Source organism: Pongo pygmaeus, chromosome 1 (genome assembly GCF_028885625.2).
Source record: "Pongo pygmaeus isolate AG05252 chromosome 1, NHGRI_mPonPyg2-v2.0_pri, whole genome shotgun sequence".
NCBI classification, from domain to species: Eukaryota; Metazoa; Chordata; class Mammalia; order Primates; family Hominidae; genus Pongo; species Pongo pygmaeus.
Genome location: NC_072373.2, coordinates 220,177,025 through 220,242,319, shown reverse-complemented (window position 1 = coordinate 220,242,319; position 65,295 = coordinate 220,177,025). Strand labels below are relative to the sequence as shown.

Genomic DNA, 65,295 nt, shown 5'->3' with positions numbered 1-65,295 from the left:
CTTCCCTCTTAGATGCAAGGCTTCTGATTCTGATGGAAGATATTTGGCTTCTTCAAAGAGTGTGGGCACACTAAGCATGTCACTGGCTTCTCCCAATTCCTGAATAAGGGACACTTACCAGGCAAGTGCCAGGGACCCCCACATCCTCAGGCCCAGCAGCTCTCTCCTGCCCTGGGAGAATTTAATCTGAAGCAGTTCCAAGCAACTAAACAAAAGGTTGGCTCCTCCCCTTCCCCTCCAGTGCAGGTCTCAGGGGTCACTCAGGTGCCAGAAAACACAGGTGTGTGTCAACACTCTCAGCTCCTCCCCATCCCTCTGCATGGGTGAGATGAATTGCTTCAGCCGTGGGAGCTCAAAATAAGATTGCGGATCAGAAGGCTGAAGATGAATTGATCCACTGAGGCTGGAGAGCAGAACCTCATTCTCCACTCCCGGGAGAAGCCTGTCTCTACGCCCAAGGAAGGAAAGAAGCTGAGAAACTGAGCTTCACTGGAAGAACAGTCACGCTGTCTTGACGGGGCTTCCCAGAACCCTGCTCCAGGCCCCTCCTGGCAGAGTTCAAAAGGAGCTGAGGGGCCAGGCATGGTGGCTCATGCCTGTAACCCCAACACTTTGGGAGGCAGAGATGGGCAGATCGATTGAGGTCAGGAGTTCAAAACAAGTCAGGGGATCATGGCAAGACCCTGTCTCTACAAAAAATTTAAAAACTAGCTGGGCATGGTGGCACACACCTGTGGTCCTAGCTACTCAGGAGGCTGAGGTAAGAGGATTGCTTGAGCCCAGGAGGTTGAGGCTACAGTGAGCCCTGATTGTGCTACTGTACTCCAGCCTGGGCAACAGAACAAGACCCTGTCTCAAAAAAAAAAAAAAAAAAAAAAAGGGCCGGGCACTGTAGCTTATGCCCATAATCCCAGTGATTTGGGAGGCCGAGGCAGGCTGATCACCTGATGTCAGGGCTTCGAGACCAGCCTGGCCAACATGGTGAAACCTCATCTCTACTAAAAATACAAAACTAGCCAGGTGTGGGGGTGCACACCTGTAATCCCAGCTACTTGGGAAGTTAAGGCAGGAGAATTGCTTGAACCTGGGAGGTGGAAGTTGCAGTGAGCCGAGATCGTACCATTGTACTGCAGCCTGGGTGACAAGAGCAAAAGTCCATCTAAAAAAAAAAAAAAAGACCAGGCACAGTGACTCACGCGTGTAATCCCAGCACTTTGGGAGGCTGAGGTGGGTGGATCATCAGGTCAGGAGTTTGAGACCAGCCTGGCCAACATGGTGAAACCCTGTCTCTACCAAAAATACAAAAATTAGCCAGGCTTGGTGATGGGCGCCTGTAATCCCAGCTACTCTGGAGGCTGAGGCAGGAGAATCGCTTGAACCCGGAAGGCAGAGGTTGCAGAGAGCTGAGATCGTGCCATTGCACTCCAGCCTGGGCGATAGAATAAGACTCCGTCTCAAAAAAAAAAAAGGAAGAGGAGATTAGGGCACGGACACATATGGAGGAATGACCATATGAGGACACAGGGAGAAGATGGCCAACTGTGAGCCAGAGAGAGAGCTCCCTGCCTGCACCTTGATCTCAGACTCCTAGCCTCTAGAACTATGAAGAAATCAATTGGTGTGTAAGTCCCAAGTCTGTGGGACTCTGTCATGGCAGCCCTCGCAAACAAATACCCCTGCAAAATGAGGATTTAGGACTAGATGGTTCCTAATACCCTTTGCAAGTGAAAAAAAAAAAAAAAAAGTCTTGACTTTAACTATTCCATTTTATCTGTGTTTATCCCTTTCTGCCTCTGCCCCAAATACTTGCCGTTATTGAAAGTCAAGGAAGCCAGGCACAGTGGCTCACTCCAGCCTGGGCAACAGAGCAAGACTCTATCTCAGGAAGAGAGATAGAGAGGGAGAGAGAGAGAGAAAGAGAGAAAGAGAGCCTGTAATCCCAACACTTTGGGAGGCCGAGGCTGGTGGATCACCTGAGGTCAGGAGCTCAAGACCAGCCTGGCCAACATGGTGAAATCCCATCTCTACTAAAAATACAAAAATTAGCCGGGCATGATGGCACACGCCTGTAATCCCAGCTACTCAGGAGACTGAGGCAGGAGAATCGCTTGAACCCAGGAGGTGGAGATTGCAAGCGAGCCAAGATGGCGCCACTGCATTCTAGCCTGGGTGATAAGTGAAACTCCATCTCAAAAAAAAAAAAAAAAAAAAAAAAACAGAAACTAATTATCTCCCAGGTTTAGAGGCCAGAAGTCCAAAATCCAGGTGTCAGCAGGGCCATGATCTCTCTAAAGATCCCAGGGGAGGGTCGTTCCCTGCCTCTTCCTAGCTTCTAGTGGCTAGTGGCAGTCCTGGGTGTCCTGGGCTTGTAGCTGCATCACTCCCATCTCTGCCTCCATCACCAGCGTATGGTGTTCTTCCTGGGTGTCTCTGTCCACATTTTTATCTTTTTTTTTTTTTGAGAGAGAGAGTCTCACTCTGTCACCGGGCTGGAGTACAGGGGCACTAAGTGCTGGGATTACAGGCATGAGCCACCACGCCCGGCCCAAATTTTCCTCTTCTTATAAAGACTCTAATTACTGGATTAGGGGCCAGCCTAATCCAGTATGACCTCACCTAACTTGATTGCATCAGCAAAGACCCTATTTCTAAATAAGGTCACATTCCCACATATCCAGGATTTGGCTTTTTTTTTTTTTTTTTTTTCTTTGAGACAGGGTCCTACTCTGTCACCCAGGCATGACTGCAATGGTGCAATCACGGTTCACTGCAGCCTTGACCTCCTGGGTTCAAGCAATCCTCCTATTTCAGCCTCCCGAGTAACTGAGAATACAGGCACACACCACCATGCTTGGATGATTTTTAAATTTTTTCTGGAGACAAAAGAGACCAGAGGGAACAGCCATGGTGGCTCACGCCTGTAATCACAGCACATTGGGAGGCTGAGGTGGGCAGATCACTTGAGGTCAGGAGTTTGAGGCCAGCCTGGCCAACCTGGTGAAACCCCATCTCTACTAAAAATACAAAAATTAGCCAGGCATTGTGGCGCATATCACTCATTCTAGCTACTTGGGAGGTTGAGGCACGAGAATCACTTGAACCCAGGAGGCAGAGGTTGCAGTGAGCCGAGATCACACCACTGCACTCCAGCCTGGGTGACAGAGCAAGACCTTGTCTCAAAAAACAAACAAGAGAGAGAGACCAGAGGTCTCTGAGATGGGGTCTGTACAAAAGATACCACTACGTTGTCCAGGCTGGTCTCAAACTTCTAGGCTCAAGTGATTCTCCTCCCTCAGCCTTCCAAAGTGCTGAGATTACAGGTGTGAGCCACTGCACCCGGCCTGTTTCTCTTTTTCTTTTCGAGACGGAGTTTCACTCTGTCACCCAGGCTGGAGTGCAGTGGCACGATCTCCGCTCACTGCAACCTCCACCTCCCAGGTTCAAGCAATTATCTGCCTCATCCTCCCAAGTAGCTGGGATTACAGGCACCCGCCACCACGCCCAGCTAATTTTTTGTATTTTTAGTGGAGACGGGGTTTCACCATCTTGGCCAAGCTGATCTTAAACTCCTGACCTCGTGATCCACCCACCTCAGCCTCCTAAAGTGCTGGGATTACAAGCGTGAGCCACCACACCCAGCCCTGTTTCTCTTTCTAACTCATCTTTTTGTTGACCAACTTTTCCTTTAATCCCAAATTGCTCGGGATTTATCATGAGCCGCCTGAAAAGACATGGAGTTGGAAGTGGAGACCCAGTGTGGTGCATGGAAGCTGGTTGTCACCAGGGTCTGTTCACGCTCAGGTGAAAGGCCCTCATCACACCAAATAGAAGCAGGCAGGATCAGAACACACAGCTGGTGAAACCCTCACAGGCCCTGGAGGAGGTCCGGATGCCCTGGCCCACTTCATAAGGCCTCAAACAGGAACGCCAAAGCCAGGACAAACATCACTGGTACACAGCTCACTCAGAGAACCTGCAAGGACCACCCTGGAGCTGTTGTTTAAATCTCAAAAAGAGAAGAAGAAACAGGAATTGAAAAACGGGTTCTCTTTCCTATTCTGATACCCTAAACCCCATTCCTCCAACACACACACGCACACACCTATAAACATAGCCACAGACATCTCTATACACACACCCTGAAACCCACCTACACACACAACCCTATACAAAACTCTTAGCATATGCCCCACACACTCCTAGAAATGCACATACACACACACACACACACACACACACACACACACACACACATGCAGTAGGGGCTTCCGTCTTAGATATTTTTAGAGAAAGCAATTTCATTGGGGTCTTTCCAGTGGAGCTCAAATTTCATTTCTCCATTTGGGAAAATCACATTTTCAAAATAGCTTTTTTTTTTTTTTGAGACAGTCTCGCTCTGTCGCCCAGGCTGGAGTGCAGTGGCGCAATCTCGGCTCACTGCAATCTCTGCCTCCTGGGTTTAAGTGATTCTCCTGCCTCAGCCTCCCGAGTAGCTGGGACCACAGGCGCGCATCACCAAGCCTGGCTCATTTTTTTGTGTGTGTTTTTAGTAGAGTTGGTGTTTCACCATGTTAGCCAGGATGGTCTCGATCTCCTGACCTCGTGATCCGCCCGCCTCGGCCTCCCAAAGTGCTGGAATTACAGGCGTGAGCCACCGCGCCCGGTCAAGAATAGCTTTTATGCAATAGTTGGAAGCCGTGAGAATTGGCCAAGTCAGCCCCAGCACGGTTTTCCCCACGGTTTTCTTATTAACACCTTCCTTCTCTTGCAAATACCCACTGAGCTGGTTTTTCAAAAGCAGAAACCACTGACCCACTCACTGGTCTCCTTTGATACTTAGAGGTTAACGATTAATAAAAATATGCATATTGATTCCAACTGCCAAGCTTCCCAGGCCTTTTCAGTATGTCCATCTTGGTGAGATCGGGCACCATTACTTACCACTTTTATGAGGAGGAAACCAACATTTAACCAAACTATTACCAGGCTTGCTGAAGTTCCTTCTGATCAGTCAGTTACAAACACACAAAATAACGAGACACTTCGTTGCCTGAGAGGCAGAAGGTGAATGGGCAATGCAGCCTGATGGTGAAACACGGTCTTTTTTGCTCTATTAGAATCATGAGACCAGGCGCGGTGGCTCATACCTGTAATCCCAGCACTTTGGGAGGCCAAGGCAGGTGGATCGCCTGAGGTCGGGAGTTTGAGACCAGCCTGGCCAACATGGAGAAACCCCACCTCTACTAAAAACACAAAAATTAGCCAGACATGGTGGTGGGCGCCCTTTAATTCCAGCTATTTGGGAGGCTGAGGTGCAAGAATCACTTGAATCTGGGAGGCGGAGGTTGCATTGAGCCGAGATTGTGCCACTGCACTCCAGCCTGGGCGACAGAGCAAGAGACCCTGTCTAAAAAAAAAAAAAAGAAGAAAGAAGCAGCATGATTCAGGCCGGGCACGATGGCTCACACCTGTAATCCCAGCAGGATTTATTGAGCCTAGTAGTTCAAGAGCAGCCTGGGCAATAACGTGAGACCTCTGTCTACTAAAAAAAAAAAAAAAAAAAAAAAAAAACAAAAAACAAAAAAACTAACCAAGCATTGTAGTACTTGCCTACAGTCCCAGCTATTGGAGAGGCTGACGTGACTGAGGCAGGAAGATCACTTGATCCCAGGAGGTTGAGGCTGCAGCGAGCCATGATCATACCACTGCACTCCAGCCTGGGCAACAGAACAAGATCCTGTCTCAAAAAAACAATAAACAATAAATAAACGGGCAGGGTGGCTGTAGTCCCAGCTACTTTGGAAGCTGAGGCAGGAGGATCACTTGAGCCTGTGAGGTTAAGGCTACAGTGAGCCATGATCAAACTACTGCAATCCAGCCTGGGCAACAGAGTGAGACCCTGTCAAAAAAAAGAAAAGAGAGAAAGAGAGAAAGAGAGAGGGAGAGAGAGAGAAAAAGAGAGAGAGAAAAGGAAGGAAGGAATGAAGGAAGGAAGGAAGGTAGGAAGGAAGGAAAGAAGGAAGGAAGGAAGGAAGGAAGGAAAGAGAAAGATTTAATCCATTCTAGGAGGGAAGTTCCCCTCTCCTGGAATAGAATGCAAATCTTTGCCCATCCTTGCCCTGGAAGGAGAGGAGCCAGCTTCTCTGCTGCTAAGAACTGCCATTAATGGGCTGGCCTCCTCTGAGTCAGCAGGGTGCTGAGTGCCTGACTTGGGCATCTCATGCAGAAGTTCTTACCTGGGGTCCACCCTCAAAGATACATGCACAGAATTCATGGGGTGCTTGAACTTGGATGAGGCGGTGGAAATTAAATCTTTATTTTCAATAACTTCTACTTGAAATTTAACGTTTCCATTATGAACGTAGTCAACAAGCCATCACATTGTTATGATTTTATGACTCTGTCCCCAACAGAAATTCCAGATATTTTCCTATCACACGAGAATTGTTATAGAGATCTCGAGATATCTCCAGATATTTCTCTTACTTTTGAATTAAGGCACTGACCCAACCTGCTGCCATTTGATGTCAAAGAAAAAAGTGCTTACAGCCAGGCGTGGTGGCTCACACCTGTAATCCCAGCATTTTAGGAGGCCGAGGCGGGTGGATCACCTGAGGTCTGGAGTTCCAGACCAGCCTGGCCAACATGGTGAAACCCCATCTCTATTAAAAATACAAAAATTAGCCGGGCGTGGTAGCCCACGCCTGTAATCCCAGCTACTCGGGAGGCTGAGGCAGAAGAATCACTTGAACCCAGGAGGCGGATGTTGCAGTGAGCATTGTGAAGGGAATGAAGATACCTCACATCCCAAAACAGAAACCCAGGGGATGGACCAGTGTTTGCAGAGGAAGGTCCAGCCCTCTCTCTACTCCCATTCCTTGGGCAGCTCCCACCATGTCTGGGTCTTCCCTCTGCCTCTGTTGAAGCCCCTAATGTGGACCCCAGGGCAACTGTGAGACCCAAGGGGACCCCTGAACACTAGAGGGTGGCAGCAGGACTCCTTTGTGCCCCCCAACAATGTACGTGGGGCTGCAGATCTGGAACAGTGGGGAGCGTGCGCCCCAGTATGCACCCCCGCCTCCATGTGTGAACATGCAACTAGCTCACTCTCACCAGACAGCTGCAAGAGAGCAGGGATTCCTAAACCCTGGATGGAGTCAGAGTGACAGTCACATACTTCACTCCCGAGAGAAACTTCTGGGCCTCGTAATTGCTGTAGTCTAGCAAAATGTCCCCCTGTACTGAGATCACTCATAGGTCATGGGAGATCCTCTGGAAAACACGGAAGCTCTCTGACATCACCATGTAATGATTCTTTTTCTCTTTCTCATGAGTGCTGATGGGTAAATAATAGTAGCTAATATTGACTGAGAACTTTTGATGTGCCAAGCACATCAAAAAAAAAAAACTTATTTATGGCCGGGTGCAGTGGCTCACACCTGTAATCCTGGCATTTTGGGAGGCCAAGGTGGGTGGATCATCTGAGGTCAGGAGTTCGAGACCAGCCTGGCCAACATGGTGAAACCCCGTCTCTACTAAAAATCCAAAAAAAATTAGCCAGGCGTGGTGGCAGGTGCCTGTAGTCCCAGCTACTTGGGAGGCTGAGGCAGGAGAATCACTTGAACCCAGCAGGTGGAGGTTGCAGCAAGCCAAGATCATCCCACTGTATTCCAGCCTGGGCAACAAGAGTGAAACTCTGTCTCAAAAATAGATAAATAAATAAATAAAATTATTTATGTATTTTTATTATCTCTTTAATTTTTTATCAAAGGTCCCTGTATTAGTCCGCTTTCAGGCTGCTAATAAAGATATACCCAAGACCATGCAATTTACAAAAGAAAGAGGTTTAATGGACTTACAGTTCCACATGGCTGGGGAGGCCACACAATCACAGTGGAAGGTGAAAGGCACATCTCATATGGTGGCAGACAAGAGAAGAGAGCTTGTGCAGGGAAACTCCCCTTTTTAAACCATGAGATCTCATGAGACTTACTATCACTAGAAAAGCACGGGAAGACCTGCCCCCACGATTCAATTACCTCCCACCAGGTCCCTCCCACAACGGGAATTCAAGATGAGATTTGGGTGGGGACACAGCCAAACCGTATCAGTCCCTTACTGGTCCTACTTCCATGAGTGGCTGTGACCACGGGAAAAGGGAGAGGGACCAGCCGGCAAGGGGAGGGACCATCTCACAACATTCCATTCATACACAGACCAGTATCAAGTCACTATTGTGGTTAGGAGTTGGGAGCACAGGTAGTAGCGGTGTTGTTTAAAAAAAAATACAGCCCCCTCCCCCAAACTGGGGTCCCTGGGGACAATTTAGTCTGCTTCAACCCAAGAGGAAACAGATCAAAATCAGTTAGGGGCTGGATGCAGTGGCTCATTGGAAGGTTGGAGTGGGAGCACACTGGGAGGTTGAAGTGGGACGATCACTTCAGCCCAGGAGTTCAAGACCAGCCTGGGCAACAGAGAAAAACCCTGTCTCTACAAAAAGTATAAAAATTAGCCAGGTGTGGTGACACGCACCTGTAGTCTCAGCTACTTCAGAGGCAGAGGTGGGAAGATTGCTTGAGGCAGGGAGGTCAAGGCTGCAGTGAGCTGTGATTGCACCACTGGACTCCAGCCGGGGCAACAGAGTTAGACTCTGTCTCAAAATTAAAAAAAAAAAAAAAAAAAAAAAAGTGGTTTGGGAAGTCCAGAAACATCAGGAATGGAGGGAGGAAGAAAACCCAGGTGCTGGGAAGGCCCTGGGGTGGCAGGCTGTTTGGAAGAGATTGCCTTCCCCATGCTGGGATCCCCCCAGCACTTCAGGTTTGGCAGGAAGGGGGCAGCCTGCAACCCCCAAGGGCAGGTCTGGGGCTGCCAGATGTTCCAGGCATGGGGCTGGAGGGGACTCACAAAGGCGTGCCCTCCAGGGAGATGACAGCGCCACTCCCAGCTTCTCTGCCCGGGTGCCACGGTCCTTGACCTCTTGTAGCAGTTTGCTTGTTCATGCTTGATCCCTGTCAGCTTCTTTTTTTTTTTTTTTTTTGAGACAGAGTCTCATTCTGCTGCCCAGGCTGGAGTGCAGTGGTGTGATCTCTGCTCACTGCAACCTCTGCCTCCTGGGTTCAAGCGATTCTCCTGCCTCAGCCTCCCGAGTAGCTAGGATTACAGGCACGTGCCATCACACCCAGCTAGTTTTTGTATTTCTAGTAGAGATGGGGTTTCACCATGTTGGCCAGGCTGGTCTTGAACACCTGACCTCAAGTGATCCACCCGCCTTGGCCTCCCAAAGTGCTGGGATTACAGGCGTGAGCCACCAGGTCCGGCCCCTGTCAGCTTCTTGATGGCATCCTTAGAGCTGGTATAGATCATTTTGCCCTCAAGGGGTGCAGACTCAGGGGCCCAGAAGATAAATACCAGGTCCTCCTTGCTCTCCTCGGACCCATAGGTTGCGTCACCTCAGAGGACACAGCAGCAGTCTTTGTCTGGCAGCATCTTGGCAAAGGTGGTGTAGGGGTCGTCAACGGTCCAGCCCACGTCAACCACCAGGGTCTCCTCACCCTCCTCCAGGGTGGTGTTCTTCTCACCCTCACTCAGGCAGAAGAGCAGCACCATTTTCTCGCACTTCTTCACCTCCTCTGGCGTCGAAGATTTGCCCACTGTCATGTCAGTGAACACCCTGATGACACCACCAGAGATAGCCACACCAAAGGCCATGTTTTCAGAAACGAAATGGAGATAGCAGCCAGGTGCCGTGGCTCATGTCTGTAATCCCAGGTTTGGGAGGCCAAGGCAGGAGGATTGCTTGAGCCCAGAAGTTTGAGACCAGCCCAGGCAATATGGCAAGACCTGGTCTCTACAAAATATTTAAAAAAAAATTAGTCTGGCATGGTGGCATGTACCTGTAGGCCCAGCAACTTGGGAGGCTGAGAGGGGAGGATTGCTTGAGTCCAGGAGATCGAGGCTGCAATGAGCCATGTTCACACCACTGCACTCCAGTCTGAGCAACAGAGTGAGCCTGTGTCTCGAAAACGACAGCAAAGAAAGAAAGAAAGAGAAAGAAAGAAAGAGAAAGAAAGAAAGAAAAAGAAAGAAAGAGAGAGAGAGAAAGAAAAAGAAAGAAAGAAAGAAAGAAAGAAAGAAAGAAAGAAAGAAAGAAAGAAAGAAAGAAAGAAAGAAAGAAAGAAAGAAAGAAAGAAGGAAAGAAAAAGAAAAGAAAAGAAAAGCCGGGCATGATGGCTCATGCCTGTAATCCCAGCACTTTAAGGGAGGCAGAGGTGGGTGGATCACTTGAGGTCAGGAGTTTGAGACCAGCTTGGACAACATGGCAAAACCCCATCTCTACTAAAAATACACAAATTAGCCTGGTGTGGTGGAACGTGTTTGTAATCTCAGCTACTTAGGAGTCTGAGGCATAAGAATAAGTTGAACCTGGGAGGCTGAGGTTGCAGTGAGCCAAGATTGCACCACTGGACTCCAGCCTGCGCGACACAGTGAGACTTCGTGGGGAGGGGAGAGGAGGGGAAGGAAAAGAAAAGGAGATGGCAAGGAGAGCCAGAGAAAAGGAGAGCTGCTGTGGTTGCTGCCAGGGTCTGACCGAACCGAGCACTTTAATTGTCCCCATAATCCTATGATATGAGGTCCGTACTCTTACTACCCCCATTTTACAGAGGAGGAAATAGAGCCCTAGCGCTGTTAGTGATTTGGAAGAAGTCTCAAGTCTGGTGACTTGAACTTGGCCCCATGTGGTCTGGATGAGGCAAGTTACACCAAGACCTATGTGTCTCTTTTCTAGAACATATGCCTCAAGTTGCAGCAGAGGGAGGCATGTATGGAAATGTCTGCAAACTTCTTTGTTAAAATGTTTTTTCACTTTGTTTAGAAAACATACTAGTTTGATTTAAAGAAGCAAATCAACAGTTGAGAGCTCAGATTCCAGAAATATTCAAACTCGGGAGATATCGGAGAAATGCAAATGAAAATGACGTTATGAGAGAGCATTTTACACTCAGCAGAAAGGCAAAAATTAGGAAGGTGGGAATGGGACGGGTGGAGGATTGGCCAAGCTGTGCAGACAGGCAGGAGAGCAAGGAGCTAAGAGCCCAGGTGCCATAGCCAGTCTGGGGTGGAGCTAAAAGCCCATCCTGGCGCTTATGAGCTGGTTTCCTTACCTGAAAAATGGAGACAATGTTATAAAATTATTGTGAGGATTCAAACAACCGTTGACATCAAGTGCTGGGAATGGAGTCTATGCTGAATAAGGGATCTGAACCCAGCACCGGCCACTGTAAGTTCCCAGAGGGAAGGGACTTTTCTCGGCTCCTTTGCTGTATCCTCAGTGCCTAGAATAACTGATCACAGGGACAATCATCAGGGGAACCAGCAAGTAAACTATGGTAGAGTCATACTATACACTATCCCATACACTGCAGCAGTTAGAAGCAATCACCTGGTGCCAAGATTGGTGAACTTTTCCATTAAAAAATAGATAGCACTTTGAGAGGCCAAGGCAGGCAGATCACCTGAGGTCAGGAGTTTTAGACCAGCCTGGCCAACATGGTGAAACCCTGTCTCTACCAAAAATACAAAAATTAGGCCAGGCACAGTGGCTCACACCTGTAATCCTAGCAATTTGGGAGGCCGAGGTGGGTGCATCACCTGAGGTCAGGAGTTCGAGACCAGCCTGGCCAACAAGGTGAAACCTCGTCTCTACTAAAAAATACAAAAATTAGCTGGGCGTGGTGGCACACGCCTGTAATCCCAGCTACTCGGGAGGCTGAGGAAGGAGAATCACTTGAACCCAGGAGGTGGAGGTCACAGTGAGCTGAGATTGCGCCACTGCACTCCAGCCTGCACCACGGGAGTGAGACTCCATCTCAAAAGAAAAAAAAAATACAAAGATTAGCTGGGTGTTGTTGGGGGACGATTGTAGTCCCAACTACTCGGGAGGCTGAGGCATGAGAATTGCTTGAACCTGGGAGATGGAGGTTTCAGTGAGCTGAGATTGCGCCACTGCATTCCAGCCTGGGTGACAGAGCGAGCATCTGTTTCAAAAAAAAAAATAGGCCAGGTGTGGTGGCTCACGCCTGTAATCCCAGCACTTTGGGAGGCCAAGGCAAGTGGATCTCTTGAGCCCATGTGTTCCAGACCAGCCTGGGCAACAGGAAAACCTGTTGAAAACAGGAAGACCAGCCTGGGAAAACCCCGTCGCTACAAAAATTACAAAAATTAGCCAGGTATGGTGGTGTACACCTGTAGTTTCAGCTACCTGGGAGGCTGAAGTGGGAGGATAACCTGAGCCTGGAAAAGTCAAGGCTACAGTGAGCTGTGATCACACCACTGCACTCCAGCCTGGGTGACAGAGGGAGACCCTATCTCAGAAAAATAAATAAATAAAATAAAATTTTATTTTATTTTAATAAAATAAAAATTTGCTTTAAAAAAATAGTTATTTTATTTTTATTTATTTATTTTTTTGAGACGGAGTCTCACTCTGTCGCCAGGCTGGAGAGCAGGGCAACCTCCGACTCTCTGCAGCCTCCGACTCCCTGGTTCAAGCTATTCTCGTGCCTCAGCCTCCCAAGTAGCTGGGATTACAGGCACGCGCCACCACGCCCAGCTAATTTTTGTATTTTTAGTAGAGACGGGGTTTCACCATGTTGGCGAGGATGGTCTCAATCTACTGACCTCGTGATGCACCCGCCTTGGCCTCCTAAAGTGCTGGGATTACAGGCGTGAGCCACGGCGCCCTGCCAGATAGTAAATATTTTAGGCTTTGCAGACCACAAAGACACTGCTACAGCCTTAGATAATATGCAAATGAGTGGGTGGGGCTGTGTTCCAAAACCTTTATGGACATTGAAATGTGAACTCTCTGTCTTTTTCTTTTTTTTTTTTTTTTTTTTTGAAACAGACTCTACTCTGTTGCCCAGGCTGGAGTGCAGTGGTGCAATCTTGGCTCACTGCAACCTCCACCTCCTGGATTCAAGCGATTCTTGTATCTCAGCCTCCTGAGTAGCTGGGATTATAGGTGCACATCACCACGCCTGGCTAATTTTTGTATTTTTAATAGAGACGGGTTTCACCATGTTGGCCAAGCTGGTCTTGAATTCCTGGCTTCAAGTGATCCTACCACCTTGGCCTCCCAAAGTGCTGGGATTACAAGTGTGAGCCACCACGTCCAGCCTCCATGTCATTTTAATGTGTCACAAAATATGATTCTTCTTTTGATTTTTTACCCCAGTCATTCAAAAATTAGCTTGCTGACTGTACAGAAACTGCCATGCCCCAGATTTGGCCTATGGGCCATAGTTTGCTGAGTCCTATTCTAGGGCTACAACCCAGAGAAATTTTGTTTTTTTTTTTCTGAGACAGCGTCTTGCTCTGCCGCCCAGGCTGAAATACAGTGACACTGTCAGAGCTCACTGAAGCCTTTACTTTCTGGGCTTAAGTAATGCTCCTACCTCAGCCTCCAAGGTAGCTGGGACTACAGGCTCACAACACTACACCTGGCTAATTTTTGTTTTGTTTCTTTAAAACAGAGTCTTGCTCTGTCACGCAGGCTGGAGTGCAGTGGCACAATCTCAGCTCACTGCAACCTCCACCTCCCCAGTTCAAGAGATTCTCCTGCCTCAGCCTCCCAAATAGCTGGGATTACAGGTGTGTGCCACCATGCCCAGCTAATTTTTGTATTTTCAGTAGAGTTGGGGTTTCACCATGTTAGCCAGGCTGGTCTCGAACTCCTGGCCTCAAGTGATCCACCTGTCTCAGCCTCCCAAGGTGCTAGAATTATAGGCATGAGCCACCACGCCCGGCCAATTTTTGTGTTTTTAGTAGAGATTAGGTTTTGCTATGTTGCCCAGGCTGGCCTCCAGCTCCTGAGGTCAAGCAGTCGTCCCACCTTGGCCTCCCAAAGTGCTGGGATTACAAGTGTGAGCCACCATGCCTAGCCAACAAATTCTTTTTTTTTTTTTTTTTGAGTCGGAGTCTCGCTCTGTCAGGCGCCCACCACCATGCCTGGCTAATTTTTTGCATTTTTAGTAGAGACAGGGTTTCATCACCTTGGCCAGGCTGGTCTCGAACTCCTGACCTCAGGTGATCCGCCCTCCTCAGCCTCCCAGAGTGCTGGGATTACAGGGTTGAGCCACCATGCCCAGCCAACACATTCTTAAAATACAACAAGCAAAGCCAGTGATCTTGGGCAGAATGAGGGTTAGAGAGAGATAATCATGCATCCTTGCTTTCCAGGGACAGATAGTTGACCCTAAGTTGTCCCAGTAATTAATAGCCTCTCTGTCACTCTCAAAAATCCCAGATTGAATTTGCTCCCCAGCCCCAGTTAAACCATCATTCTATTTATATAAATTAAACACATACGTTCCCTAGAGTATCCCCAACCTCTAGAGCACTGGTCAGCAATTTTCTTTTTTCTGTAAAGGGCCAGACAGTCAGTATTTTCGGCTTTGTGCCATACAATCTCTGCTGTAACTACTCAAGTCTGCCAGTGTGGCGTCAAAGCAACCAGAGATGTACATAAAAAATGAGCGTGGGCCCGGTGCGGTGGCTCACGTCTGTAATCCTAGCACTTTGGGAGGCCAAGGCAGGTGGATCATCTGAGGTCAGGAGTTTGAGACAAGCCTGGCCAACATGGAGAAACCCCGTCCCTACTAAAAATACAAAAATTAGCCAGGCATGGTGGCGCACACCTGTAATCCCAGCTACTCAGGAGGCTGAGGAAGGAGAATCGCTTGAACCCAGCAGGCGGAGGTTGCAGTGAGCCGAGATCACACCACTGCACTCCAGCCTGGGCGACAGAGCGAGACTCCGTCTCAAAAAAACAAACAAACAAAAAAATGAGTGTGGCTGTGCACCAGTAGAACTTAGCCATGGATACTGACACTTGAATTTCATAAAATTGTCAGGTGTCACAAAACAGTATTCTTTTGATTTTTTTCAGCCATTTAAAGATGTAAAAACTGGCCGGGTGCATTGGCTCTCGCCTGTAATCCCAACACCTTGGAAGGCAGAGGCAGGCGGATCACTTGAGGTCAGGAGTTCGAGACCAGCCTGGCAAACGTGGTGAAACTCTGTCTCTACTAAAAATACAAAAAAAAAAATTAGCCGGGCGTGGTGGCAGGCACCTGTAGTCCCAGCTACTGGGGAGGCTGAGGCAGGAGAATCACTTGAACCCAGGAGGCGAAGGTTGCAGTAAGCTGAGATGGCACCATTGCACTCCAGCCTGGGCAACAGGGCGAGACTCCATCTCAAAAAAGAAATATATGTATATATATACATATATATAAACCATTTTTGGCTTGCAGGTTGTATAAAAGCTGGCAATGGGCTGTGGTTTGTTGCTCCCTGATCTAGGGTAACACCTGGCACCATGGTAGGTGCTGAATAAATGTCTGGTTATTGCTAAGTACATCCACAGAACAACTGTGCATGCTTTGTACAGACACATGCAGATTTAAAGACAGATGAACACCCTAGTGAGGGCCTAGGAGGGGGAGGGGAGAGGGACTAGGGGTTGGGAGTAACTGGAGAAAATAATTAAATAGGTCAGGCACAGTGGCACATGCCTAGAATCCCAGCACTTTGGGAGGCCAAGGCAGGAGGATCGCTTGAGCCCAGGAGTTAGAGACCAGCCTGGGCAACATGGTGAAACCCTGTCTCTACAAAAAATTCAAAAATTAGCCAGGCATGATGGTGCGTGCCTGCAATCCCAGCTACTTGGGAGGCTGAGGTGGGAGAATCACCTGAACCCAGGAGGTGGAGTTTGCAGTGAGCCGAGATGGCGCCACTGCACTCCAACTTGGGTGACAGAGAAACTCTGTCTCAAATACAAAAAGAAAATAATGAAATAAAATAAGCCAGGCTTTGCCCAGGCTGAGGAGGATGGTTGGCCATGAACTGAGGAGGGCAATAAACTCCACTCTGCTCCTAAGGCCCAAAAAGAAAAAGAAAGTGAGAGCTCCAGGGATAGAAAACCTAAATTTTAAATCCTTTTTTGGTTTTTTTTAAGGCAGGGTCTCAAACTGTCATCCAGGCTGGAGGTGGCACCATCATGGCTCACTGCAGGCTTGACCTCCTGGGCTCAAGCAAATCCTCCTGCTTCAGCTTCCTGAGTCGCTTGGATCACAGGCAGGTGCCACCACGCCCAGCTAATTTTTAAATTTTTTGTAGAGATGGAGGTCTTACTATGTTGCCCAGACTGGTCTAGAACTCCTGGGCTCAAGCGATCCTCCTGCCTTGGCCTCCCAAAGTACTGGTATTACAGGCGTGAGGCATCACACCCAGCCTAGATTTGAAATTTGGACACTGCTCTCACTATCTGGTGATCTTGGGAAAGTTGAACCTCTAGAAGGTTCTTTGTAAAATAGGACTAAATATGGTACCTACTTCATAGGCCTGTTAGGGATTAAAGGAATCTATACAGATAATGTGTTCAGAACAGTGTCTGGCATTTAGTAACTGGTGTTACAATGTTGTGGTTGTTTTCTATAAAGAACGGAGAGCAAATTGTCCCCCGGGTTCCAAATAAGGAGATTGATTAGAGGTGATTAGGAGCATGGGCTCTAGAACCAAGGACCTCAGCTTTGCCACAGACTGGCTATGTGACTCTGGCCAAGTTACTTGGCCTTTCTGTGCCTCAGTTTCCTCAGAGAAGGTCAATAGTAGTAGTACTTGGTAAATAGAGTTGAGGTAAGAATTAAATTTGCCAACTCTGAGCCTGGTATATAAATGCTCAAATAAATTATTATGTTATCACTTCGGTCGCACAGTTTCTGCCCAAGGGGAAATAATAAAAGGAGTAAAAACAACAATCTCCTGTGAAATATTCCAACAGGTCCAAGGAGTTGGGCTATGGATTTTGGACAAAGAGAAGAGAGCCTCTAATGTGAAAGGAAGACCCAAACGTGCCAGGCACGGTGGCTCACGCCTGTAATCTCAGCACTTTGGGAGGCCAAGGTGAGTGGATCACTTGAGGTTAGGAGTTCAAGACCAGCCTGGCCAACACGGTGAAACCCTGTCTCTACTAAAAAAATACAAAATTAGTCAGGTGTGGTGGTGCACGCCTGTAATCCCAGCTACTTGGGAGGCTGAGGCAGGAGAATCACTTGAACCCGGGAGGCAGAGGTTGCAGTGAGCCGAGATCACGCCACTGCACTCCAGCTTGGGCAACAGAGCAAGACTCTGTCCCCCCCAAGAAAAATTACAAACTAGCTGACAGATTTGACTATGAAGAAAACCTTATTCAAGACATTTACGCAGTTTTTGGAGGGCATAAAATGATTATTTAGATGTTCAAAGAGAACAAAGCAAATGAAAAAGCAAGGCAATTATTAACTCCAGGAAAAAGTAAAGTTGCACAAGAAAAGATAAAACTTGTCTCAGTCATGAACACAATTTATGTAGTCATAATAGTGAAAACATTGAATGTGTATTTAACCAAAAATGGTGATATTAGGTATTGGTATATTAAGAGGATGGAGGAAATCATAATGAAGTGTGAGCTAAAAACCCTCATTAGACATAATAGGAAATCAGTAGATACTTTCTAAATTGAATAAACCAAAATATTGCAGGATAAGGCCAGGCATGGTGGCTCATGCCTGTAACCCCAACACTTTGGGAGGCCAAGGTTGAGCCCAGGAGTTTGAGGCCAGCCTGAGAAACATGGCAAAACCCCATCTCTAGCAAAAATACAAAAATTAGCCAGGCATGGTAGCACATGTCTGTATTCCCAGCTACTGGGGAGGCTGAGGTGGGAGGATGGCTTGAGCCCAGAAGACAGAGGTTGCAGTGAGCTGAGATTGAGACACTGCACTCTAGCCTGGGTGACAGAGCAAGACCCTGTCTCAAAAAAAATTTTTTTAATTGCAGGATAGATTTATTATTTTAAAAGATGTAGGTATATCCATAAGAAACAACTAAAAGAATGGTTACTTCTGATAAGGGATAGGGAAGGGGCTGGGGAGAACAAGAGACTGCAGTTTTTTTGTTATTTGTGTTTTTGTATTAACTGGCTTTTTACAAAAATGGTTTTAAAAACCCAAGATCTAGAACAAATAAGGGAGGCATACCTTAATTTTGGCAGCTAAGATGCTTAAATTAAAAGGAAAGTAAGCTGGGCGCAGTGGTTCATGCCTGTAATCCCAGCACTTTGGGAGGCTGAGGAGGTCGGATCATGAGGTCAGGAGATCGAGACCATCCTGGCTAACACGGTGAAACCCCGTCTCTACTAAAAATACAAAAAAATTAGCCAGGCTTGGTGGTGGGCGCCTGTAGTCCCACCTACTCGGGAGGCTGAGGCAGGAGAATGTCGTGAACCCGGGAAGCGGAGCTTGCAGTGAACCGAGATTGCGCCACTGCACTCCAGCCTGGGCAACAGAGTGAGACTCCATCTCAAAAAAAAAAAAAAGTAAATCGTGATAAAATAAAAATATCTTACCTTAGCATTATATTAGTTTATATTAGTTTACCTTTCAAAAGTACTTGTGGGCTGGGTGCTGTGGCTCATGCTTATAATCCCAGCACTTTGGGAGGCTGAGGTGGGCAGATCGCTTGAGCTCATGAGTTTAGCACCAGGCTGGGAAACATGGTGAAACCCCATCTCTACTGAAAATACAAAAAAAAAAAAAGAGCTGGGTGTGGTGGTGTGCGCCTGTAGTTCCAGCTACTAGGGAGGCTGAAGTAAGAGGATGGCTTGAGTCCATGAGGCAGAGGTGATAGTGAGCCAAGACTGGGCCACTGCACTCCAGCCTGACCAATAGAGCCAGACCTTGTCTCAAAAAACAAACAAGGCCGGCGCAGTGGCTCATGCCTGTAATGCCAGCACTTTGGGAGGCTGAGGTGGGTGGATCACCTGAGGTCAGGAGTTCGAAACCAGCCTGACCAACATGATGAAACCCCGTCTCTACTAAAAATACAAAAATTAGCCGGGTGTGGTGGCACATGCCTATAATCCCAGCTAGTTGGGAAGCTGAGGCAGGATAATTGCTTGAACCTGGGAGGCCGAGGTTGCAGTGAGCTGAGATCACGCCATTGCACTCCAGCCTAGGCAACAAGAGCGAAACTCCGTCTCAAAAAAATAAACAAACAAACAAAAAAATGCTTCTGACAACAACATAATGCCCCGATTCTGATTTCTAAATCGTTTTTCCCACTATAAGAAACCAGAGATTGGCAGGGCGCAATGGCTCACACCTGTAATCCCAGCACTTTGGGAGGCTGAGGTGGGCAGATCATGAGATCAGGAATTCGAGACCAGCCTGGCCAACATGGTGAAACCCTGTCTCGACTAAAAATACAAAAATCAGCCAGGTATGGTGTCATGCGCCTGTAATCCCAGCTACTCAGGAGGCTGAGGCAGGAGAATCACTTGAACCTGGGAGGTGGAGGTTGCAGTGAGCTGAGATTGCACCATTGCACTCCAGCCTGGGTGACAGAGCGAGACTTCGTTTCAAAAAAAAACCATAGATCCTTTGAAGAATGGCTGATTCCAGGGATACAGCAGGAAAAATATAAGACAAGCCTGGTACATCTTGGTGGTCCAGAAGGCAAGAATGTGCTCAAAGGCTAATAAAGATACATCCAATGGATTTAGAGTCAGTTTAAAGGGTTTCCACAGAGCCTGCGTAAAATAATGTGATCATTAGAAACATTAATGACTATAACCTATTTTGAAACACTAAATAAATAAAAATGCAAGAGTTCATAGTGATTATTATTATTATTATTATTATTAGTTTTGAGACAGGGTCTCACTCTGTCTCCTAGGCTAGAGTGCAGTGGCATGATCTTGGCTCACTGCAACTTTCGCCTCCCGGATCAACTGATTCTCCCACCTCAGCCTCCCAAGTAGCTGGGACTACAGGTGTGCACCACCACATGTGGCTAATTTTTAAATTTTTTGTAGAGATGGGGTCTCCCTACGTTGTACAGGCTGGTCTTGAACTCCTGGGCTCTAGCAATCTACCTGCCTCAGCTTCCAAAGTGCTAGGATTATAGGCATAAGCCACTGCACCCAGCCATGACTATTTTTAAACAAGAAAATAATACAATTTATTTGTCACTATTGGAGGTGATTATTGTGTCAGTCTATCCTGAAAATTGATAAAGGATTAAGCAGTTAGGAGGAACTGTGGTTCATCTCCAGTTGATGAAGGAAAATTCTCTACAAAAGAATGTAGAAGTACCGGAGAAGAGTTGACTCATGCCAGTAATCCCAGCACACTGGGAGGCCAAAACAGGAGGATCGCTTAGGGCCAAGAACATGAGACTGGTCTGGGCAACGTAGGAAGACCCCGTCTCTACAAAAAATTTAAAAAATAAAAAAAATTAGCCAGACATGGTGGTGCACTTGTAGTCCCAGCTACTCTGGAGGATGAGGCAGGAGGATCACTTCAGCCCAGGAGGCCAAGGCTGTGGTAAGCCATGATCGCACCACTGCACTCCAGGGTGGGCGACAGAGTGAGACCCTACCCCTAAAAAATTAAAAATAAAAACAGACTGGGCGTGGTGGCTCATCCCTGTAATCCCAGCACTTTGAGAGGCCAAGGCAGGTAGATCACAAGGTCAGGAGTTTGAGACCAGCTTTGCCAAGATGGTGAAACCCCATCTCTACTAAAAATACAAAAATTAGCTGGGTGCAGTGGCAGGCGCCTGTAGTCCCAGCTACTTGGGAGGCTGAGGCAGGAGAATCGCTTGAACCCAGGAGGCGGAGGTTTCAGTGAGCCAAGATCATGCCACTGCACTCTAGCCTGGACAACAGAGCAAGACCCCATCTCAAAAATAAATAAGTAAATAAATAAAATAAAAAATAAAAGCAAATAAAACTTTCCATTTTGTAACCCCCAATAAAATAACAGAGTCAGGCAAGGATCATCAGTGGATGCTAAACCGTTAGGTGAAAGGTTGTAGGGAAATGGGATGTTTGCCCCGCGCCAATGTATCATCTAGAGATTACTGGAATTTTGCAAAGCGGGGAATACATCTTTTCCGTGGAGAGATCTAGTGGTCACAGTCTTTTTTTTTTTTTTTTTTTTTTTTGAGACAGAGTCTCGTTCTGTCGCCCAGGCTGGAGTGCAGTGGCGCGATCTCGGCTCACTGCAAGCTCCACCTCCCGGGTTCAAGCGATTCTCCTGCCTCAGCCTCCCGAGTAGCTGGGACTACAGGCGCCCACCACCATGCCCGGCTAATTTTTTGTATTTTTAGCACAGACGGGGTTTCACCGTGTTAACCAGAATGGTCTCGATCTCCTGACCTCATGATCCGACCTCCTCGGCCTCCCAAAGTGCTGGGATTACAGGTGTAAGCCACCGCACCCGGCCAGTGGTCACAGTCTTAATTGAGAGATCAAATTTAGCATTACTAAAAGTGAGACAGCCAGACATTATGTGGCTCTTGATAAGGAACATTGGGATATTCAAGGCTTTGCCCAAGAAGTGTTGTGGCCATTGTGTTTAACCTGGATGTGATCGTGTCTTTAGATCTAACTTCCAGTATTCAGGGAAAATAGGGAATAGAGGAGTGTGCTGAGTAATACCACGGGGAAGCAACCAGATGAATTCAGAAGATGCGACATTGTACAAACTACCTGACCAGAGCTCTTCCAAAAGTCAGTATCTTGTATGGGGAGATTATTCTAGATTTTAAAAAGATTAATGAGGCCTGGTGCGGTGGCTCATGCCTGTAATCTCAGCACTTTTGGAGGCCGAGGCGGGCAGATCACTTGACCCCAGGAGTTTGAGACCAGCCTGGGCAACATGGTGAAACCTCATCTCTACAAAAAATACAAAAAAATAGCCTGGTATGGTGGCGTGCACCTGTAGCCCCAGCCATCCGGGAGGCTGAGGTGGGAGGATCATCTGAGTCCGGGAGGTCGAGGCTGTAGTGAGCCAGGATTGTGTCACTGCACTCCAGCCTTGGTGACAGAGTGAGACCTGTTTCAAAAAAAAAAAAGAAAAAGAAAATAGCTATAAAAGACATTTGGGGGGAACAATTGTAGAAATTTGAATGTGGACTGGATATTAGATGATAGTAGGAAATAACTATTCATTTTCTCCTATGATTATCATTGTGGTTATGGAGGACAATATTCTTGTTCTTAGGAGAAGCAGGATGAAGAATTTGGGAATGAAATGTTGTGATGTCTGCAATTTATTTTTGGGGGGTAGTGGGGGGAGATGGGGTCTCACTCTTGCCCAGGCTGGAGTGCAATAGTGCAGTCTTGGCTCACTACAACCTCTACCTCTTGGTACCACAGCCTCCTGAGTAGCTGGAACTACAGGTGCATGCCACCACACACGGCTAATTTTTGTATTTTTTGTAGAGACAGGTCTCGTTATGTTGTCCAGGCTGGTCTCCAACTGCAATTCGCCCACCTCGGCCTCTCAAAGTGCTGGGATTACAGGCATGAGCCACAGCGCCCTGCAAGTGTACTTTCTTTTCTTTTTTTTTTTTTTTTTTGAAATGGAGTCTCACTCTGTCACCCAGACTGGAGTGCAGTGGCACAATCTCGGCTCACTGCTCCCTCTACCTTGCGGGTTCAAGTGATTCTCCTGCCTCAACCCCCGAGTAGCTGGGATTACAGGCGCCTACCACTGCACGTGCCCAGCTAATTTTTGTATTTTTAGTAGAGACGGGGTTTCACTGTGTTAGCCAGGATGGTCTCGATCTCCTGACCTTGTGATCCGCCTGCCTCGGCCTCCCAAAGCGCTGGGATTACAGGCGTGAGCCACCCCGCCCGGCCAAACACTTATAACCTGAATCAAATCATGAGGAAACATCAGGCAACCCCAAATTGAGGGACATTCCAAAAGCAAAGCAAGTCTGAACTCTTCAAAAGTGCCAATGTCATGAAAGACAAAAAAAGGCTGAGAAAGTGTTCAAGACTAAGGAGATGAAAGAGCCACAATGATGGAACACAATGTTCCTGGATTGGATCCTAGATCAGAGAGAAAAATTACTCAAAGGACATGTTTTGTTTTTGTTTCTTTTTTTTTTTTTTTTTTTTTCTTGAGACAGGGTCTCACTCTGTCACCCAGGCTGGAGTGCAGTGACGTGATCACTGCTCACTGCAGCCTCGACCTCCCCAGGCTCAGGTGATTCTCCCACCTCAACCACTCAAAGAGCTGGGACTACAGTCGTGCACCACCATGCCCGGCTAATTTTTTTTTTTTTTTTTTTTGTAGAGACGGGGTTTCACCATGTTGCCCAGGCTAGGCCTCTAACTCCTGGGCTCAAGGGATCTGCCCACCCACCTCAGCCTCCTAAAGTGCTGGGATTACAGGTGTGAGCCACCACACCAACCTGTTTTTGTTTCTTTTTCTGCAGGGGCGGGAAGGGCCAAATTTTAAAATGGCTGTATGTGAGAAAAGAGTGTTACATTAATGTTAAAATCCTGAATTTGATAACAGTATTGTGATTGTGTAAGAGAATGTTTTTGTCCTTAGGAAAGACAAACTTTTTAGAGGCAAAGTGGCATGCAATCTGTCATTAATCTCAATGGATAAGTAAGAACATATATGTTATTAATTAATTAATTTTTTTTTGAGATGGAGTCTCGTTTTGTCACCCCGGCTGGAGTGCAGTGGCATCATCTCAGCTCATTGCAACCTTTGTCTCCTGGGTTCAAGCGATTCTCCCACTTCAGCCTCCTGAGTAGCTGGGAATACAGGCATGAGCCACCATGCCCAGATAATTTTTGTATTTTTAGTAGAGATGGGGTTTCACCATGTTGGCCAGGCTGATCTTGAACTCCTAGACCTGAGGTGATTCGCCCACCTTGGTCTCCCAAAGTGCGGGATTACAGGCATGAGCCACCGCACCCAGCCATATTATTAATTTACATGTCTAGAGAGAGTGAGTGATAGACCAAATGTGACATAATGTAATCAGTTGATGAATCTGGATGATGGGAACACAGCAGTGCTTTGCACTATTCTTGGAACTCTATCATAAATTTTAAATTATTTCAAAGTAAAAAATTTGTTTTTAAAATCTAAATTAGACCTAGACTATTTGGGAAGGCAGCTTCTAATTTTGGCAGGAGCTAAAAATATGGAGATGAAGAGGAAATTAAATCTTGATACAATAAAGATTTTTATTACTTTATTACTTGCTTTGTCGCCCAGGCTGGAGTGCAACAGCTTGGCTCACTGCAACCTCTGCCTCCTGGGCTCAAGTGATCCTCCCACCACAGCCTCTCCAGTACCTGTAACCACAGGTGTACATCACCAGGTCCGGCTAAATTTTGCATTTTTTGTAGAGATGGGATTTCACCATGTTGCTCAGGCTGGTCTCGAATTCCTGGGCTCAAGTGATCTGTCTGCCTCGGCTTCCCAAAGTGCTGGGATTACAGGTGTGAGCTACTGTGCCTAGCCTAAAGCTACTTTTTTTTTTGAGACAGAGTTTCGCTCTTGTTGCCCAGCCTGGGGTACAATGGCTCAGTCTTGGCTCACCGCAACCTTCGTCTCCCAGGTTCAAGTGATTCTCCTGCTTCAGCCTCCCAAGTAGCTGGGATTAGAGGCATGCGCCACCACGCCCGGCTAATTTTGTATTTTTAGTAGAGACAGGGTTTCTCCATGTTGGTCAGGCTGATCCTGACCTCACATGATCCGCCCGCCTCGGCCTCCCAAAGTGCTGAGATTACAGGTGTGAGCCACCACTCCCGGCCCTAAAGTTACTTTTATTTAAATATCTTTATTGGCTGGGTGGTGGCGTGTGCCTGTAATTCTAGCATGTGGGAAGGCCAAGGTGAAAGGATCACTTGAGGCAAGGAATTCATAACCAGCCTAGGCAACATAATGAGACCCTGTCTTTACAAAAAGTTTTTTTAATTAGCCAGATGTGGTGGTGCACACCTACATAAATAAATAAATAAATAGGGCCGGGTACGGTGGCTCACGCCTGTAATCCCAGCACTTTGGGAGGCGGAGGCGGGAGGATCACAAGCTCAGGAGATTGAGACACGGTGAAACCCCGTTCTACTAAAAATACAAAAAATTAGCCAGTCGTGGTGGCGGGCACCTGTAGTCCCAGCTACTTGGGAGGCTGAGGCAGGAGAATGGTGTGAACCCAGGAGGTGGAGCTTGCAGTGAGCAGACATTGTGCCACTGCACTCCAGCCTGGGCGACAGAGGGAGACTCCGTCTCAAAAAATAAATAAATAAATAAATAAATAAATAAATAAATCTATCTATATATCATTATTGCCCTAGTATTTCTTTCAGTTTTGTCTTTTTTTTTTTTTTTTTTTTTTGAGACAGAGTTTCATTCTTGTTGCCCAGGCTGTAGTGCAATGGTGTGATCTTGGCTCACTGCACCCTCCGCCTCCCGGGTTCAAGCGATTCTCCTGTCTCAGCCTCTGGAGTAGCTGGGATTACAGGTGCCTGCCACAATGCCCTGCTAATTTTTTGTATTTTTAGTAGAGACGGGGTTTCACAATGTTGGCCTTGAACTCCTGACCTCAGGTGATCCACCCACCTCGGCCTCCCAAAGTGCTGGGATTACAGGCGTGAGCCACCGCGCCCAGCCTTCTTTCAGTTTTCAGGAATGTTGTGGAGCTGTGTCCTGTTTGCCTCATGGAGCTGATGAGCTGGGAGAATTCAAGGGGGGTGATGGAAGGGGAGGAGGTAAGTCCCCAAGTGACCCAGTTGAAAACCAGGGCCTGGGCCAGGCACAGGCTCACACCTGTAATCCCAGCACTTTGGGAGGCTGAGGAGGGAGGATTGCTTGAGGTCAGGAGTTGGAGACCAGCCTGGCCAACAGGGTGAAACCTCGTCTCTACGAAAAATACAAAAATTAGCCAGGTGTGGTGGTACACGCCTGCAGTCCCAGCTACTTGGGAGGCTGAGGCAGGAAAATAGCTTGAACCCGGGAGGCAGAGGTTGCAGTGAGCCAAGATTGTGCCACTGCACTCCAGCCTGGGCAACAGAGCAAGACTCTGTCTTGAAAAAAAAATGCTGTGTTTCAAACAACTTTCGACAATCAGTGCTGTAAAGCTGAATCCCAGAGACAACTGAGATAGGTGCAGGAAGATTTGTGGTCCAGTCTCCCTCTGGCCTTATAATTATCTTCCTGATTGAGTTACTTACCTTCTTTGAGACAGTGTTTGCTTGTCCTCCCAACTCGCCTGAAAACTTCTTGGGAGAAGGGCCAGCCTTTGGGGTCGTGTTCCTGTGTGACCTGTCCCTAGGAACTTCTGCATACCCAGCTCTGCCCACTTGGAGCTAGTGTCCAGGACTCCACAGCACTACCCGCACTAAATACCTCGGTCTCAGTCTTGTGACGGAAAGTGGCCAGTGTGGTGGACATAGTGCAGAGGTTTAGGGTCTGACCAACCTGGGACAGCAATTTATGGGCTAGGTGACATCCTTGAGCAACTGTATGACCTCAGGCCTGTCATATGGTCTCTGAGCCTCAGGTTTTTCTTCTGTAAAATGGGAGTGATAAAACCAACTTCTCTGCTGGGTACGGTGGCTCATGCCTGTAATCCCAGCACTTTGAGAGGCTGAGGCAGATGGATCGCTTGAGCTCAGGAGTTGGAGGCCAGCCTGGGCAACATGTCAAGACCCTGTCTCTACAAAAAATACAAAAAATTAGCTGAGTGTGGTGGTGTGCACCTGTGATCCAAGCTACTCCGGAGGCTAAGGTGAGAGGATCGTTTGACTCCTGGAGTTGGAGGTTGCAGTGAGCCGAGATCACCGCACTGCAATCTAGCCTGGGTGACAGAGTGAGACCCCATCTTAAATAAATAAATAAAGTATTTTGTGTAAACATTTGTAACTGTATTTCATTGAATGTGATACATGTATATACAAAGAAACATAAATAGTTGCCAATTAAACTATGACACATCATCATCAACTGGAACTGGAACTGAAATCACATACTGACTTCAGAAATGTGAAAGAAAGGCGGGGCGTGGTGGCACTTTGGGAGGCCGAGGTGGGCAGATCACCTGAGGTCAGGAGTTTGAGACCAGCCTGGCCAACAGGGGTTAAAAATACAAAAATTAGCCGGGCATGGTGGTGCATGCCTGTAGACCCAGCTACTCAGGAGGCTGAGGCAGGAGAATTGCTTGAACCCGGGAGGCGGAGGTTGCAGTGAGCTGAGATTGTGCCACTGCACTCCACCTTAGGCAACAGAGGAAGTCTGAAAAAAAGGAAGAAAGAGAAAAGAAAGAAAGAGAGAGAGAAAGAGAGAGAGGTAGGGAGGAAGGAAGATGGGAAGGGAGGGAAGGGAGGAAAGGGAAGGAAAGGAAAGAAAGGAAAGGAAAGAAAAGATAGAAAAGAAAGGTGGCTCGTGCCTGTAATCCCAGCACTTTGGGAAGCCGAGGCAGGCAGATCACTTGAGGCCATGAGTTCGAGATCAGCCTGGCCAACATGGCCAAACCCTGTCTCTACTAAAAATACAAAAATTAGCCGGGCATGGTGTCTTTGCACGCCTATAATCCCAGCTATCCCTTGAACCTACGAGGTGGAAGTGGCAGTGAGCTGCAGATCGCGCCACTGCACTCCAGCCTGGGGGACAAGAGCGAGACTCCGCCTCAAAAAAAAAAAAAAAAAAAAGTGAAACAAAAAGTGTGCCTTAAAATAGATGAAGTACTGTATTATTATTATTATTAAAGGGCTGGAGCCAGAACAAGTTAGCATTTTGTGCCTCGAGATTCAAATCCCAGGTCTACCATTTATTCCTTGGGTGACTTTTTTTTGGGGGGAGGGGGTGGAGGACAGGGTCTCACTCTGTCGCCTAGACTGGAGTGAAGTGGCGCGATCTCGGCTCACCGCAACCTCCGCCTACCGGGTTCAAGCAATTCTCCTGCCTCAGCCTCGCGAGTAGATGGGACTACAGGCGCGCGCCACGACCGCCCAGCTAATCCTTGCGTGACTTTAAGCAAGATACTTGATCTCTCTGTGCCTCAGTTTCCTCACCCGCAGAATGAATATCAATAGTTCCTGCTACACAAAACTGGGCTATTAAATATGTGAATACTCAGAAAGTACCTGGCACAAAGTAGCCTTATCATTGCTATTATTTAGAACAAAGTTATTGTTTCCAGGTTTGGAGGTGGGCTGGCGGAGGGAGAAGACGCGCTACGATGCCTTTCAGCAAAGGGGTCCAGGTCTTACCCTGCCTCCCAAATGGACCGGACCCGGGATCCCGAGCCCCGCCCCCTCCAGGCCCCGCCCCGCCCCGCCCTCGCTGGCCGAGACTCTGTGCTACTCTCGCGCGCTTTGAAAGTGCGCGAGCTCCGACCGAGACCTGGGCCGGCGGTTGGTCGGCCGAAACCATCTGCTACGTTACGTGGGGGGAGGTCAGCTCCTATACAGCCACACTTTTTTCAATCTTCAGCTTTTCAGGCCTAAGTCCTGGTTTTATTTTAGCTTTCAGAGCTTCTCTGTAGGCTCGAATTTCCAGGAGGCAGCCCGAGTCCCTGGGGAGAGGGTCATCGTGGCTCTCCTCGGCGCCTTCCACCTCTGGACAGGCAACCGGTGGGAGAGGACGCCGGTGGGCGGGGGGAGGAGGCGGCCCTAGCGCCATTTTGTGGGAGCGAAGCGGTGGCTGGTCTGCGCTTGGGTCCGTCGCTGCCTCGGTGTCCCTGTCGGGCTTCCCAGCAGCGGCCTAGCGGGTGAGTCGCGGAGCCTTCTCACTGAGGACGCCGTAGGTGCCTCGGCTTCCGCATTGGGGCGGCCCGAGGCGGACGCAGCGGCTTCGGCCCCTGCCCCGGGAAGTGAGCCGTGAGACCGGGCCTAGTCCTGCCCGAGCGGGCTCGCGCGGGAGCGTCGTTTGGTCCTGGCACAGGGAGGCCGGTGGCGCCGAAACGGGGAGCCGGGCCCGCGGTGCTGCGGTGCCGCGCAGCCTGAGGCGGAGGTTGGCCCCGGACCCGGACAGTATCGGAGCCTTCGGTACTTTGTACTTCGAGGGACGCTGCCAGCTTGGGCTTGGTGCTCCTGCGCCCCACCCCGGGCCGCGCCGAGAAACTCCTCCCTCGGCTGGCACGCGCGGGTTTCTGGGAGGCGACGGCCGGCACCGCCAGGACCTGTCGCCGCGGGCCTTGCGGCTCGGGCTCGCAGAGCCCCCGGAAGCCCCAAAATGAAGAACAGAGGGGAACTTTTCTCCTGTTCTTTACACCTGGTTCACTGCCCAGGTTCAGCTGATGGATCACTTGCTTAGGAAAATCGACTTGGACCCATCACGCACATGCCTCAACCAGTTAGGCTCCTCCCCTACCTTCAGGATTACTTAACGACTAACCCGATGTCATAAAATAGCTACTGTTTATTGTTCCCTTGTGTACCCCAGCATGTAACCAGCAAGCCACGTTGGACTCACAGTTACAGTTTCAGTACCTGACGCATCATAAGCCTTCAGGGAAGGTTTTTTGAATGAATGAACTGGCGAGGCATCACATTTTGATAGGAAATCACTACCCTTACCTTCACCTCGTCATTTTTCAGGGATAACCAATGCATATACGAATCCAGACAAGAATTTTTCTGGAAGTCAGAACGCTAACATGGTTTGGGTATTATTATAAGGAAACAGTTACTCTGACATGAATGTTGTTCATTCATATCTCTTTTCCCTTTAGGAAGAATAAAAGATGTCTGAATATATTCGGGTAACCGAAGATGAGAACGATGAGCCCATTGAAATACCATCGGAAGACGATGGGACGGTGCTGCTGTCCACGGTTACAGCCCAGTTTCCAGGGGCGTGTGGGCTTCGCTACAGGAATCCAGTGTCTCAGTGTATGAGAGGTGTCCGGCTGGTAGAAGGAATTCTGCATGCCCCCGATGCTGGCTGGGGAAATCTGGTGTATGTTGTCAACTATCCGAAAGGTTTGTTACCATTTGGTTTTTGTAATCATGCTGAAGTGTGTTCAGGTGTGTGTCTCATCCATGGATCTTAGCCTCTTTTGGTGACAGAATGTCTCCTGAAACTTAAGTATTTCCTTGAACTTCACTGTTAGACAAGTTTGGAAGACCATGAGTCTAAATTTATGGAAACTGGGAATTGTAGATCATTTTAAAAGAGAAAACAATGTATTTTTAAAATATCTGAATAAGCTTTGTCAAGTTGATGATAAATTAAGGAATCACTAAGAATGTTTTGTACGTAAATCATTGTTGTAAATAGATTCTTCTGAAGTGCTCCAGTGTTTGGATTTGATCATTGTCCTTTTGGTCTTACATCATTCATTCAGCAAATCTGAGTTCATTTTTTCCCTTAAATGAACAGTTGAAGTAGCCAAATCTTGAATTAGTGCAGTTCCAATTACAATTTCGAGGTTCTGGTCTTATCCTTCTCTCTGCCTCTTATCAATGATGTTCTAAATCTAAGAAAAGGTAGCATGAAGTTTTAAGAAGTGTGCCAAGGAAATACCTAATTTCAGCATTTTGAAGTAGTGTGCTGTTAATAGTCGATCTGTCTGTGTGTTCCTTTTATTATAACTTGGTATTGCAACAAAGTCCATCAAATTTGGTCAGTATGCAAGACACTCTTTTACATGTCTAGAAAAACTTTAGGGCTAGGCATGGTGACTCATGCCTGTAATCTCAGCACTTTGGGAGGCCGAGGCAGGTGGATCACCACCTGAGATCAGGAGTTTGAGACCAGCCTGGCCAACATGATGAAACCCCATCTCTATCAAAAACACAAAATATCTGGATGTGGTGGTGGGTGCCTGTAATCCTAGCTACTCAGGAGGCTGAGGCAGGAGAATCGCTTGAACCAGGAGGCAGAAGTTGCAGTGAGCAGAGATTGTGCCATTGCACTCCAGCCTGGGCAACAAGAGCGAAACTCCGTCTCAAAACAAAAAAAAAATAAAAAAAACGAAAACAAAAATTGGCGTGGTGGCGGGGGCCTGTAGTCCCAGCTACTCTGGAGGCTGAGGCAGGAGAATCGCTTGAACCTGGGAGGCGGAGATGACAGTGAGCTGAGGTCGCACCGCTGCATTCCAACCTGGGTGACAGAGCAAGACTTCGTCTCAAAAAAAAAAAAATTAATAATGTAAACTCGAGGTTTTTAGTATGCTGTTTCTTCAGCCAGTGGGTATAGATTAATATTTACTGAAATTTAAAATGTCAGGCTGGGCGCAATGGCTCACACCTGTAATCCCAGCACTTTGGGAGGCTGAGGCGAGCAGATCACCTGAGGTCCGAAGTTCAAGACCAGCCTAGCCAACATGGTGAAACCCCGTCTCTACTAAAAATACAAAAATTAGCCAGGCGTGGTGGTTTGCGCCTGTAGTCTCAGTTACTTGGGAGGCTGAGGCAGGAGAATTGCTTGAACTGGGAGGTGGCGATTGCAGTAAGCTGAGATCGTGCCATTGCTCTCCAGCCTGGGCAGCAGAGCGAGACACCGTCTCAAAAGAAATTTAAAAAATGTCATTTAATTTATCTCCCCAGGCTGGACACGGTGGCTCACACCTGTAATCCCAGCTACTCGGGAGGCTGAGGCAGGAGAATCACTTGAACCCAGGAGGCAGAGGTTGCAGTGAGGGGAGATCACGCCACTGCACTCCAGCCTGGGTGACAGAATGAGACTCCGTCTCAAAAAAAAAAAAAAAAAAATTATCTCCGCTTCTCTTGTAAATAACCTAAGGTTAAGGTTATTGGGGTGGGGGGGAGGGGGTGGTTGTTCGTTTGTTTGTTTTTTGAGACGGAGTCTCTCTGTCGCCCAGGCTGGAGTGCAGTGGCACGATCTTGGCTCACTGCAACCTCCGCCTCCCTGGTTCAAGCAATTCTCTGCCTCAGCTTCCTGAGTAGCTGGGATTACAGGTGCCTGCCACCACGCCCGGCTAATTTTTGTATATTTATTTATTTATTTATTTATTTTTATTTTTTTTTATTTATTTTTTTTTTTGAGACGAAGTCTCGCCCTTGTTGCCCAGGCTGGAGTGCGGTGGCACGATCTTGGCTCACTGCAACCTCCGCCTCTTGGGTTCAAGCGATTCTCCTGCTTCAGCATCCCAAGTAGCTGGGATTACAGGCGCCTGCCACCACACCCGGCTAATTTTTTTTTGTATTTTTAGTATAGATGGCGTTTCACCATCTTGGCCAGGCTGGTCTTGAACTCCTGACCTTGTGATCCACCTGCCTCAGACTCCCAAAGTGTTGGGATTACAGGTGTGAGCCACTGCACCCAGCCAGTTATGTTTTTTTAAGTAAGCCAAACTTTTGGTTTCTTTTTCTTTTTTGAAATTAGAGATGGAGGCTCTTGCTCTGTTGCCCAGGCATATTGCAGTGGCTATTCATAGGCACACTGCAGCTTCAAACTCCTGGACTCAAGTTGTCCTTCCTCCTCAGCCTCCTGAGTTGCTGGAACTTACAGGCATGCACACCACTGTGCCTGGTTTTCTGTTTTATTACAAAAGTTGTGTATTTGTTGTTGAATGTTTAGGAAAGATAAAAGTTAAATCTTCATCAGGAGATTCAAGTTGCTGATATTTAAAGTCAAAGTGAAGTAGAATTATTTTTGTTTTGATAAACCTTTTGAGAGGGAGAGATTGTAATCCGGAAATACTACAAAAAACAAACTTGGAAATCACTGAATTTGCACCAGAAAAGCACCTCAGACACTAAACTTAAGCCTTTATTCTGTCCTCTAGAGCAAACATCACTTCTTGCCAAGTTTTCAGTCTTATTCTTCTTAGAGTCTTCTTTGTGCTTCTCATTTCTAGATGTAGGAGGTAGTGTTTTTAAAGAAGTGCTAAGTGAAGATTTCTAAAAGGTTTCTGCTCATTTTATTTAGATAACAAAAGAAAAATGGATGAGACAGATGCTTCATCAGCAGTGAAAGTGAAAAGAGCAGTCCAGAAAACATCCGATTTAATAGTGTTGGGTCTCCCTTGGAAAACAACTGAACAGGACCTGAAAGAGTATTTTAGTACCTTTGGAGAAGTTCTTATGGTGCAGGTAAACTTCGATTGCATCAGTTTTTCTTTACCAGTGAGTGAGCATCTAGCATTTATTTATTGGTATAAACCTAGGTTCTGGTGTCGAACTCCTGGGCTCATACTGTCCTCCTGTCTCGACCCCAGTGTGCTGAGCCACCATGCCCAGCCACAATCTTGTTACTTTTTTTTGGAGACCAAGTCTCACTTTGCTGCCCAGGCTGGAGTACAGTGGCGCGATCTTGGCTCACTGCAACCTCCACCTCCCGGGTTTAAGCGATTTCTCCTGTCTCAGCCTCGTGTATCTGGGATTACAGGTGCCCGCCATCATGCCTGGCTAATTTTGTATTTTTAGTAGAGACAGGGTTTCATCCGTTGGCCAGGCTGTTCTTGAACTCCTGACCTCAAGTGATCCACCCGCCTTGGCCTCCCAAAGTGCTGGGATTACAGGTGTGAGCCACCGCGCCTGGCCACATTCTTGTTATTTTAATGGCACTGTCCTTTCTGTTACACAGATGATACTTCCAATATTTGTTATATTTATACATATATCTTGCACCCTATATTATTGCCTTCGATATTGTAAAATCCTACTGTTGCATAAAGGCTTAAGGGAAGTAGGTGACAATAGTTTTTCTTTATATATTACACTAATGGGAGATTTTTCCATTTCATTTAAAATTTGTAAACATTAAATTTAGTTTATCTTTGAATTCATTCTAAGACATTCTGTTAAAATCCTGTTGTGGTGGCTCATGCCTGTAATCCCAGTATTTTGGGAGGCTGAGGTGGGAGGGTTGCTTGAGGCCAGGAGTTCAAGGCCACCTTGGTGAACATATCCAGACTCAGTTTCTCTTTTTTTCTTTTTTCTTTTGCGACGGAGTCTTGCTGTGTCACCCAGGCTGGAGTGCAGTGGCGTGATCTCGGCTCACTGCAAGCTCCACTTCCCGGGTTCTCGCCATTCTCCTGCCTCAGCCTCCCAAGTAGCTGGGACTACAGGCGCCTGCCACCACGCCTGGCTAATGTTTTGTATTTTTAGTAGAGATGGGGTTTCACCATGTTAGCCAGAATGGTCTCGATCTCCTCTCTCGATCTCCTGACCTCATGATCCGCCCGCCTCCGCCTGCCAAAGTGCTGGGATTACAGGCATGAGCCACCGTGCCCGGCCTCTCTTTTTTTCTTTTCTTTTTGGAGACAGGGTCTGGCTCTGTCAGTCAGGCTCTAGAGTGCAGTGGTGCAGTCTAGGCTCTCTGCAACCTCCACCTCCTGGGTTCAAGCTATTCTTGTGCCTCAGCCTCCCAAGTAGCTGGGACTACAGGTGCATGCCACTACACCTGGCTAATTTTTGTATTTTTTGTAGAGACAGGGTTTTGCTGTGTTGCCCAGGCTGGTCCGGAACTCCTGTGCTCAAGCGATCCACCCCCCTCAGCATCCCAAAGCTCTGGGAATACAGGTGTGAGCCACCGCGCCTGGCCCCATCTCTCTTTTTTTAAGAACTCAAAAACATTTCTGTCGTATAAGTGAGTTTTGCTCTATTGTTAACACAGTATGGATTCAATATTAACCTCCCTGTTTTTACTGTTACGACTAACTTGGTTTAAGTTTTAAGCCACTGCATCCAGTTGAAACCATTCAAATTATTTTTTAAGGAACTATGATTTGGGAATGGAGTGTGTGAGTATGTGCACTTTTAGAGTAAACTTAAATCATCCTTTCTAGGTCAAGAAAGATCTTAAGACTGGTCATTCAAAGGGGTTTGGCTTTGTTCGTTTTACGGAATATGAAACACAAGTGAAAGTAATGTCACAGCGACATATGATAGATGGACGATGGTGTGACTGTAAACTTCCTAATTCTAAGGTACTTGCGTCTGTGCTTTGGGAATTTTTGCCAACAAACTTCCTTAGAGGATTGTAAGATAAAATGTTAAACACACTTAGAAAAGATAGCGGCAGGGTGTGTTTGTGAAATCCTTTTGTCTTGTTGAAGTCTTTGGCTCTTAATGCATGCTGAATATTTTATGCTTGTTTGAAATATTTAGTTTATTACTTCTCCAAACTAAACCTTTGTTCATTTTGTTCTTGCTTTTCTTTTTGCTATGGATGGAAAAGAGAAGAGGTTATTTGTCGAGTTAATAGTTCTTGCATAGTTATATGTTAAAACATAAAGACAGTCAGAATACATTAATCTTGTTATAAAGACCTAACTTTTTCCTAGCAAACAAATAACATTAGCTTATTTGGAACATCATCATCTTTGCCAAGAGATTGCTTATTTATTGATTTTCTCAAATCCAAACACAGTCATATATCACATGGCAAAGTTGATCAGTCAGCAGCAGACCACGTGTACAGCAGTGGTCCCATAGGATTATAACACTGTTTTTACTGTACCCTTTCTATGTTTAGATACACAAATACTTACCATCATGTTACAGTCGCCTACAGTGTTGAGTACAGTAACTTGGAAGTCTGTAGCCTGGGAGCAATAGGCTATACCATCTAGCCTAGATGTGGGGTAGGCTATGCTGTATGGGTTTATATGATGTTTGCACAACGACTTTTTTTTTTCCTTTTTTTTTTTTGAGAGAGAGTCTCACTCTGTCGTCCGGGCTGGAGTGCAGTGGTGCAATCTCAACTCACTGCAAGCTCTGCCTCCCGGGTTCACGTCATTCTCCTGCCTCAGCCTACCGAGTAGCTGGGACTACAGGTGCCCGCCAACACGCCTGGCTAATTTTTTGTATTTTTAGTAGAGATGGCGTTTCACCGTGTTAGCCAGGATGGTCTTGATCTCCTGACCTCATGATCCGCCCATCTCGGCCTCCCAAAGTGCTGGGATTACAGGTGTGAGCCCCCGTGCCTGGCCTTTTTTTTTTTTGAGATGGAGTTTCACTATTGTTGCTCAGGCTAGAGTGCAGTGGTGCAATCTTGGCTCACTGCAACCTCCTCTTCCCAGGTTCAAGTGATTCTCCTACCTCAGCCTCCCAAGATGCTGGGATTACAGGCGCCTGCCACCACACCTAATTTTTGTATTAGTAGAGGTGGGGTTTCACCATGTTGACCAGGCTGGTTTGAACTCCTGACCTCAGGTGATCCACCCGCCTCAGCCTCTCAAAGTGCTGGGATTACAGGTGTCAGCCACCACACTTGGCCACGATGATGAAATTGTGTAATGGCTCATGATGTATTTCTCAGAACATATGTCCATCATTATGTGATGCATGACTCTGTGTACTTTTGTAACTTAAAACGTTACTCTTCACTGAAGCCTTACAAGAAAAAGAAATGCTGATGGAAAAAATTAAGGGTATGTCTACTTTTTAATGATTCACTGCTATCCAAGACAGAATGATTTTGTTATATCCCTTATCTTAATGCTTTTTTCATTGTTCACAACATATTTCTGAGTTTTTTCCTTCCTTTTGATTTGATCAGCAAAGCCAAGATGAGCCTTTGAGAAGCAGAAAAGTGTTTGTGGGGCGCTGTACAGAGGACATGACTGAGGATGAGCTGCGGGAGTTCTTCTCTCAGTACGGGGATGTGATGGATGTCTTCATCCCCAAGCCATTCAGGGCCTTTGCCTTTGTTACATTTGCAGATGATCAGGTATTTTTCTCCTTAACAATATGTCCCGGCCGGGCATGGTGGCTCATGCTTATAATCCCAGCACTTTGGGAGGCTGAGGCGGGTGGATCACGAGGTCAGGAGATCAAGATCATCCTGGCCAATGTGGTGAAACCCCGTCTCTATTAAAATACAAAAAAAAAAAAATTATCTCGGTGTGGTGGTGCACACCTGTGGTCCCAGCTACTCTGGAGCCTGAGGTAGGGGATTCGCTTGAACCCAGGAGGCGGAGGTGGCAGTGAACTGAGATCACACCACTGTACTCCAGCCTGGTGACAGAGTGAGACTCTGTCTCAAAAAAAAAATACGTAATTTCTCTTGAACATTGCCCATCCAGCTAATTGCTATTCTTAGTTAAGTTTTCTGACCTTGTAAGATGTAGGGTGTATGGGCCTAGATGTTTGTAATACCTGTATCTGATATCACAAATATAACATTTTTAAGAAATCTAAAAGTAAATATACCTTTAGATAATTTTCAGTATGTGGCATTTGGAAACGTTATATACCCTTTTTTTTTTTTTTTTTTTTTTTTTTTTTTTTTTTTTTTTGAGACGGAGTTTTGCTCTTGTTGCCTGGGCTAGAGTGTGACAGCATGATCTCGGCTCACTGCAACCTCCACCTCACGGGTTCAAGCGATTGTCTTGCCTCAGCCTCCCGAGTAGCTGGGATTACAGGCGCCTGCCACCACACCCGGCTAATTTTTTTGTGCTTTTAGTAGAGACAGGGTTTCACCATGTTGGCCAGGCTGGTCTCGAACTCCTGACCTCTGGTGATCCGCCCATCTTAGCCTCCCAAAGTGCTGGGATTACAGGCATGAGCCACCACGCCTGGCCAGTTTTTTGTATCTTTAGTAGATATGGGGTTTCAGTGTTTTGGTCTGGCTGGTCTTGAACTCCTGACTTCAGGTGATCCACCCCCCTCAGCCTCCCAAAGTGCTGGGATTACAGGCGTGAGCCACTGCTCCTGCTCCTGGCCCTTTTTTTTTTATTATTATTTTGAGACAGGGTCTCACTCTTGCCCAGGCTGGTGGAACACAGTGGTATAATCATAGCTCACTACACGCTAGAACTCCTGGGCTCAGCCTCCAGGGGGAGGATCCTCCAGCTTCAGCCTCCCAAGTAGCTAGGACAGATGCATGCCACTACGCCCAGCTAATGTGGCTTTTTTGTGGTTTTTTTTGATAGAGGCGGGGTCTCCCTGTGTTGTCCAGGCTGCCAGGCTAGTCTTGAACTCTTGGCCTCACACAGTCCTCCCACCTTGGCCTCCCAAAGCGCTGGGATTACAGGCATGAGCCACCATGCCCAGCCTATGTCTTTTGAAAATCGACTGAAATATCACTGCTGCTGTTAATAAAACTAAAAGCTGTATTGGGGGTTTAAATGAAATGAGCGTTCATTGCTTATTTTTCCTCTGGCTTTAGATAAATTAATGTTTGTAATCTAAGTTTTGTTGCTACTTTAAATATATGAATCAGTGGTTTAATCTTCTTTGTTTACATCCCTTATTTCTTATAGATTGCGCAGTCTCTTTGTGGAGAGGACTTGATCATTAAAGGAATCAGCGTTCATATATCCAATGCCGAACCTAAGCACAATAGCAATAGACAGTTAGAAAGAAGTGGAAGATTTGGTGGTAATCCAGGTGGCTTTGGGAATCAGGGTGGATTTGGTAATAGCAGAGGGGGTGGAGCTGGTTTGGGAAACAATCAAGGTAGTAATATGGGTGGTGGGATGAACTTCGGTGCGTTCAGCATTAATCCAGCGATGATGGCTGCCGCCCAGGCAGCACTACAGAGTAGTTGGGGTATGATGGGCATGTTAGCCAGCCAGCAGAACCAGTCAGGCCCATCGGGTAATAACCAAAACCAAGGCAACATGCAGAGGGAGCCAAACCAGGCCTTCGGTTCTGGAAATAACTCTTATAGTGGTTCTAATTCTGGTGCAGCAATTGGTTGGGGATCAGCATCAAATGCAGGATCGGGCAGTGGTTTTAATGGAGGCTTTGGCTCAAGCATGGATTCTAAGTCTTCTGGCTGGGGAATGTAGACAGTGGGGTTGTGGTTGGTTGGTATAGAATGGTGGGAATTCAAATTTTTCTAAACTCATGGTAAGTATATTGTAAAATACATATGTACTAAGAATTTTCAAAATTGATTTGTTCAGTGTGGAGTATATTCAGCAGTATTTTTGACATTTTTCTTTAGAAAAAGGAAGAGCTAAAGGAATTTTATAAGTTTTGTTACATGAAAGGTTGAAATATTGAGTGGTTGAAAGTGAACTGCTGTTTGCCTGATTGGTAAACCAACACACTACAATTGATATCAAAAGGTTTCTCCTGTAATATTTTATCCCTGGACTTGTCAAGTGAATTCTTTGCATGTTCAAAACGGAAACCATTGATTAGAACTACATTCTTTACCCCTTGTTTTAATTTGAACCCCACCATATGGATTTTTTTCCTTAAGAAAATCTCCTTTTAGGAGATCATGGTGTCACAGTGTTTGGTTCTTTTGTTTTGTTTTTTAACACTTGTCTCCCCTCATATACAAAAGTACAATATGAAGCCTTCATTTAATCTCTGCAGTTCATCTCATTTCAAATGTTTATGGAAGAAGCACTTCATTGAAAGTAGTGCTGTAAATATTCTGCCATAGGAATACTTCTGTCTACATGCTTTCTCATTCAAGAATTCGTCATCACGCATCACAGGCCGCGTCTTTGACGGTGGGTGTCCCATTTTTATCCGCTACTCTTTATTTCATGGAGTCGTATCAACGCTATGAACGCAAGGCTGTGATATGGAACCAGAAGGCTGTCTGAACTTTTGAAACCTTGTGTGGGATTGATGGTGGTGCCGAGGCATGAAAGGCTAGTATGAGCGAGAAAAGGAGAGAGCGCGTGCAGAGACTTGGTGGTGCATAATGGATATTTTTTAACTTGGCGAGATGTGTCTCTCAATCCTGTGGCTTTGGTGAGAGAGTGTGCAGAGAGCAATGATAGCAAATAATGTACGAATGTTTTTTGCATTCAAAGGACATCCACATCTGTTGGAAGACTTTTAAGTGAGTTTTTGTTCTTAGATAACCCACATTAGTTGAATGTGTTAAGTGAAATGATACTTGTACTCCCCCTACCCCTTTGTCAACTGCTGTGAATGCTGTATGGTGTGTGTTCTCTTCTGTTACTGATATGTAAGTGTGGCAATGTGAACTGAAGCTGATGGGCTGAGAACATGGACTGAGCTTGTGGTGTGCTTTGCAGGAGGACTTGAAGCAGAGTTCACCAGTGAGCTCAGGTGTCTCAAAGAAGGGTGGAAGTTCTAATGTCTGTTAGCTACCCATAAGAATGCTGTTTGCTGCAGTTCTGTGTCCTGTGCTTGGATGCTTTTTATAAGAGTTGTCATTGTTGGAAATTCTTAAATAAAACTGATTTAAATAATATGTGTCTTTGTTTTGCAGCCCTGAATGCAAAGAATTCATAGCAGTTAATTCCCCTTTTTTGACCCTTTTGAGATGGAACTTTCATAAAGTTTCTTGGCAATAGTTTATTTTGCTTCAAATAAACTTATTTGAAAAGTTGTCTCAAGTCAAATGGATTCATCACCTGTCATGCATTGACACCTGATACCCAGACTTAATTGGTATTTGTTCTTGCATTGGCCAAAGTGAAATTTTTTTTTTTCTTTTGAAATCTAGTTTTGAATAAGTCTGGGTGACCGCACCTAAAATGGTAAGCAGTACCCTCCGGCTTTTTCTTAGTGCCTCTGTGCATTTGGGTGATGTTCTATTTACATGGCCTGTATAAATCTCCATTGGGAAGTCATGCCTTCTAAAAAGATTCTTATCTGGGGGAGTGGGCAAAATGTTGATTATTTTCTAATGCTTTGTAGCAAAGCATATCAATTGAAAAGGGCATATCAGCACCTTCCTAGTTTGGGATTTGAAAAGTGGAATTAATTGCAGTAGGGATAAAGTAGAAGAAACCACAAATTATCTTGTGCCTGAAATCCATTAAGAGGCCTGATAGCTTTAAGAATTAGGGTGGGTTGTCTGTCTGGAAGTGTTAAGTGGAATGGGCTTTGTCCTCCAGGAGGTGGGGGAATATGGTAACATTGAATAAAGTTGAATAAAATCGCTTACAAAACTCAGACTCTCACAATGCATTGTTAAGTATGTAAAAGCAATAACGTTGATTCTTTGTTGTACTTTTTTGTAACTAATTCTGTGAGAGTTGAGCTCATTTTCTAGTTGGAAGAATGTGACATTTGTTGTGTTGGTAGTTTACCTAATGCCCTTACCTAATTAGATTATGATAAATAGGTTTGTCATTTTGCAAGTTACATGTTTTAAACATTATAAATGAAGTCATCCTTTAGACTTGTATTCGCCACATTGTTTCATTATTCAGTTTCCTCTGTAAAGGGATCTTGAGTTGTTTTAATTTTTTTTTTTCTGCATCTAAATCTGCATGATTTCCAAACCCTGTACCATCTGAATTTTGCATTTTAGCACTTGCACTATTACTCAGCAGCAGTAACATGGTAACACTTAAAATGGTACTCGGGGACCTCCAAAGACTAAACTGACAAGCCTTCAAGGAGCCCAGGGGTAAGTTAACTTGTCAACGGCATGGTTTAATCCCTTCTTTACACTTGTGTAAATTTCAGTTACTGGTCATAGAAGGCTTTCAATGTTGAGTAGCCTTTTATTAACATGTTTATGGTACTGCATAGATAATGGGTATTTATTTTACCCTAAGAAGATTTTGAAGTTTAAAAGTAAACTATTTGGCAAAGATTTGTTTTTAAAAATCTATTTGGTCATCTAAATGCATTCATTCTAAAAAATTTTTTGAACCAGTTAAATAAAAATTTTTTTTGACACCACAGTTTAGTGTCTGGAGTCTTACTGGAAAAACACGATTTCTTTTTATATGTGATATACAGATGCTGGAAAGTTACCTTTAAAAATTGAGTCTCTAAAGAAAAAAGAAAATAATAAAAATTGAGTCTCAAGAAGTTGTACTTTATATGCACAAGAGAAATGAGGCCAAGACTCACAGTAAGCTTTTACATAGAATGGTAACTTTTAGTTAGACTGAAAAACTTGAATGTTAGCTATTAAAACCTTTTAGGAAGGAATAGCCAGCTAAAATCAAATGAGATTTTTAAGGTTAAATCAGCACTTAAGTTGTGTCCTTAGTAGGAAAACCTTAGTAGGAAAAAGTGGGAAGTTAACTACTCCGTAATCCAAGAGATAATGTGTGGTAGTAAGAATGATTTTGTTGTTGAGTACGAGCAAAGTAGCCCCTGAGTGTGTATTAGGGTTCTGTACTTGATTCAACTATTGTGTGATCTGTGCTTTTGTTAGGCATCACTGTGCCCAAGTATTTCATGTTCATTGTAAAGAGGAAAAATACAGATTTATCTATAATGTCACCACTTACTTCTAATGCCATTTTTCATCTTGTGGAAATGCCACGTTTTGATTTAGTCTTCTGAATTTGAACATTATTCAGGTTATTTCCAATTGCTGGGATTAGCCTTACTGCTAAAATAAATTCTTAGCATTGGAATTGCTAGGTCAAAGATTATGCATTTTAAGGGCTTTTGAAATGTATTGCCAGTCTATGGCCTGCCACCCTCCCTGAACATGCCTGGTCGTGCTTAAAATGTATTGCCAAACAGTCCTTGGGAAGTTTATGTTGTCTTTAATAATGTGAAATAGTGCTACTATTCACGTTCCTTTTGTCTGACAATTTGATAAGTGAATAATTGTATCCCACCATTTTGTGGTATTGGTTTTTAACATGGAAATTTTGGTCAATACCTGGGCTTGAAGTATCAGTGTTTCCAACCTACCTACCTAAAAAAGGGATTCGAGGTTATTCCTCAATCAATACTGCCATAATATATAAAGCACTTACAGAGATCAGTAAGAACAAGTTTAAAAACAGTCAAAGAGCATGGACAGGCAGTTTACAGAAATGCCAACAGCCAGTATGAAAAGAGACTGGCCTTTTAAGGTAGTGAAATGTAATTTGAGCAGTGACATTACACTGGGTTGGCAAAGGTGACTATCACTCTCGTGGCTTATGTCCCCTTGAGTCAATGGGTAAGGCTGGAATTAAACTGGCAAGTGGAGAAATGACAGCAGCCTCACCTGGAGTCGGTTTTTTTGGGTGGAGCAACAACTGCCATGTCCACAGTAATGATGAATGCTTCTCGGGCCACGTCGCTGCCAAGGTCTTCACAGGCATTTCTAAAAATGAAGAATCCTTGACTGACTGCAGACATGCAAGCTAAAAATTATTAATTATGTTCTCGATCCAGGGAATATACTTAATGACTTTTGTGTAGACTCCATACTGACCTGCTTCCCCACAATTCATGGAACCCCAGGACACTATTCCTCCGACAAACCACCTCTGTGTTTCACTATCTAGAAACACCAGTGCCCCTCCGCTGTCACCTCTGCAGCTGTCCTTGCCCCCACTTTCTAAGCCAGCACAAAGCATGTTAGCAGTTACACTTCCCCCTGGATAGGGTGGCTTTTCATATGCAGCAGTACATTTTTGATGGTCAACAATCGGTATGTCGACATACATTAGATTTCTAGCAAGAAAACCCCTTTGGGTTAATCCCCATCCAGATGCAGTTCCAATGTCATCTGTCCTCATAAAGGATTCAGCTTCTTTTCTTGGCAGACAAATAGGCGTGATGTTGCTATTGATTACAATTTTGTTATTCAATTTAATCAGTGCTATGTCATTGTCAAAGCCAGCATCGTGAGTATAACCTTCATGTATAAAAACAGCTTCAGCCCAGGCTTGTGTATAATGAGGTGATAGTCTCTTCAGGGCGCCCATTCGAATGTCCAGGGAGGATGCATCATGTTTTTGCTCATAAACGGCATGAGCAGCTGTTAGGACCCAGTTGTCATATAAAAGTGCACCTGCTGCTGTGGTTCCACCTAATATCAGGACTTGCCAAGGAAAATCACCAGGTTTTGCCTTTTGCCCTCCGTATATACGCCCTCCTGTTGTGCGGGCTGATAGTCCACAAACTGGGGAAAGAAGCAGATAGGTAGAGAGCCTTTGTAAAAATGTCAGTCGTGTTTTTCTTAAATTATGACCGCCTTGAAGTATATATTTGATGTCAACCAAAAATTATGTTACATGAATTGGTGGGTGACCACCTATACAGGCAAGTGAGGCTATTTTAAAACATCACAGTTCAAACACCTGATAAAACCTTTTGGTATTTCTTAGCTCCTCAGAAAATGAGATTAGTGAAAACTGACTTTTAGAAGTTATTTTGTTTTGCTAAAATAATTTGGTCTATAAGATTGGGAAAATTGGCCGGATGCAGTGTCACACCTGTAATCCCAGCACTTTGGGAGGCTGAGATGGGTGGATCACCTGAGGTCAGGAGTTTGAGACCAGCCTGGTCAACATGGTGAGACCCTGTCTCTACTACATATACAAAAATTAGCCGGGCGTAGTGATGGGCACCTGTAATTCCAGCTACTCGGGAGGCTGAGGGAGGAGAATTGCTTGAACCTGGGAGGTGGAGGTTGCAGTGAGCCAAGTCACACCACTGCACTGCACTCTAGCCTGGTCTATAAGAGCAAAACTCCATCTCAAAAAAAAAAAAAGATTAGGAAAATTAACAGGGCAGGCAGGCATTGCCTGAGCAGATGGACTAGATGATGTGCATAGGAATTAGAAGGACATAACGTTTTCATTGTTTCTGTTTTCCTACTTGTAAAATGGGTATTTATGTAATCCTAGAAAAGCACGAACTAAAGTCAGTATCAGGATTTGCAAAATTACTTTTACCTTTGAACATACAAATGTTTTAGAAATTAGAATGTTGCAGTTGTGGCTAGGACCCTGTGGGTTCCAAAATTTTATTTTTGGTCTAGTTGATTCTTCCAAACTAAGTTTTATTGTATCTTTATTGCAAATTAAATACGCCCATTAATGTAGCATATATGTTTGCTATTGTGGTAGTGTACTTGCATTAATACCTACAGACGTTGTGCTAGCCAAATACAGGTTTAAAAAAAACTAATTTGAGCCAAATCACGCAAGGGTAATTAATATATTATTATCTTCCTGGTTTTTTTTTTTTTTTTTTTGGAGACAGTCTCGCTCTGTCACCCAGGCTGGAGTGCAGTGGTACAATCTTGGCTCACTGCAAGCTCTGCCTCCCGAGTTCATGCCATTCTCCTGCCTCAGCCTCCTGAGTAGCTGGGACTACAGGTGCCTGCCACCACACCTGGCTAATTTTTTGTATTTTTAGTAGAGATGGGGTTTCACCGTGTTAGCCAGGATGGTCTCAATCTCCTGACCTCATGATCTGCCCACCTCGGCCTCCCAAAGTGCTGACTTTTTTTTTTTTTTTTTTTTTTTTTTTTTTTTTTTTTTTTTGAGACAGAGTCTTGCTCTGTTGCCCAGGTTGGAGTGCAGTGGCGCAATCTCGGCTCACTGCAAGCTCCACCTCCCGGGTTCACGCCATTCTGTTGCCTCAGCCTCCCAAGTAGCTGGGACTACAGGTGCCCGCCACCACACCAGGCTAATTTTTTGTATTTTTTTTTTTAGTAGAGATGGAGTTTCACTGTGTTGGCCCAGATGGTCTCGATCTCCTGACCTCGTGATCTTTCCACCTTGGGCTCCCAAAGTGCTGGGATTACAGGCATGAGCCACCATGCCCGGCCCTGATTTGTTTTTTTAAAATCATTCTACAGAGGGGGAGGTTGCAGTGAGCCGAGATTGCGCCACTGCACTCCAACCTGGCGACAGAGCGAGACTCCGTCTGAAAAAAAAAAATCATTCTACTCAACTATTATCTTTGGAGCCAATTCTGGTTAAAAAAAAAAAAAACTATTAAAAGGCAGATTGCATTGATGTTTAAAAACTAGATGTTGAAAACAATTGCTTGGGGAAATTATTAGCTTTGGGTTTTAATAGCATTTTAACATAGAATAGTAACTCAACAGAAGAACTTGTGTTTATAAATGTATAAGTTGGTCAAGATAATTTTAAAAATCCTTTTTTTTTTTTTTTTTGATATGGGATTTCACTACTGTTGCCCAGGCTAAAGTGTAATGGTGCGATCTCGGCTCACTGCAGCCTCCACCACCCGGGTTCAAGCAATTCTCCTGCCTCAGCCTCTCGAGTAGCTGAGATTACAGGCATGCACCACCACACCTGGCTAATTTTGTATTTTTATTAGAGACGGGGTTTCTCCATGCTGGTCAGGCTGGCCTCAGGTGACCCACCTGCCTCGGCCTCCCAAAGTGCTGGGATTACAGGCATGAGCCACACCCGGCCTAAAAATCATTTAATTTTTTATGCTTGCCTAGTTATAAGGTCAAAAATAATCAAATGACTGATGCAGTCAGCACCTAACAACCTCTGTATATGGAAAGGGGGTAATGAGAACATACTATTTGGAAATAATAACTTAGCCTAAGAGCCAGGTGCTGAAGTTACATTTCTGCCTACCACAGCTAAAGCTCTCCTTACTGTCTCCTACCCAGTTCTACTTTCCATCAATTACCAATCTCTTGTATAAATGTATCCATTACCAGGCTCACAGACTGGGAGTGATTTTTCTCCTTTGGAGCTCGTCCAGAATCCATCAGCCTCACACACATATTTACCTGCAAATCATTGGAAAAGCAAAAATGTTTAACTGCATGTATAAGATGGTTGTCATTTGCTTGAATACCCCCTTGAAAAATGTTGATTCTTGAGCATCCATGGGAAATAGAGGTGTCTGAAGAACCATTTTACATGATTTCATAAATAGGAGGTCTCTGCATTACCATGTTTGCTTGCAAAGTGGAAACCTTTTAGATGTGTAACTTGAATATGTATCAAGATCTCAAGTGCTTAATGATAAGGTTTTGACTTGTTAAATTAAACCATTTGGAATATATTGTGTGTTTGTAGTAGTCATTTACTAGATCTGTTTTCAGATTTTTGCAAATTGATATTAAAGTCACTTTAGCTATAATATTTCACTTAGCAGATGGGAGAAGTGGCTTTTAATCTTTTGTCTAGCCTTAGCCAAAAATGTTGGTTAAAGTTTATTTTCAGACCATGGGGGCTCAAGTTCCAAGTATTGCACACCCCCAACTTTGAAAAATTTGCATACCATCATTCACTTTGATTGTGTAGAAGGTCTCTTCACAGCTGTACTGAATCACAGCTTTGTAGGTGGTCACTCCAGGGCCTGTGATGTGCTCGGCTCGGCCCCTGGGTAGGTCATCAGGAGGACCACAGTCAACAACTAAGAAAGAAGCATGGGAGGGGGGAATCCATTGATCATTTCAATGCTAACTTTCCAAAGGTCTGGAGAAGCACCTTTGGGAGGCCAAGGCGGGCAAATCCCTTGAGCTCAAGAGTTTGAGACCAGCCTGGGCAACATGGCAAGACCCCCTCTCTATGAAAGATTAAAAAGCCGAGCATGGTGGCACGTGCGTGTTGTCCCAATTACTTGAGAGGCTGAGGTGGGAGGTAACTAAATGGCTGAACTGAGGGGGAGTCATCCATGTGGAGGAAGAGGTGTGCCGCCTTTCCTAGAGAAAGGGAATTTGAAACCATCCGGAGCTCCTTAGCACCCTCGTGTCAAATATAAGATCTGCGGCCGGGCGTGGTGGCTCATGCCTGTAATCCCAGCACTTTGGGAGGCCAAGGCGGGCGGATCACAAGGTCAGGAGATCGAGACCATCCTGGCTAACATGGTGAAACCCCGTCTCTACTAAAAATACAAAAAAAAAAAGCCAGGCGTGGTAGCGGGCGCCTGTAGTCCCAGCTACTCGGGAGGCTGAGGCAGGAGAATGGCATGAACCCGGGAGGTGGAGCTTGTAGTGAGCCAAGATGGCACCACTGCACTCCAGCCTGGGTGACAGAGCAAGACTCTATCTCAAAAAAAAAAAAAAAAAAAAAGGTCTGCAGCGGAACAGCACATGACATGGCACAGGTTCGATGTAAAAGGTTGCAATTTAGAAGGCAATAAGGGTAGAAAAGGACACGATAGTAAGATTGGAGGAGCCAGGCTTGGTGGTTCAAACCTGTAATCAGCATTTTGGGAGGCCAAAGTGGGAGGGTCACTTGAGACCAGGAGTTCAGGACCAGTCTGGGCAATAGCAAAACCCTCTCTACAAAAGGTAAATAGGCTGGGCTTGGTGGCGTGGTCTCAGCTACTCAGGAGGCTGAAGCAGGAGGATCACTTGAGCCTGGGAGGATGAGGCCGCAGTGAGCTATGATCACACCACTGCACTACCGCCTGGGTGATAGAGACTTTGTCTCCAAAACAAGAAATTCAGCTTATTCTGATCCTTTTAATAAGTTGAAGTTTTTAGAAAGACCTGGAAGTCTTTCTAAAGCTCACTGGGCACGGTGGCTCACATCTGTAATCCCAGCACTTAAGAGAGGCCAGGGCAGCCTGGGCAACATAGTGAGACCCCATCTCTACCAAAAATTTAAAAGGAGCTGGGTATGTGGCACGTGCCTGTAGTCCAAGCTACTCAGGAGGCTGAGACAGGAGGATCACTTGAGCCCAGGAGTTTGAGGGTGTGTCACATGAGCTATGGTTGATCATTATCCCAGTTTGGGGTGTGTGTATTACCACATAAAATTGCCCCCCTTTTCTACATACAGTAGTATATACTTGCTCACACGTGTGAATTGTGTGTAATTGGAGGGACACACACCAAAATGGTAACGATTAGGCCGGGCCTGGTGGCTCACACCTGTAATCGCAGCACTTTGGGAGGCCAAGGTGGGCGGATCACTTGAGATTAGGAGTTGGAGACAAGCCTGGGCAACATGGTGAAACCCTACCTCTACTAAAACTAAAAAAATTACTGGGTGTGGTGGCGGGCGCCTGTAATCCCAGCTACTGGGGAAGCTGAAGCAGGAGAATTGCTAGAACCCAGGAGGCAGAGGTTTCAGTGAGCTGAGATTGTGCCACTGCACTCCAGCCTGGGCAACAGAATGAGACCCTGTCAAAAAAAAACAAACACAAAAAAAAACAAAAAACAGTGGCTGGTCACGGTGGCTCACGCCTGTAATCCCAACACTTTGGGAGGCCAAGGCAGGTGGATCACTTGAAGTCAGGAGTTCAAGACCAGCCTGGCCAACATGGTGAAACCTCATCTCTACTAAAAATAGAAAAATTAGCTGGGCTTGGTGGGAAGTGCTTGTAATCCCAGCTATTTGGGAGGCTGAGGCAGGATAATTGCTTGAACCCAGGAGAAGGAGGTTGCAGTGAGCCAAGATGGCGCCACTCCACTCCAGCCTGGGTGACAGAACAAGACTCCGTCTCAAAAAATAAATAAATAAATATTAAAAAGTAATGATTATACTTGCATATGGTGGTATTACAGGTATTAAGATGTTCATAATTTTCTGTACTTTCCATCTTCTGTCATGAATATTGTTGCTTTCATACTTAGAAAAATATTGTCGGCTGGGCGCAGTGGCTCATGCCTGTAATCCCAGCACTTTGGGAGGCCAAGGTGGGTGAATCACCCGAGGGCGGGAGTTTGAGACCAGCCTGACCAACATAGAGAAACCCCGTCTCTACTAAAAATACAAAATTAGCCGGGCATGGTAGCACATGCCTGTAATCCCAGCTACTAGGGAGGCTGAGGCAGGAGAATCACTTGAACCTGGGAGGCAGAGGTTGCGGTGAGCTGAGATCGCGCCATTGTACTCCAGCCTGGGCAACAAGAACAAAACTCCGTCTCAAAAAAAAAAAAAAAGGAAAAGAAAAATATTGTCAGGCTGAGCGCTGTGGCTCATGCCTGTACTACTAGCGCTTTGGGAGGCCGAGGCAGGTGGATTGCCTGAGCTCAGGAGTTCAAGACCAGCTTGGGCAGCACGGTGAAACACCATCTCTACTAAAATATAAAAAATTAGCCAGGTGTGGCGGTGTGTACCTGTAGTCTCAGCTACTCAGGAAGCTGAGGCAGGAGAATTCCTTGAACCCAGGAGTCAGAGGTTACAGTGAGCTGAGATTGCACCACCACACTCCAGCCTGGGCAACAGAGTGAGACTCTGTCTCCAAAAAAAAAAATGAAAAAAATATTGTCAAAGAACACGCTTTGGAAGCCTGAGGTAGGCAGATCACTTGAGGTCAGGAGTTTGAGACAAGCCTGGCCAACATGGTGAAACCTTGTCTTTACCAAAAAAATACGAAAATTAGCCTTGCGTGGTGGCATGTGCCTGTAATCCTAGCTACTCAGGAGGCTGAGGCACGAGAATCTCTTGAACCCGGGAAGCAGAGGTTGCAGTGAGCCGAGATTGTCACCGCACTCCAGCCTGGGTGACAGAGTGAGACTCCGACTCACACACACACACACACACACACACACTCTCTCTCTCTCTCTCTCTCTCACACACTTTGGGAGGCCCAGGTGGGCAGATCACCTGAGGTCAGGAGTTCGAGATCAGCCTGGCCAACATGGTGAAACCCCATCTCTACTAAAAATACAAAAATTAGCCAGGTGTAGTGGCATGTGCCGGTAGTGCCTCCCACTGCTGGTAGTGCTGGGGGTGACTGATGTGGGAGAATCGCTTGAACCCAGGAGACAGAGGTTGCAGTGATCTGAGATTGCACCACTGTACTCCAGCCTGGGCAACAGAATGAGACCCTGTCTCAGAAAAAAAAAAAAAAAACCTTGTCAAAGAACATACTTTTCTAAAGCACCTACCTTCCCTAGTAGATTGGTTCTGTTTTAACCTCTAAGAATGCACTGAGAGATGGGTAAAAAGAAGCAAATTTGAAATTCAAGCGCTGATAAATGGATCATTAAAAAAAACCCAAGGATCCGGGCACAGTGGCTCACGCCTGTAATCTCAGCACTTTGGGAGGCTGAGACCGGTGGATCACTTGAGGTCAGGAGTTCGAGACCAGCCTGGGCAACATGGCAAAACTCTGTCTCTACAAATAATACAAAAATTAGCCAGGCGTGGTGTCAGGTGCCTGTAGTCCCAGCTACTCAGGAGGCTGAGGCAGGAGGATTGCTTAAGCCTGGAAAACAGAAGTTGCAGTGAGCCGAGATCACACCACTGCACTCCAGTCTGGGCAACAGAGCAAGACCCTGTCTCAAAAAAAAAAAAAGAAAAAAGAAAGTAAACAGAAAACCAGAGAAGCAATAGAAGCAGCAACAGTAGCAGCAGAGGGAGTTCCGGGCGGTTATGGGGCCTGTAGTCACCACACGACCGTACTGCTGCACGTGGGCATTGGCTGGTCCCAAGATCCATCTTTCTGACAAACTGCAGTAAAGGATTTCAGGGGCAAGTGACCCTAAAGAAGAATTCAGAATATATTAACTTGCTTGTTTATATCATAAAATCACTCCCCAAAGCTGTGCTCTCACAGTAGTTCCTATTCTAGTGTTTTACGAGGTGCTCCTGAAGGGGGTGGCAGCACACATGACTAGTATCTGTGTGTGCTGGGGTTGGGGGGATGCCTGGCACATGGACGCACTGCCCCACCGCCTCGGTGCACATCTATGCCACCTAGGTTATGTATTTCATCGCTCAACAGGTACTGGCATTTTACGAATCAGATGGAACCTTTGCAGCAATTTATAATTTTTTTTTTGCTTTTCACTCTAATACAAAAACATGTCAGATCTCAGCCAGGTGCAGTGGCTCATGCCTGTAATCCCAACACTCCTGGAGACCAAGGTGGGTGGATCACTTGAGGCAAGGAGTTTAAGACCAGTCTGGCCAGCATGGTGAAACCCTGTCTCTACTAAAAATACACAAAAAATTAGCCTGGCATGGTGGCGTGCAACTGTAATCCCAGCTCCTCAGGAGGTTGAGGCAGGAGAATTGCTTGAACCTGTGAGGTGGGGGTTGCAGTGAGCCGATATTGCAACACTGCACTCCAGCCTAGGTGACAGAGTGAGACTCTGTCTCAAATCATCATCATCATCATCATCATCAGATCTCAACATTTCTGCATCTGATGCTCCACCATTTCTTTATATAAAGTGACAGAGGGCCAGGCGCAGTGGGTCACACCTGTAATCCCAGCACATTGGGAGGCCGAGGTGGGAGGATTGCTTGAGCTCAGAAGTTCAAGACCAGCCTGGGCAACATAGTGAGACCCCCACCTCTACAAAAAAGACAAAAATTAGCCAGGCGTGTTGGCGCGTGCCTGTAGTCCCAGCTACTTGGGAGGCTGGGGTGACAGGATTGCTTGAGCCTGAGAGGTCAAGGCTGTGGTGAGCCGTGATCGCGCCACTGCACTCCAGCCTGGGTGATAAAGTGAGACCCTGTCCAAAAAAAAAAAAAAAAAGCCAGAAGACTGTGGTGACAAGTTTGAGAAAGCGGGTGTGATCAGACTTGGAAGTGTGTCCATGTATCTGTCTAGCCTGTAGCCATTAGCTGGAGGAGGGCTACTAAGAATTCTTTTGTGAATCATCTGTGTGCTGTCCATCAGCTTTCACTGCCAGCGTCATTCACAGGGAAACATTTTTCGACTTGCTAAGATAATGTTTTTCTAAAATCAAACATTAAAATAAAAGAAGATGGCTCTGGCAGAAACCCTGTGCTTCAAAGGATTGCAGGACTTCTTGTGTTAAGTCAGAAACTAAAGAGGTTTGTGGTCCGAGGAGCTGTGGAAAAGAGCCTGCACAAGAAGTTTGCAAGATGGGAAAAGTGTCTCATTTTTTTTTTTTTTTTTGACCCTCCACAGGACTGTGGATTGCATAGCTAGCTATCGTTCCAATGTTATTACTTTTTACCACTGGGATTCCATGACAATTTTGAAGAACATAAAGAGGACGTGTTAATTTCTTACCTGTGCCCCTAAAGCAACATGTTAAGCATTTTTTAAAATTATACTCCTCCCTTAACAGTGATCACTATTTATAACTTTGCAGAATATACTCTTTCCCGGGGCTGTCTACTTTTTCGTGGGCCCAGGAGTTGTTTCATGGAAAGGTCATTTGACCAGGGGGAGAACTTTAATTTTATGCAAGGCAGGGCACATGGAACAGGATAGCAAACTCATCTTTCTGTCATTCCAGCCACTTTACGAAGAGCTGCTGTCGTGTGTGACCAACAGAAAAGTTGTCCGTTTTATTTTATTTTATATATATTTTTGAGACAGAGTCTCGCTCTGTCACCCAGGCTGGAGTGCAGCAGTGCAATCTCAGCTCACTGCAACCTGCGCCTCCCAGGCTCAAGCAATTCTCCTGCCTCGGCCACCCGAATAGCTGGGATTACAGGCGCCCGCCACCTACTAATTTTTGTATTTTTCGTAGAGACGGGGATACTACCTCGTCTAATTTTTGTATTTTTAGTAGAGACAGGGTTTCACCACATTGGCCAGGCTGGTCTCGAACTCCTGGCCTCAAGTGATCTGCCTGCCTCTGCCTCCCAAAGTGCTGGGAATACAGGTGTGAGCCACCGCGCCTGGCCAAGTTGCCCATTTTAATCACCAGCTTTCCAAAATAGCTTTAAAAGAAAGGGCTCGCGTATGTAAATTTAAAGTTGTGTATAAAGAAAGAAAGAAAACAGGGCAGGATTCAGAATCAAATTTTCCATAGCCACCCTTTTTGTCCTCTGAAAACTTATTTCTTGGCTTTTTATCATTTAAAGATAGACGAAATCATGCTGACACACGATTTTCTCACTTTTCACATATCTGCAGATAGAAATATGTTTACATTTCAAAGCAATCGTCATTGATCGTGGTGTACTTAGTCTTGTTTTAACTCACTTGCAGAAGCTCATAGCCAGTCTCGCAAAAGATGGAGAAGCTGTCTTTCAGGATGTACGTGGCTTGCACAGGTGAAACGTGGCCATTAGGTGGCGCCATCGGATAAGGGCAAGGCTGCGCTGCGCAGAGGAAACCAGATTTATTGGTTTTCATGTGGTCTATGGCAGCCAAGACTGAATCGAGCCATCTGAAGTTCTTAGTTTATAAAGAATACTTAACATGTAAAGAGAGCTCGCCTTACGTGGGGTAGGGTTCTTTAAAACCAAAGGCAAGATTAAACTCTCAGGTGCTTTTGCAAATTAAGGTTTCTTGTTTTCCCTGGGACTGAGCAAAAGGTATGTGAGAAAGCTGGGTATGTGGGAAGATGGTGCAGTCCCCATAAATAGAACATCTGCTCCATGCCAGGAACTTCAAAGCCACGGCTCGAAACCAAGAGAGAATGTAACTCTGAGGAAAAAAGCTCGGGGGAGGCTTTGGGACTTGCATGAGACTGGAGCTGGGTTTAAATCCTAGCTCTCCATTTCCCAGTGGTTATGTGTAACCTCTCTGAGTCTCAGTTTCTTCATCTGCAAGATGGGGGGGTGGGTGATGATAATAGTTGCCCCAGGGCTGTTGTGAAGATCAAATACAAAGCACCTAGGCTAGTGCTTGGTGGAGCTGTAATTAACCCTCACAGCAGCCCTGTAGGAAGGCTGTCATGGCATGGGGAGAAAAACAGGCTGACAGACTTGAAACTAAAGATCCAGGCTGACTTGGGGAGCCTCAGGCTTCTCCTCATGAGCTGCATTCCACTTTGGCCCCCAAACCCTGGCCTCCACTCACTCCAAGGCTTCAGTGCTCCCCAGCTGCCCCTAAAAACCCACTGGTCAGTTTCTGAGTCCTCTCCTCCCTCCAGCACCTGCTAGCATCCAGTGATCCCTGCCAAGCTGCTGGGGCAGCTGGGTGCACCTGGGTGCCCCGACCCAGCCTGTGGCCTGGGGAAGCTCTCAGTCCCATGCAGGTCCCAAATTCTCCCCTTGAGGAATCAATCTCCAGGGACAGCCTTGGTGGACCTGTGGAGGCCCAGGGCTTCTAGCACTTGGTGTCTGTCATGAGGAAGAGGTGGTGGAAGTTCTGGCAGGGCCTCAGAGGGCAGAGCCAGGGCCAGTGGGGGTGGTCCTGAGAGGTAGAGTGTGTAGATCCTGGCTGCATACTTCTCAAGCTGTGGCTCTGGTGCAACCCTCCATGCTCAGAACTCCTTTTTCCCCTGCCCCAACTCATACCCACACTTCACCTTCCACAGCTCCACACCCTGAAGAGTGAAGCCTCTAGGCTTTTGCACATACTCTTCTGCCACCTACAACTCTGTCCAACACCCACTTATCTTTTAAATTCAATCTCAGCGTTTCCTATTCAAGGATCGCTTCCTAGCTCCTAGCCCCTGTCTGGTGAGGTCCTCCTTCAGACTCTCACATTGCCCAGTGCTTGGCTCTAGGCTGTGCTTGCCACAGGGCTCTGGTTATGTTTCTATGACTGTTCCCTCACTGGACTGAGCAGAGGCTGTGGAAACTGTGGCTTCCACATTACATATCCCTGGTAGACATCCATAGGATGGAACGATGGGTGCATGGAAGGATGGTGGATGGATGGATGGATAGATTGGTGGATAGAAGGACTGGTAGACAGAAGGATGGGTGTATGGATAGATGGCTGGTTGGATAGAAAGATAAGTAAGGTAAAAGAATGAGTGGATGGACAGATGAATGGCTGGAAGGATGGATGAAAGAATGAATGGATGAATGGATGGATGGGTGGGATCTGTAGGTAGAAGGATGGGTGGATGGATAGATGGATGGCTGGAAGGATGGATGGATGGATGGATGGATGGATGGATGGATGGATGGATGGATATATGGGTGGATATATGGGTGGATGGGTGGATGGGTGGATGGATGGATGGATGGATGGATGGATGGATGGATATATGGGTGGATATATGGGTGGATGGGTGGATGGGTGGATGGGTGGATGGATGAATGGATGCATGGATGGATGGATGAATAGGATTGGTAGGTAGAAGGATGGGTGGGTGGATAGATGGATCGCTGGAAGGATGGATGGATGGATAGATAGAAGGATGTGTGGGTAAAGGATGGGTGGATGGTTGGATGAATAGAAGAATGGATAGATAGAAGGATGGGTGGATGCAAGAATGGGTGGGTGGGTAGGTAGATGGATAGAAGGATGGATGGATGGATGGATGGATGGATGGATGGATGGATAGATGGATGGATAGATGGATAGGATGGGTGGGTGGGTGAATGGCTGGAAGAATGGGTGGATGGATAAATGGATGGGTGGGTGGATGAATGGATGGATAGGATTGGTAGGCAGAAGAATGGGTGGGTGAATAGATGGACAGTTGGAAGGATGGATGGATACATAGAAGGATGTGTAGGTAGAAGGGTGGGTGGATGGTTGGATGAATAGAGGAATGGATGGCTAGAAGGATGGGTGGATGGAAGGATGGGTAGGTGGGTGGGTAGATATATAGAAGGATGGATGGATGGGGCTGGGCGCAGTGGCTCACACCTGTAATCCCAGCACTTTGGGAGGCCAAGGCGGATGGATCACGAGGTCAAGAGATCAAGACCATTCTGGCCAACATGGTGAAACTCTGCCTCTACTAAAAATACAAAAATTAGCTGGGCATGGTGGCACACGCCTGTAATCTCAGCTATTCTAGAGGCTGAGGCAGGAGACTTGCTTGTATCCAGGAGGCAGAGGTTGCAGTGAGCTGAGATTGTGCCACTGCACTCCAGCCTGGCAACAGAGCAAGTCTTTGTCTAAAAAAAAAAAAAAAAGGATGGATGGATAAGATGGGTGGGTGAATGGCTGAAAGAATGGGTACATGGATGAATGGATGGGTGGGTGGATGGATGGATAGGATTGGTAGGTAGAATAATGGGTGAATGGAAAGAGGGATGGCTGAAAGGATGGATGGATGGGTAGATAGATGGATGGATAGGATTGGTAGGTAGAATAATGGGTGGGTGGATAGAAGGACAACTGGAAAGATGGATGGATGGATGGATGGATGGATGGATGGACGGATGGATGTGTAGGTAGAAGGATGGGTGGATGGGTAGATTAATAGAAGAATGGGTGGGTTGGTGGATAAAGGATGGATGGATGGATAGAAAGATGGGTAGGTAGAAGAATGAGTGGATAGATGGATGGCTGGGAGAATGGGTGGGTGGATGGATGGATGGATGGGTAGGTAGGTAGAAGAATGGGTACATGGATAGGATTGGTAAGTAGAAGGATGGGTAGCTAGATAGATAGCTGGAAAAATGGATGGATGGATGGATGGATGGATGGATGGACAGATAGAAGAATGTGTAGGCAGAAGGATGGGTGGATGGGTAGATGAATATAAGGATGGTTGGGTGGAAGGATGGCTGGGTAGGTGGATGGATAGAAGGAAGGAAGGATGGATGGATGGATGGATGGAAGGATGTGTTGGTAGAAGGAAGGGTAGATGGGTAGATGAATAGGATGGGTAGATAGAAGGATGAGTGGGTGGAAGGATGGATGGGTGAGTAGATGGATAGAAGGATGGATGGATGGATAAATGGAAGGATGGGTAGGTAGAAGGATGATGGATGGATAGATAGATGTCTGGAAGAATTGGCAGATGGATGGATGGATGGATGAGTGGATGGATGGAGGCATGGATGGATGGATGGATGGATTGGTAGGTAGAAGGATGGGTGGGTGCATAGATGGACAGCTGGAAGGATGGATGGGTGGATAGATAGAAGGATGTGTAGATAGACGAATGGGTGGATGGACAGATGAATAGAAGGATGAGTAGACAGAAGAATAGGTGGGTGGGTGGAAGGATGGATGGTGGATGGATGGATGGATGGATGGAATGATGGGTAGGTAGAAGGATGAGTGAATGGATAGATGGATGGCTGGAAATATGGGTGGGTGGATGGATGGATGAATGGATGGATGGATGGATGGATGGGTAGAAGAATGGGTGGATGGATAGATAGATGGCTGGAAGGATGGATTAATGGGTGGATTGATGGATGGGTAGGATTGGTAGGTAGAAGGATGGGTGGGTAGATAGATGGATAGCTGGAAGGAATGGATGGATGGATGCATGGATACATAGATGGATGGAAGGATGGATAGATGGATAGATAGCCAGATAGATAGATAGATAGATAGATAGACAGACAGACAGATATGTAGAAGGGTGGGTGGATGGGTAGATAAATAGAAGGATGAGTGGATAGAGGGTGAGTGGGTGGAAGAATGGGTGGGCGGGTGGATGGATGGAAGGATGGATGGATGGATGGATGGATGGATGGATGGATGGATAGAAGTATGTGTAGGTAGAAGAATGGGTGGATGGGTAGATGAGTAGAAGGATGGGTGGGTGGAAGGATGGGTGGATGGGTGGTTGGATAGAAGGATGGATGGATGGATGGAAGGATGGGTAGATAGAAGGATAAGTGGATGGATAGATGGATAGGTGGAAGAATTGGTGGATGGATGAATGGAAGGATGGGTGCATGGATGGATAAGTAGGTAGAACAATGGGTGGTTGGATAGATGGATGGCTGGCAGGATGAGTGGATGGGTGGATGGATAAGATTGGTAGGTAGAAGGATGGGTGGGTGGCTATATGCATAGCTGGAAGGAATGGATGGATGCATGGATACATGGATGGAAGGATGGATGGATGGATGGACAGACAGGACGATGGGTGTATGGATGGATGGATAAAAGGATGTGTAGGATGGGTGGATAGAAGGATGGGTGGATGGGTGGATGAATAGAAGAATGTGTAGGTAGAAGGATAGGTGGATGAATAGATGGATAGCTGGAAGGATGAATAGACTGATGATAGAAGAATGGATAGGTAGAAGGATGAGTGAATGGATAGATGGATTGGATGGATGGATGGACGAAGGATGGGTGGGTAGAAGGATGGCTGAATAGGAGGATGGATGGATAGGATGGGTAGGTAGAAGAATGGGTGGATGGTTGTGTGGACAAAAGGATGGATGGGTGGGTGGATTGATGGATGGTTGGAAGGATGAGTGGACAGAAGGATGAGTGGACAGAAGGATGGGTGGGTAAAAGGATGAGTGGATGGGTGAATGGGTGGTTGGAAGGATGAGTGGTGGAAGGATGGCTGGGTGGCTGGCTGGAGGGAGGGACAGCGGGTGCTTCCCCTTAGAGGACTGCTGCCTCAGACCTCAGACACCACTAAACCTGGTGTCCCTTCCTAGTCCTGGCCCAGAAGGAGCCCAACACTCTACAGCTCCTTGACACTCCAGGAGAGAGGGCAGCTCTGTGCTTCCAGCCAAGATCTGAGACCCACTTGCTCACCTGTGCTCGTGTAGTAGATCTTCCAGCCTGTGTGTTCTCCTGATTCATCTGTGACAAAGGTGACGGTCACTGTGTTGCTTTTTGTTTCAATCCTGTGGGGCAATGTCTTCCCACAGAATGGGCCATGTTCTTCTCTGTCTGTCTGAATCTGAGAAAGAAGCTCATGAAAGCTGGGAAGCAGCTGCCTGGGTCTGGCTGGGCCGGAGGGAAGTAACCCACCTCCTCGGCAGTTCAGGGACAGCCAATGAGGCCAACCCAGGCCACGGATCTGGGTGCCCCTCCCCACTCTGCCTCCCACACTTGTACTCAGAAGGCCCCAGCCTTGGACCCCCATAGAGCACCTGAAGAGGTGGGGGTCACCGAGGGTGACGGGAACGTGGTGGGGGCCGTGCTGCAGGAAGTAGGGGGTGCAGCTGGGCTGAGGGGGAGGATCTGGGACAAAACGAGGGGCCCAGGAGCCAGACCTTGAGAAAGTCGTAGGGACATAGGGTTTCAGGGTGCGTCTCCACATCGAAGGACTCCACAAAGTCCAGAATGACACTGAACCCCTCCTCCAGCCTGATGCTGTAAGTGCAACTGGAGAGTTTGGGATACGGCCGTGGGTATTCAGGGCTGCTGAGCTCCCCAGACCGCTGGGTGAAGACCTGGCCGGAGCACAGGGCTGGAAGGAGGGAAGGTGGGGGAGTGACTTGGCGTGCCCTCTATCAGCCCTCGCACCAACAGCAGGGTGGGTGCCTTGGGGAGCAGGAAACTGGGACAGGGATGTGGCTGGGACATCTACATCCCTGGATTGGGCTGGGCCCTGCAGGTGGCCAGCCCCTGAGGCCTACCCAGAAACCAAATGACCCACCCGATGGCTGAGGGGCCACTTAGAGAGGGAGTTTCTCTTGCTTTGAGGCTGTAGCTGAAACAGGCAGCACTCGGGATGGATTGCACGGGCCTTCACTCACACCCCCAGGGAGCGTGGTGGTGTCCTGGGCCAGAGTCGCAACCCCAGGGTGGGGGCTAGAGCATTGAGTTCCACCAGGCTCTGCCGGGGCGGGAGATGGGGGTGGATGGACACACAGGAAGGAGGAAGAAGGGACACTGTCCTTGGTCCCTGGGAATTCGGGAAAAGAGAGGAGCATCTCCTCCAGCCTAAGGGCCCCTTTGGCTCTCCCCTAAATTCCCCTACAGCCACCCCAGCGATTCCCAAGTTTATTCATCAGGGGTCTCCTACCCGAACCCAGCCAAGACCAGCCAGCCCCCTGGGTTCCTGGAGGAACCATCTGGAAGAAGGATCTCTCATCACCCTATTTCCCCAGGTCTGGCCCCTGCCCTGGGGGCAGCTCCTGGAAGTTCAAGGCAACAGTGATCATTACTGAGTCTGGTCCTCTCCTTCCTCGCTGGAACAGCTGATGCTGCTGCCACGGGCGGGGTGTCAGGCTGGGCTCCATCCCTCAAGGAAAGCTTGGTCCCCATCCCATACCACCACCCCACCCCCAGCTGCAGTTGGGGGCATTTGAGTTGTGAGGCCTCTAGGAAGTGAGGAGCCCCAACATTGCTTGCTTTCTTCCACGTGGCCGTGCCCTATGGGGCAGTGGGAATCACCCCTGGATTTGCGGGGGACCAGATTACCCCTCAGTGAATATCTCCCAGCGTGTCTCCTCTGTGGGTCAGGCTCCTCCAGGCCAGACCCTGAATGGGGGTGGTTCAAGATTACTCTGGGCTCAGCTTCTGGGGACCTGGACTTGAGCGAGGCCCTGCCCCTCTCCAGGCCTCAGTGCCCCATCTTCAAAATGGGGAGTAAGGCCAAGGAGCCTGTGGCCCCATAGAAGAGGCTCCCACAGACCTGGGATTCATGAGGCTGTGAGGAGGGTAGGCAGAGAGGAGCGCACCCAGCCGCCTCCCGACCCTCCCACCCCAGAGACACGCGGCAGCAGGTGGGGTGGAGCCAGGTTTATTATTGGGTCCATGGGGGGTGAATGGGAGTTGGGGCACAGCCACCTCAGCCCGACCCGGAGCTGAGGCCAGCAGGCTGGCTCTGGCTTCTGACCTGCTGGGCAGGCCGGAGCTCCGGGGGAGGCTAGAGGCTCTGCTCTGGAAGACAGATCAGAGAGGCAAGGAGAGACACCAAGAGGGAGAAACCGAGTCGGGGGAAGCAGGGTCAGTGCCAGCAGGTGGGGCTGCCCATGCCCCAGAGCACCGGCCGGTCCCATGGTGCAGGGATGGGGTCCCAAGGAACCAGGGCTAGATCCCCCCGACTCTCCCGTGGCTACATGAGGGGTTCCCAGAGCCCAGGTGGAGCCAGGTACACAGTGGGGTGTTAGAATTAGTCTCAGTCGCTAGGACAGGGTGGCACTGATGAGCCTGGCTGCTGAGAGGGGAAGCAGGGCTGAGAAGGGGAGCTGGAGGCAGCAGGGCCTAGAAGCACCCAGTGTCCAGGGCCCAGGCCCTCCGCACCCCTGGGCAGAGCAGCAATGGCCCTGAGGAGCCCCGTGTATCCCAGGAGAGGGTGCGTTGGGGCCCAGGCAGCCTCCCTCACCTGAGCAGGTGCGCTTGTTACGGTGCAGGACATAGCCTGCGCGGCAGGAGCAGTAGAAACCACCCAGGTGGTTGTGGCAGTGGTGGTCGCAGGTGGGCGCCTCTCCCGGGGCCACCTGGCATTCGTCAATGTCTAGGGGAGAGGCAGGGCCAGGCAGGCCGTCAGGAGGGAAAGAGGCGGGATCCAGCCTAGACTCCTCCCAGGAGATCCATGACCTCAGAGTGGACCTCAGAGGAGGCCTCATCCTGTCTAGGGTGGGGGACTGGTGCAGGGCCAATCACCTTACAGGCCTAGGGTCACTGCAAGCTCCCAGCAGCGCTGGGAGAAAGATGCAAACATCACCTCTGTTAAACCAGCGGGAGTTTCAGTGTCCGGCCTGAGGCCACCCAGGTAGTGAGGGGAGTCAGTCAAACCCAGGGGGCGGGGCTACAGCGCTGAACCCTTGCAGCAGCTTCCTAAGGAGCAGAGAAATTGAGCCACTTGCCAGAGGTCACACAGTTGGTCTCTGCAGGGACTGGGATCTGAAATCAAACATCCTGGCAGCGCTCCCGCTGGCAGGGCCCCACTTTGTCAGCTGTAAATGGGGCCCTCAGCCCCTGCATTGTTTTCGTTTTTTGTTTTTTGAGACGGAGTCTAGCTCTGTCGCCCAGGCTGGAGTGCAGTGGTGCGATCTCAGTTCACTGCAGCCTCCGCCTCGCGAGTTCAAGCAATTCTCCTGCCTCAGCCTCCCTAGTATAGCTGGGATTCCAGGTGCACACCACCATGCCCAGCTAATTTTTGTAGTTTTAGTGGAGATGGAGTTTCACCATATTGCCCTGGCTGGTCTTGAACTCCTGACCTCAAGTGATCAGCCAGCCTCGGCCTCCCAAAGTGCTGGAATTACAGGCGTGAGCCGCTGCGTCTGGCCAGTCCCTGTGTCACTTGAGGCGATGCTGTCCTCAGATCCCTGGCTCAGAGTTGGCGCTCAGCCCATGTGAATGGAGGTCACGGCTGTTTTGGTCTTTGCATTGTGGATGATGTCAGGCCAGACACCCCTCCCCTGCCCTGGTGGAGGTGGGGAAACTGAAGGCAGGGCTGCCTGGCCTAAGACAGAGTTACCCCCACAGCCAGCTGCGCAGACTGAGATGTCGCAGGCCCCCTCTTGGCTCACCCTCGGCTGCGTAGAAGGCCTCGAACCCCGTGAACGGCTTCTCGTTGGAGTAGTCGGAGCGGAAGGTAATGTCCAGGCTGGAGCCCAGCGAGTAGAAGGTGTCGTTGCCAGGGGCCCGCTCCGTGTCTGTGCTCTCCTGCCCGCACAGCGTGGCCAGCACCTTGGCCCCCGAGCTCAGCTGTGGGGTCAGGTGTCACAGGGAGGGAAGGCAAGACCCAGGCCTGATCTGCCTCCTGGCCAAGCCCGGCCCCTGCTCCCAGGTGTCCCTGAACCCTGGCTACTCCTTGGGGACCCCCAACCCTGAGAGACCCCAGCCCTCCCATCCTGATGGCACCTTGACGAAGTCGTATTTGCAGAGGTGGGAGAGCTCCAGGTCGAAGTGGGTGAAGTAGAGGTGCAGGCGGTAGCCGGGGGGTGCAGTCAGGGTCCAGCGCCGCTCCTGGTCATTGGCGTACTCCCCTGGAAAGCCGGGGGATGCCAGGCGCCCGAACACAGGTTCAGGCCACTTCGGGCCCAAGGGGGTGGCCACCGAGCCACACAGCAGGCCCAGGAGGGTCAGCAGCCTATGGGCAGGGCAGGGGCGGTGAGGGTCCAGGCCTGTGCTCCCACCCCACACCCTGCAGGGAGGCTATGGGCGCCCACCTACCTCATGGTGTGCCTGTCCAGCTGGCCTGGACTGGTCTGCAGCCCTACGCTGGTCTCACCTTTGATCTGTTTGTCCAGTGACCTGCCCCTGCCCCCAGCCTCCCTGCCTCTGGGATTCTGGGAATCGACTCCATGACTCTAGCCTGCTCAGAGTTCCAGGCAGGGAGGACAGGCTACCCCGGGAGCCAGGAGTCGGACCTAGGTAACAACAGCCTGGAAACAAATCCTGGCTCTGCCCCTCACCCCTCCCTTTTTTTGGATCTTGTTCTGTTGCCCAGGCTTGAGTGCAGTGCTGCAATCATAACTCACTGCAGCCTCTACTTCCTGTGTTCAAGCAATCCTCCCACCTCAGCCTCCCAAGTAGTTGGGACCACAGGTATGCATCACCATGCCCGGCTCATTTTACTCCCTCTAGGAATGTGTCTGTTTCTGCTGGGGTGAGGGGATGGGGGATGGGGATTGGCTAGGTGGTGGTGGTGGTGGTGGTGTTTTCTTAGAGACAGGGTCTCACTGTGTCACCCAGGCTGGAGAGCAGTGGTGTGATCTCATAGCTCATAGCAGCTTCGACCTCCTTGGCTCTAGCAATCCTCCTGCTATCAGCCTCCCAGGTAGTTGGGACTACAGGCACACGTCACCATGTCCGGCTAATTTTTTATCTTATTTTTTATGAGATGGAGTCTCACTCTGTCACCCAGGCTGAAGTACAGTGGCGCAATCTTGGCTCACTGCAACCTCCGCCTCCTGGGTTCAAGTGATTCTCCTGCCTCAGCCTCCCTAGTAGCTGGGACTACAGGCGTGCACCACCACGCTTGGCTAAGTTTTGTATTTTTAGTAGAGACAGGTTTCATCATGTTGGCCAGGCTGATCTTGAACTCCTGACCTCAAGTGATCTGCCAACCTTGGCTTCCCAAAGTGCTGGGATTACAGGCGTGAGCCACCGCACCCAACTTTCATGTTTTTATTTTTTTGTAGAGAGGTCTTGCTGTTGAAATGGGAGGTCTTGCTGTTGCTCAGGCTGGCTTCTTTCTTTCTTTCTTTCTTTTTTTTTTTTGAGATGGAGTTTTGCTCTGTTGCCCAGGCTGGAAGGCAATGGCACCATCTCAGCTCACTGCAACCTCCACCTCCTGGGTTCAAGCGATTCTCCTGCCTCAGCCTCCCAAGTAGCTGGGATTACAGGCAAGCACCACCACACCTGGCTAATTTTGTATTTTTGGTAGGGATGGGGTTTCTCCATGTTGGTCAGGCTGGTCTCAAACTCCCGCCCTCAGGTGATCTGCCTGCCTCAGCCTCCCAAAGTGCTGGGATTACAGGTGTGAGCCACCGTGCCCAGCCTCAGGTTGGCTAATTTCTTAAACCCTGTCGGAAGGGCCTGCTGCCACCAATTCCCGATTCCATTGCAGGCTTAGAAGTTGCTTTTGGCCGGGCTCGGTGGCTTATACCTGTAATCCCAGCACTTTGGGAGGCCAAAGCGGGTGGATCACGAGGTTGGGAGTTTGAGACCAGCCTGACCAACATGGTGAAATCCCGTCTCTACTAAAAATACAAAAATCATCCAGGTGTGGCAGCACGTGCTTATAATCCCGGCTACTCGGGAGGCTGAGGCAGGAGAATTGCTTGAGCCTGGGAGGCAGAGGTTGCAGTGATCCGAGATCACACCACTGCCCTCCAGCCTGGACGACGGAGTGAGACTCCATCTCAGAAAAAAATAAAAAGAAGTTGCTTTCCAGGCAATTATTTCACACTTGTTTATCTGTTCTTCCAGCTTCCAGAACTTTGAGGCTGCTGCTTCCTCTTCCACACTCTATCCTCATGGATTCATGTCTTTTCTTTCTTTTAATCCCCTTTATATTTGTTTTTGTTTTTTGTACAGATGGGGGGTCTCCCTGTGTTGCCCAGGCTGGTCTCCAACTCCTGAGCCAAAGCGATGCACCTGCCTCAGCCTCGCAAAGTGCTGGGATTACAGGTGTGAGCCACCAAACCTCCGCCTCTGGGGTTCGAGCAATTCTCCTGCCTCAGCCTCCCGAGTAGCTGGGATTACAGGCATGCGCCACCACGTCCAGCTAGTTTTATATTTTTAGTAGAGACGGGGTTTCTCCATGATGGTCAGGCTGGTCTCGAACTCCCAACCTCAGGCGATCCGCCTGCCTCGGCCTCCCAAAGTGCTGGGATTACAGGCATGAGCCACCATGCCTGGCCTATTTTCTTTTAGAGACCGGGACTCTGGCTGGGTGTAGTGACTCCTGCCTGTAATCCCAGGAGGCTGGGAGGCTGAGGCAGGTGGGTCGCCTGAGACCAGGAGTTCAAGAC

At 47.5% G+C, this 65,295-nt stretch overlaps 2 protein-coding genes and 1 pseudogene across 10 annotated transcripts; 1 reads left to right on the top strand and 2 right to left on the bottom strand.

The window, feature by feature from the left end:
• Positions 1-8,900: 8,900 nt before the first annotated feature.
• Positions 8,901-9,753, bottom strand: LOC129008038 (cofilin-1-like; annotated as a pseudogene).
• Positions 9,754-28,246: 18,493 nt separating this feature from the next.
• TARDBP (TAR DNA binding protein) lies at positions 28,247-39,960 on the top strand. The gene is made up of 6 exons (XM_054439687.2): positions 28,247-28,629; positions 29,593-29,842; positions 32,757-32,920; positions 34,618-34,758; positions 36,333-36,503; positions 38,038-39,960. The coding sequence occupies exons 2-6, from the start codon at positions 29,605-29,607 to the stop codon at positions 38,566-38,568; spliced, it is 1,245 nt and encodes a 414-aa protein (XP_054295662.1). The 5' UTR covers positions 28,247-28,629; positions 29,593-29,604; the 3' UTR covers positions 38,569-39,960.
• A 988-nt stretch (positions 39,961-40,948) lies between these two features.
• Positions 40,949-63,032, bottom strand: MASP2 (MBL associated serine protease 2). Of its 9 annotated transcripts, none has more exons than XM_054439592.2 (12): positions 62,990-63,032; positions 62,678-62,906; positions 62,344-62,521; positions 61,194-61,325; positions 60,287-60,346; positions 59,134-59,330; positions 58,670-58,817; positions 53,279-53,397; positions 50,770-50,848; positions 46,688-46,822; positions 46,116-46,190; positions 40,949-43,586 (listed from the first exon to the last, which is right to left on the bottom strand). In XM_054439592.2, the coding sequence occupies exons 1-12, from the start codon at positions 62,992-62,994 to the stop codon at positions 42,823-42,825; spliced, it is 2,121 nt and encodes a 706-aa protein (XP_054295567.1). In that variant the 5' UTR covers positions 62,995-63,032; the 3' UTR covers positions 40,949-42,822. The 9 variants fall into 9 exon arrangements, 8 of the variants coding, with proteins under 8 accessions (XP_054295567.1, XP_054295586.1, XP_054295577.1 ...); XM_054439611.2 differs by having other exon boundaries at positions 53,279-53,392; positions 58,670-58,717; XM_054439602.2 differs by lacking the exon at positions 60,287-60,346.
• Positions 63,033-65,295: the final 2,263 nt, after the last annotated feature.

What these genes read in the sequence shown, in the direction of transcription:
- TARDBP (XM_054439687.2), top strand. Translation starts at nt 29,605, where the DNA reads ATGTCTGAATATATTCGGGTAACCGAAGATGAGAACGATGAGCCCATT. An exon ending in TGTTGTCAACTATCCGAAAG is followed by an intron (nt 29,843 to 32,756) that starts GTTTGTTACCAT and finishes CATTTTATTTAG; the next exon opens with ATAACAAAAGAAAAATGGAT. An exon ending in GTAAACTTCCTAATTCTAAG is followed by an intron (nt 34,759 to 36,332) that starts GTACTTGCGTCT and finishes TGATTTGATCAG; the next exon opens with CAAAGCCAAGATGAGCCTTT.
- MASP2 (XM_054439592.2), bottom strand. An exon ending in TAACAAGCGCACCTGCTCAG is followed by an intron (nt 60,347 to 61,193) that starts GTGAGGGAGGCT and finishes ACCCCCATTCAG; the next exon opens with GGTCTGGCCTGGAGGAGCCT. An exon ending in CTGGCTATGAGCTTCTGCAA is followed by an intron (nt 50,849 to 53,278) that starts GTGAGTTAAAAC and finishes ATTCTTCTTTAG; the next exon opens with GGTCACTTGCCCCTGAAATC.